This window comes from Platalea leucorodia (assembly GCF_965183815.1).
Source record: "Platalea leucorodia genome assembly, chromosome: 3".
NCBI classification, from domain to species: Eukaryota; Metazoa; Chordata; class Aves; order Pelecaniformes; family Threskiornithidae; genus Platalea; species Platalea leucorodia.
The window spans coordinates 36,716,509-36,788,597 of NC_138825.1; the positions used below are offsets into that span (position 1 = coordinate 36,716,509).

A 72,089-nucleotide genomic window follows, 5' to 3' on the forward strand; every position below is an offset into this window, starting at 1 on the left:
TTTAGTTGCGTAGTACTTAAACAAATCCAAGCAACTGAAAATAGTGCTTCAGTTCTTTGCAAGAAATCAGTTTGGATTGACCTGTTTAAGAAGAGGAGGATGGTTTTCGGCAGAAATCCAAGGTGTGGAATGGAAGCAGTTTGTTTTTCTGTTTTTGGCATTGTCATAGGCATTAAATAGTTAGATACGTAAGAAATCTGTGCTTCCATTTTCTGTAAAAGGTAGAAAGTATTCCTAACAATGAACAATGCTAGCAAGCTTTGCTGGTGAAAAAGACTGTAAAAATACAGAATATGAAATAGATGAAAATCTTTTTAATCTGGGAATTCTGTTATGTTTTACTAATTGACTTTTCTTTTATGTTGTCTTGCTTTAAAGTCAAACTTGCATACACCTTGCAAAATCATTAAGGTTTTATGAATGTTATCTCATTGATTTATAGCCATAGGTGGTTATACTGAAAAAACTGTGAACAGTCCTTATAGTGTAATAAAATGCATCAGGAATTTCTAACCTACACAGTTTTTAAGAAATCATATATAGCTGTGGTGCTTACAGTCCGAACACTTCAGATGTTGGTAGTATTTGAGGAGAAAGTAAAGCTGACTAATAACTGCAAAACTTATTTCACTTTGTAAATGAGAATACATCACAAACAAAATGTGAAAACTTAAATAACATAGCATGAAAATTTTCTCTCTTGTCTGTAGGATGATAGTTATAAGAAGAGATCACCCTAAACTTTTCTTATTTTTAAAAAGTGACTCTTAGAATGGCAATATTCTGATTGTAAAAATTAAGCTACCTTTTTCTTTGCACATACATAGTACAGACTGGAGTAGGATCTTTGTATAAATCACTCTCTTTGTTAATGATCCACCACATTAAAAAAAGAAACTGACGATAGTTGAATGAACTGCTACCTCTGCTATTCTGAAATCACTTGGTTTTAAAATCTTCAAGTTAAACAAATTGGGCTCAGCACCTTTGGAAAAACAGGTCACTGAATGTGTTAAATCAGCTGCTGGAATGAACAGCCAAGGAAGTTCAAAAATGTGGTTTGCAGGAGTGGAAAAAGTGAAGTTTCATAACGACAACCTGTTTTGATCCAAGTTTTTGTCTCTCCTACTCTGTTTCTTTGCACTGAAATCCTCAGAAATTTTGAGATAGGAAAGATAACTGAAGTTGTGCCCAAACTTTTAAAATGCAAGTTAAATTTAAGTTTTTATTTTGAAGATTTTTTCCTTCTGATTGTAAAGAGGGGTCCTTCTTTATGTCATGTTATATTTCACATAGTCTTAATACCACCTTTTTGATACAAGCATGAGGTTTTTTCTGAATTAAAGAGATGATGTGTAGAATAATCCCTCTGTCTTCAAGGGCAGCTGTACCTCATGGAATCTTTCTGTTTTAACTGTAGATCTACTCTGTAGTTCTTTCTCTTAATTTTTAAATAATTATAGCTAGAAATATAAAAATAGTTGCTTTCCAAAAGAAGTGTGCTTGGTTCTCTGTCCCAGAGAAAACAACTTGATATTGGGGGTTGCTTTGTCATGCCTATGGCTGTCCAAAAGTCCTCTCCTGTAATTTGAATCTTGAAAAGCTAATTTTTTTTAGCCAATGCTTTTATTTTTACATGTCTCCTAACAGCTGAAGGAAACCCTAGCAAAGGTTCCACCTAATCATGTTGGAAAACCTTTATTGAAGAAACAACTGGGACCAGCTCACTGGGTAAGTAGTTGCAGGTATTAGAGCCTGTTTCCCTTTTTCAGGTATATAAAGTATTGATCTTGATTCTGTGTGTAATGTTGCAAAATGATTTTTCTCATCTCTTTCTGAAGATGAGAAGAAAATTTCTTGCAGTGTTTTATATATATGTTGGTACAATCAATGTTCAGCATCTGATAAGATCTTAGGCTCGTGAATCTGTATGTCCAGATGCAGGCAAAAGTTTTCCAAAATAAAGGAGATTTACGGTGGTGGTGCTGACCTGCGTGCTTGTGCAGTAGCTTAAGCCTTCCTCTCCTGCCCCTTGGCAGCACTCTCTGTGTGACCTAGCAGTGCTGAGATGGTGTCACATCCCCTCCTGTGGCTTCTTTCCAGCTGACCTGTGGGTCTTCCCATCATTTCCTCCTTTCTTTCTGTGCTGCTGGAGTAGTCTGCTTCCTTCATAGCCTCTTCTCCCAGAAGCAGTGGGTGTGCAGGTGGAAGCTGGGAGAGGCTGTACACCCAGGTGGCAGAGCTGCAATCATCTCCAGCTGAGTTTTGTCACCTGCTGTTGTAGAAGCAGTGTTTCTGGGTTAGATACTGCTGCTGCACCAGCACAAAGCTATGGTTACTGCTGCAAGACTGCCAGTCTCTCTTGTGTCTCTTGCTTAAGGTTGAAGCTCATCTACTCCCAAGAGTCTGCTTCCTTCAATGCTTGCATTGGTGAGGCTGAAAGTGGGCCCTACTGCCCCCTCCAGCCAGACTTCAGCCAATACATAAATCATTTCTTTAATGGTGCAAATCTCAACTGTTGCTCTGACTAGACCACTGTCTGGTACCAGGTGTGTTTCTAGCGATGGCTTTTCCCCGTAGGGCACTTTGTTGTCCTGTCTGTATGCAGATTGTGCTTTAATCAAGATCCTCTTACAGTACTTTACTTAGTTTTAGTCTTCTATCTTTGCTCTATCTTTGTCCTTAAGCTTACTACTTTTTAAGAAGGTAAGGGCACCCTGGTCCCTAGGACTTACGTATGTTCTTGCATCTCCTTCAGCTCGTTGCATGTATTATTTTCTCACTTTTGCTTCTCTGTCCTGATGAGAAATGCCTCAGCAGTGTGTGCAATTTTTACGTCCCTTGTGAAAAACAGACAGCTGTGCTGTTAGAAATCGTAGAAGGCTGAATGTGAGGATAACAGAGCCTTCAAAGCCTTCAGGAAGATAGTGCCAGCAAGCATAGCTTGCTGTGGGCCCATTTGACAAGGTAGATAATTGTGGGCTTAAGCCCTGCTTAGTATCTCTGTGTCTCTTATTCTCTTCCGTCCACATAGTTTATTATCTTAAGTAGAAACGTTTTACCTATAATCTATAGGTTATGTTTGCAAATTTTTGTTTCAGGAAAAAATTGAAGCAATTAATCAAGCCATAGTCAATGAATACGAAGTCCGAAGAAAACTGTTAGTCAAACGTTTGGATGTTACTGTGCAGTCCTTTGGCTGGTCAGATAGAGCTAAGGTACAAACAACTTGCTGTGAAGTCCTGGTTGATGGTAATGCTTTATAATAAGTATCTCTGGAAAACTGCTTCATTGTTTCATCCCTCATGAGTAAGAAATAACCACAGGAGTTGTCTGGTTTGAGTTTCTGAAGAAGTTTATGACATTGTAAGATGACTAAAAATTTTTTACTTACAAGTGATTTGTTGGATTTTAAAATAGTATGTAAAATGAGAAGATAGACCATGTGTAACTATACACGAAAGCCAAAACATGCGGTTAAGTAGACCACTAGAAAAAAGTAGTAAGAGGAGATTACTGATCCAACCATTTGCGTTCAGAGTGCCATAATGTGAATCATTAAGTGCTGTGTCTGTGTGATGGTAGAAAAGCATCTTCCTGTTGACCATCCCTTAACTTACTTTGTGCTGTCCACAGTGATCAGATTTCCTTAACTCAAAGTGTGTCTGCAAGCACAACTCCACAGATGCACATGAGAAAAGCTGCTAAGGCACTACTTGTTCTTACCTCATAGACAGGGTAATATTTTATGTGCTTCTTTTGTCTTTGAACCGTGAAAGTGGCTGTGACATGACGTCTGTTCTCTCTGAGTATGTGATAACATATTCTGCTTTTAAAAATAATTACATGGCTTCCCTATTTCCTATATTTCATAGTGAAAAAGGAATGATGAGATTTAAAAAGTAGTACATATCACTTATTTTCTAGGACTAAACCAGATCTGCTAACATGCTGTTAATTACGCTGCTGGCAGTGTTTGAGACTGAGTTATTAGTGATAAACTGTGACACATGAATCATCAAGTGTTTTTTCTTGATAAATGGTATATTAAAAAGCAGCTGTATTTTAATAATAAACTGTGACCTCTCGCCTTTTCTGTTTCAACACCTGAGCAGGACTTCTACTGGTGTCCTATCTCTTAAACCTTATATTTTTCAGGTTTTTTAGTAGGTGATTGAAGAACTGATTGTTTGAATATTTTAATAGTGAATGAAAATGGGCAAAAGCATGGATTAGGTTAAAAACCAGGGACTTCTAATTGTGTTATAGCTTTGGCATCCAAATCCATGTTTGTTTGTTTTTTCTAGGAGAATTCTCAGATGTTTTTGAACTTGACTAGCTACGTGAAATCCTTTCACAAAAAACATAAGTTGTCTATATGCATTTATATCTATTGAAATGCAAATCTAAATTTTTTAGGACTATAACAATACGAAATTGGAGAACGTGGCTATAGTATGCCAGACATGCAACACGGTTTGTTTGAACAGTAACTTTTAGCAGTGCTTTAATACATGATGGTAATTTTTTTTTTATTTTAAAATTTGAGAAGTATCAGAATGCAGCAGCATAATGAAATAGTTACTTCTGCAGATAGTAGAAAACACAGTAAAAACTTCATAGTCTATTATTAGGGGTTTTTAAGTTCAAAAATTCCAAGGTTCACCTAAAAGAATAATATCATAGCACCAAAATAGTGTGCTCAGAGCTCAGTCAAACTTGCCAGGGAAAAACATACTACTGCTCTGGTGAATACTGTTGCTTCTCCTGTCTTTAGCCAGTGTCAGGTAAATGGCATGCATGTTTTCCTTCATTTTGAATAAACTCTGTTCAACTTGTAATATAAAAGTAGAAGCTTTTGGTTCTAAAAACTTACCACTGAGTGACTTGGAAATACATACTCTCAATTCTTCCCAGTTCCAGTTTTCTGCCTTTAGATGGAAAATAGGATTTTAGGATTTTAAAATTTGCTCCTAAGTTCTTGCCCTGTCAAGAGATTTGTTGGAAAACCTGGTTTGCCTGTCCCCACTGCTGTCATCTGGAGTCCAGACAAAAAGCAGCCCTTCTGTCTGTGTGCAGATTGCAATCTGGTTTATCCTAACTGCATCACACATTATACTCTGTTGATAACTGAAGATAGACGTAACTCATGTACTAACTCATGGCTGGTAGCACAGACTTCTGTTGTGTCTGTCAGTTGGAAAACTACTGTCATGCTTTTGAGGCGTTCAAAAAAGCCAGTACGGTTAATGCCAAAAGGCAGTAGAGGAAGAGAGATTGCATACAAGGCAAAGTTGACCTGTAGGATCTCAGTTCTAGCTTGGGCACTACCTATGTTAGACAAAGGACTGAATGAGAACAAGCACTTGAGAGCTTAGTTCTGCCAGTACCTCTTGATGGCTTGCCTTTGTTGAAGAAGCTGACTGGAATGAAGAGTGTGAAAGAGTTAACACAGCCTTTTTCTGCTGATACAGTGTTGGTCAGGATGCAGGCACAGAAGGAGGTCTGGAGGCTGGACACAGACGTGTTTCACTTTCAGTATCTTTTAGGCATTAGCAGTAATTCTTGTAACTATATGACACACTTCTGTGTTTGCCTGGAAGTAATACAGTCTGCATGTATATATTGTTCATCTTAAAATTGTCAGAAGATCGGTGTCTCGTCAGTTCAGTCAGAATAGTGTTTCCTATATTACTTAATAAATTAATTTGACAAATGCTAGCTTTGTTGCAGTGATTCTTAGTTACAAAGTAGTTCTCGCTGTTTTTATATTGATTTTTGTTCTATTTGCAGTAGTGTCTTGTTCTTCAGTGTTGATTTGATTCTTTTGGTGAGGTGTCCCATTGCTTTCCTATTACTTTAGCTGACTGTGTTTTGTTTTTCTTCTCTCCAACAGAGTCAAACAGAAAAACTGGCTAAAGTCTACCAGCCAAAACGTGCCCTCTTATCTACTAAGTGCACTATTTCCGTTGCAAATCTTTTGGCAGCTCGGCAGGATCTGTCAAAGATTATGAGAACAAGCAGTGGGTCCATCCGAGAGAAGACTGCATGTGCCATTAATAAGGTACCTTTAGTGACAAATGGCTTGCTCTGTTATGAATATTTAAGTAATTTGAATGTAGTAATAAATCCTACTTTTTTTTAGGATTGTAAGTGGAATTTGGAAATAAAGGATAAGAAACTTGATGTTTATGTACCCCAGATTGTGCATCAGTGCATTATGGGAACTACAGTTTCACCTGTTTAGATTCAGAGTGCCCCTTCTCAGGGGCAGTAAAAAATTGCTGAAATAACTTTGATTATTTTCAGTGGGAGTAGGCCTGCTCTGTCTTATCAGAATTACTGATGTCATTACAGTGCTGCTACCTAATTCTGTCACCGTGTCTAAAATAATACCTACAAAGTACCCGTGTTTCTGGTCTATGTAAGTAGAATGTATTAATATCACAAAGCAAGGATCTCACGGGTTAGATTATAGTCAAGTGTGCAGTTTTAGCAATGACGTAGTAGGAATACGATTTAGACTAAGAAATTTCCCTTGTTTCAAAAATTATTATTTTACAGGAATAATAGGCTCACAAAAGTACATGTGCTGAACTTGAAGCTCAGTAGCTATGTACAGCAGTGTACTTGGTACTTTAAAATTTGTGAGTGTACATACATGCTTTTCTCCATTTTGGGTACCAATTGTATTTCAGGTAATATTTTAATTCATTTAGGATGGAATGGTGGTGTGGTGATTTGACCACATCCCCCTCCACCCCAAATAATTTTTACACCTTTTTAGTGTAGTTGGAGTGTGGAATGTAAAGTAAGTTAAGTGGGAAGACAGATGGGACTGTCATGAGACTGTATGTATGTTTTACTAGAAATGCAATACTGCCCTGCTGCTGATCCATATCCTGTTAGCTTATCTCCATTATCAATATTAAATGTTTTCCAAGACATAACATAAAGTAACCCGCTTCTATTCAAGTTTTTTTGTTATATCACTTTAAAACTTGAAGCAATGCAAGTGTCCTGTCCCGTTTTAAGTCTTGCTAAATTCTTAATGTCACAGCATCCTTGGGCAGCTAAAGACCTTCTGGAGTCTTGCTCGACTCCGTTTAGTACTGTCTCGTACCTGTTTGTTGGTGTGTAAGTTTGTCTGTGTGTGTCCTTACTGAAAAATAAAAATCTTTGCACTTGGTTTACCAAAGATACCATCTTAGCGAATGGCTTCTACAGCAATTCAGAGTAGTATTTAGCAGAGAGACTGTGTTGCACTGTACTTGTGGTTGTTTGAGATTAGCAGTCTGCACTAGTAAACAGTTTAGTGAAAGACTGTATTGATGCTGCCTCTACTGGTGTGCCTGCTGTTCGAACGAAAAATCCAGGTCTCCAGACATGCCTTGTTAGCAGTGCTCTGAGTACTAGATAATCCCTGTTTAATTTTTATTAATTGGAGATAAAGGTCTGCACATTCAAACATACAGAAGTTTGCCTTGATGAAATCCTCTAGATGTAAGAACCATTGAGCGGCTGCTGTTTGTGGTGTGTATCGGTAAGTGTGACTCTTCTGTGAGGTGTTACAACTCCTATGGCCGTTCTCCCTTTCCCTTTGCAGGTGCTAATGGGCAGAGTGCCTGACAGAGGAGGAAGGCCCAATGAAATTGAACCGCCACCTCCTGAGATGCCACCATGGCAGAAAAGACCAGAGGCTGGTCCGCAGCAAGGTGGTGGCAGAGGAGGAAGAGGTGGCTATGAGTCCTCATATGGAGGGCGAGGAGGTTATGACCATGGGGGTCACGACCGAGGAGGAAGAGGAGGCTATGACTCATCATACGGAGGGCGAGGAGGTCATGAGCAAGGAAGCCATGATCGAGGGGGACGAGGAGGACGTGGTGGTTATGATCATGGCGGCAGAGGAGGCGGAAGAGGAAACAAGCTTCAAGGAGGTTGGACAGATGGTGGAGGTGGTGGCGGCTACCAGGATGGCAGCTACAGGGAGAGCAACTACAGAGATGCAGGTTTTCAAACGGGTGGCTACCACGGTGGTGGTGGTGGTGGCGGTGGCTACCAAGGAGGAGGCTATGGGGGCTACCAGTCATCTTCATATTCAGGAAGTGGCTACCAAGGGGGTGGTGGTGGTGGCTACCAGCAGGAAAACAGATATCAAGATGGTGGGCCCCACAGTGACCGAGGGGGTGGGCGTGGAGGAGGGAGGGGTGGCCGTGGCGGTCGGGGTGGCCGCGGAGGCCAAGGAGGAGGCTGGGGGGGCAGAGGTGGACAGAACTTTAATCAAGGGGGGCAGTTTGAGCAGCACTTCCAGCATGGAGGTTATCAGTATAATCAATCTGGCTTTGGACAAGGAAGACACTTCACGAGCTGAGGCTGCTAAAAACTTTTGCTTCAGCAGAGCTCACATAATAGAAAACTGGTTTCAGAGGCCTGGTTTAATCGCTGCTTGAATTAGTACAGGTTTGTACGTGGCAGGTAGAATCTCTTTGGGTGGGATGTTTTGCATTGAGCAAAGTACAACTTCCTGTAGACCTCTCCTCCCCCCTGCCCCTCAACCTGTCTGAATTAAATGCATCATCGCTACCCACTGCACCCTAAACATCGACTAATAGCCATGCTTTTTAGATGTTGGACTGGTTCCCTCTGCTCAAAACACTTTTGTTCTGAAACTACCTGCTGTGTTTGCTTTCTGCTTTGATTTAGAGAAATGTCAAGACCCGTCTGGTCAAATTTGTCTACTATAATACACAATAGAACTTCTGCATTTTTCCCCCTAATCATTGTTCAATTACACGTTCTAAAATCAGTTCTGAGTATTGCTTTTTGGCTTGCTGACCTCTTGTTTTAGTCATGAAGGTGTTACACACACATGCGTGCGCGCACAGTGAACTCCCTCTGACAAACAGGTTTGTTGTCTATTATATGAGCTCTACTGTGGATGCCATGTTCGGTAGCCTTATCCCCTGCTAAACAAAGTTTTCCCACCTGCTCAACTCTGAAGACTGACCGCCGCCAAAATCTGCAAAGATCATTTAAAACTAAGCTAAATTGTGAACCAATAGTGTGTGTAGGCCTGTAGTTAGGTGTAGCAATTCAAACTGACCTGCATCCATCCAAAACAAGTTGCTCCTCCTCCAAACGTAATTTTTACTTGAAATCAGCTAGAAGAAATGACAAACTGAAATTTATTTTATTTGCAAGTTAATACCACTGGCTCAGCAAATCTAGGGCAATTTGTTTTGGGGGTTGTCTTTTTAAAGAAATGCACTACGGCCTGGGAAGATTAGTTCCTGCCTGGAGGAAGCCCTTTTATTATTGCTGCAGAAAACAAAGCCTGGCTGAGTTTGATGTTCTAATGTTTGGTTTTTTCCTTTACTGAAAGCCACATAATGCTTCTTGCTGGGTTTTTTGTGTACATAAACATTGTCAAGCTGTGAAAGAAAATGGCTGAAGGTGTGCTGTTGTATAAAAGGTGAGCAATAAAAGTATCTGTATGTTCCCTTTGCTTTAGTTTCTTTTCTTTCTTGGTAGTAAAAAGCAGTTGCTACAGTAGCTGGGAATTCGTGGGGTTTTCTGTCTGCTTCATCTATGTTTTCATTTTAATCTATTTAATTTCATCTTCATTTACATTTTAATCTATTTTAGATGTTCTAGTTGTCCCAGCTGTACTGTGCATTCTGCCCCCTGAGAAGCTGTCAGAAGCAGATAGGAGGAACTGATCTTCAATTGCCCCGAGCTTTGTTCTGTTCCTCCCTCTGAACTGGTGTAGCAGCATGCAGTGCTCTCTCTTGGCGGAGTTATTCTTAAGCTGTGTGAGCACCCCTCTCCCAGGTTATGCTCCTGCATGCCATGTGAACATGGTATGCTGCTTCTGGGAATGCTCCTGATGCTCTCTAGCCTTGTGGAAAATGTAGGTTCCTGCTACTGTGCTCGGATCGGTGTAGCACAGGCTACACTGATGGCGGTTTCTAGCTACCTGAAGTGCCCTTGGGGCTGAATCCAGGTTGATGCAAGCGGGAGGAGTTCCTCGGATTACAGAAATAACACGAGCATTTTGGAGAATCTGTATAACGCTGGTGTTGGATAAACATTGTTCAGAACTGATTTCACGGTATTTCATTCCATGATCAACCTAAAAATCTCCTGTTTAGTTTATTGCGGCCACTAGGTGCTGCTAGCGATTCACAGGTTGGAAGCGAAGGTCTCTGTGAAAGGCACTTGGGAATCTGACTTAATCTCTTCTGTATTTTTTTAATGTTTCAAAAAAATTTAGCGAGTCTGATAAGGAAAAAGTATTCCATATTGAATCCAGGTGTTTGAGGGTCGCCGATATAGATCTATCTCCCCATAATACAGTTCAAATTATGATAATCTAAAAATGAATGTTGCTGCTTCACAAAAGTATTGATGGTTTCTTACAGCGCGATGCTCCAGAGAAGATCTCCCTTGTGGGAGAGTAATACCTTGTTGTGAGCATTAGCTGGTGACTAGCTGCACTCATGCAAAAATAATTAGTGGTCTTTTTAAGAATTAAGATTCCTACAACTGGGTCAGTCCTGAACTGGTAAAGGTAGAGAGACTGACAGAGTTAAAGAGCTTTTTGCTGGGAATGTAATATCTTCATGTTGACAGCTTCTGCTTTTCTTCACGCCGCTCCTCACTGTAAAGAGGCTGGTGTTTTTTGTCGGTGCATTCAAGTGCTGCAAACTCGTTCCTAGCAAGAGGGAACCCAGGAGGGTCTTCAGAGAGCCTCTGGCTGAGTTGCATCAGCACCTTCAGAGACTTCTTTCTGTGCTGGAGCTTCCACTTTCTCTGCAAGGCTATGACTGTTGCTGCAGTGGATACTCTCACTTTTGCACACTGTGCTATGGTGAAATGATGCTGGGGTGGGGTAGGAGCACAGAGCTTCCTTTTTCCCCTTATTCCAGCTACCTTTTTCTCCTCAAAATATGTTGCTTCTCCTCTTCCCTCTTCCAGGGCTTAGGGTAAGCTGAGTCCCACTTTTATTGCTGTTTGAGGGGGAAAGTTTAAAAAAAATTCAGAAGGTGGCAAAACAGGAGGCTTTACTCTTCCAACAGGAAAGAAAACACTTTGCTTCTGCCAGCTGTTGTTTTTCCTTACTCTATTGTTTCCTCCTAGTGTGCTGTGACTTCTTTGTTCTCCAGAGAAAACAAGCTTTGTATATGTGGAGAGAGCAGCTTTGATTAATGAAAGCAAACAGCCACTGCTTTGTTATTGTCTGTATGATGCTCAGATATTTACTGTTTTCCAAACATGATTCCCACCGCACTGGAAGGAATGTCTTAACTGGAAGCTGGGAGAGGAGAGATGGGTTGTGGATATTATTAGGCTTGTGGTGGATTGGATATACATGCTCGATTTCATTGTGCATCATGATCGAAAGCAGAACTCCAGCAGATCAAGAAGGCAATTAAGTAAGCAAGCATTTATACCGGGGAACAAAGTGTTCTTCCTTTTAACTACAGTTGTTCTTGCCACTCTTATTCCACAAGCTTTATGCATCTTCTGTTTTTCCATCTGCCTTTCTTCTCTAGCAACTTTTGTTTCCTAAAGGCTTCACTTGCATTGCCCTTCCGTTCCATCTATTAGGCTCACCGTCTCTCAAATGTTGTCATTGTGCAGTAAAATAACTATGGGGAGCGGGACACACACTTGCTTCCCACATCGGGCACATTAGTACGTGACTTAGAATACCATGATCTGTATGCACTGTGGTCATGGCTGGGTTTTCCTTGGAGGTCTAAGGGATGGATAAAACTTTATTCTTTACTGTGTGCAAAACAGTAACGCAACAAGGCAACGGGCATCAAGCTGAGCTTTCGCCACGTAGCGCTCGCCACAGGAAGCCTTGTTGCTTGTAGCTGTTCCCTGAGTAGCTGATCATCTTTAGGATTGGTGCTGGCTGGTAATCCCTGACTCGCTTGATGAGATTCCTCTACTTCTCTAGTCAAACCCTGAAGTGTGCAGGTTCATGGTGATGGCCCCCAGAGGGGCTTCTCTAGCTACTGGTTAGACTTCTGGGTTAGCCACAGCGTGTGGGTAACCTGCTTTAACGTGGTGGGAGCTTTGACTATGCGTCTCCGTTAAACTGCTATTTGCATCTGAATTAATGAAAGCGGCAAGTGCCTCAACCAATATCTGGCCTAATTAGAAACTAGACACTTACCATCAAGTACCTAAGATAGAACTGGGAAGAAGGGAAGCAAGATTCATGTCAGTAGATGCTTATGAGAAGTGGCCAGAGCTTGAGAAGTCCTGTGGCATGAGTATTCCCCGTACGGGTTATGCACCTGGGAAATTAAAATTAAACTGTGGGAAGAGTTGAGTGGGGAGTAAGAGGATTCTCACTAAGGTCTGATGACTCTTGTGGGTGTCCAAAAGGCTCATGTGGGTTAGAGTACTAGAAGTTAATTCAGCTCCCTGTTTGGTTAATGAAGGCCAGCACACAAAAGCCCTCAACTGTCTGCTCATTGCACGTGATTTATTCATAGCTCTGCCATATTTAGGACTGCAGTAGAGTCTCAGTGTTGCTGCTAAAGACTGTCAGGCTTGTGATTCTGCTTCCTCTCTGAACTTCTGATTTTCCTTGGATGACAGGGATGCTACAGAATTATGTATGCATTTTTAAGGTGTTAAGCATGATTTAGGAGTCCCAAACAAGCTGGCTCATGCTAAACTGCAAGCTTGCTTTATCAGCCTCCTAGCATACCCTTAGGTTAGAATCATACCAGTGTTGTGATCGGAGAGCAGTACACTGAGGTGGATGTGAACTTCTGTTTCCCCTGTGTAGCCTCTCAAAATACTCATGTGCTTGTTTGTTTCAGGTTACGCCTTTTCAAAGGGACACAAACTGAAAAAGCAAGTGCTATTACCAGCTGTAAACATTGCCTTCTCCCCTCTTTGGCCAAAAATAAGTCGCACCTCTAACGGCTTAACAAACAAGGGTAGAAGGGAAAAAATATTTTTCTCTTGTGTTTACTTTGTGCTTTTTACAGCTCTGAGTGCTGTCAGTGTCATTGTTTCCCCTTTATTGTCCAGTAATTTCCCCTCTTGTCCACGTGGGTCTTTCCCACAACAGAGGAGAGAAAAACAAGTACAAAAACTAGGAAAACACTATTGTAAAACCAAAGAAAGAGGGAGTCTGCCTGTGCTGTGGGCAGGTGGAAGGTCATAACTCGTTTTCACACATGAAGCAGAGATGAAGGTGATAAGGACCCTTTAAACTTTCCGGCATTGGCTTAACTCATGGAAAAAGCAGACTTTTTGGCTAAATTTCATACTGCCCCGACAGTAGCCTTTTGCTGATGGCTTTTCTGTCTCCTAGGACTGGACTGTCAGCAGCTGTAAACAGTAAACTTCAGAGTTCAGCACACAGATTTTCCAATGAGTTTAGCCTGTTGGCTGCAGTGCTTATTTTGAAAATCCAGTTCAGATCAGTGCTGATAACTCAAAAACTTGTTCCAAAGTTACATCTATTTCTCCAGTGTCCCTGGGTGGGCCAACTCTGTTGTCAAGACTCTCTTGAGAAGTACTTGGAGCTATTTTTTGTGCTGTACAGAGGCCCATCAGTTAGCAGGCTGATGCTGAATGAAGCAAATCTTGGTTAGATTTTTTTGGCTACGATGATCATGAAACAACAAGCCCTTGTTTCTCCTGTCTCTTGTGTCTCCACGAAATCTGCATTCAGATCTCCTTTTTTTTTTCCTTCCTTCCTTCCTTCCCACTCTGCTCGGTCTCCACTGGGATCCCCTTCCATTCTTGGTGTCACGTAGAGAGGGAGACCTCTTTTAGCATGCTTCTTCCCACGCTTGCTCCCTGTCTGTCTTTGTTCTCAGTTGTTGGTTGTTCCCCGCCCTGTGTCCAGGATCCTTCACATGCAGCTATTTCCCATACAGATGCCTAAAGCTTCTGGAACTAGTGTCCCAGCCTGCAAGGACCCTCCTGTGGCTGCTCGGGCTGTCTCAGCCAAGGGCTGCCAGGCTCCCCAGCAGGGAGACCTTGGGGGCTCTGTTAGGGCATGCTTTCACTTTGGCTTCCACAGAGGAGTCCCTGAGCAACCGTCCGCAGAGGTGACAGCGGCCAGTCCACTCCGTTTTGGAAAATGTAAAATTTTAGGCAGCAGCTGCCACTAAACTTGCTCTGCAGCTCAGCTTTTTATCTTCTTCTGTATTGAAAGGAAAAAGGCTCACCCTTCCCAGCTGGGGAAAATCTGTGCTTCAGACTAGCTCTGGTCAGCAAATATGTCACTGTCCCCTGTCCCCCCTCACCTCCCTTCCCTCAGACTTCACCTGCCTGAGGAAGGCTCCTCTGAGAAGGTAGCTTGTGTTTAGGAAAATGTTTCTTTGTAGAGCTGGGATTATTCTTTTAAAGCCCAAAAGCTGGGTAAGACTGAGGGGGCAGAGGAGGGCAAGACTGTGAGAAAATCTAGAGCAGAGGATTGACTTGCAGTACAAACCTGGTTTTGCATTTCACTCTGAAGGATTCAGATGTCCCCTTGACTCTTTGCATAGCACTCAGGGCTACTACATAAAGTTGACAGCAAGGCTGAAGCTCCTTTATTTGCAGCATGAGGCTTTGCGCACGTTTTGCACAAGCACAGAAAGTCCTAGTGCGTTTAGTTTGAACAGGGTCTATGCAAGCACTTGCATTTTTCACCTACTCTTGTTGCTTGTATTCTTTGGCATTTGCAGCTCAGGCTGTAAATAAGGTTTGGCATAATCTTCTTTCTTTCCACTGTGTGGTGGTAGTGGTGGTTTTTTTTGGGGGGGTGGTGTGGGATTGGTGTTTTGTTTGTTTGTTTTAAAAACACCTCCCTTTTCCACCCAGTTTCTTAAAAGATCCTGAGAACTGAGACAGGGAAGAATGGATGTGGTAGAAGTATCCAGCATAATCTGGGATTGTATCTCACTTTAGCTACTTAATTAATCCAGTGCTCTTGTCATTATGATGCTTTCTCCTGGGCGCTCTCCTGGAATTGCCCTCCTTCTAGCAGGCAGGATTTCACCAAGATCAGCAGAGGCACATAGCTCGGCCAGGAACTGTGATGGCTGGTATGTTTTGCATTTTGTTAAGTCAGGGGTGGCGAACAAGAAATTCTTTGCTGCTTTGCCCAGATTGGGGAACTAAAATTGTCTTGCCCATGTTCAGAAAAAGATGTCAACTTGAAGTAAGGAGAGAAAAAGATTTTTTAATTTCATGTATTCAGGCCTCCTCCAAAGTAAAGAGCTCATCTTATACCAACTTCTTAAAATGGCTGTTCATGCCCTGTCAGCTCTCCCCACTCAGGTGCTTGCTGTGGAACAAGATCATCAGTGTTCTTTTGCAAATAGCCTGTTAATGCCTTTTTTTTTTAATTATTACATTGTCTACAATGAGTCTATTCCTTTTTGGGGGGTGGGAGGGTGAAAAAAGGTTGTATTTATACCCAGTGTCTTTTTCTCAAGTTTTCCAATGGCTGTGAATGCTTACTGCCAGCAACACACTCTCAATGTTCCCCTTCTTGAAATGCCTAAAGCAGAGGGAGCAGGTGCTTGAAATTTTCACCTAGCCTGAGTCCTTCTCCTTGGACACTGCAGTATTTTGCTTAGAAGGATCAGCTGTGTGAGCCTGCAGTCTACGCTTGATCTGCAACTGCTGCTGAGGTAAGCACCTAACTGACCAAAGCTACCAGGCTTGCTAGAGATGCATTGATGAAATCTCTACAGTGGGTTGAAACTTAAGCTGTCTGTCTGCTAGTAGAATGGTCCCCCAGAAAGTGGGAGCTGCTTCTGTAGAACACGTCACTTTTCTTGCTTAAATGTGAGTGTGTGCCTTGATGACAGCATACATGGAAAAAACGTGTCCTTGAAAAGGCCTTCCTCTGAAGAACGTAGAGCACCTACCCTTTTAAATAGTTGAGGCAAGAAACTTGTAAGAATATTGGGGAGTAGGTAAGTGAGAAGATAAGATTATGTATGAGAAACATTCTCATCCAGCAATGAAATGAAGACGGGCATGGTTTGTGGGCCTGAGAGAAACAGGAAAGCAGGTACCTTTCAGAGCAAGAGTTACAACTATGACTTTTGAAAGTCTGCAAGAAATAGGCTGAGGTCTACAGATTAAATGCTGTTTAAAACTCTTACGTGATGTTAAGAATGAAGTTGCACATTAACATTTCATTTACAAAGCGTTAAAAGGCTTATCTCAACGGATCCATCAACAGCCTGGATCATAACCAAATTTCTCTATTCAAATTCTCTACCACATCATTTTCATTGTGTGCAAGCCGTGCACTGTAACGGTAGCTGTGCGGTCAGCCTGCTGTGACCTGTCACCTGACCCACCACAGGAAATAAAGACCATATTTTTGCTAATGCCTGTTCTTTGCCCACAGCAGTAAGAGTGAAGGATGCTTCTGGCCCTCATCCTAGCTTGGAAATCAGTGCTCCCTGCAGTGCTTATTTCTCCGAGTTTAAAACAGTAAGAGCATGTTATCTTTTTTTCTCTCCCCAGATTTACTGTCATTACTAGTTGTGTTGGAAAACAAAGGAAATCTGCAGGATTCAAGATGCAAACTCAGTGGGCATCTTGTAGTCGCAGTGCAGATTACAATTAAATTACCACAGAGGAGTGCAGCTGTCAGTTTTGGTTAGGGAGGTCTATGAAAGTACTCTCTGGTCTTGAGGGCTTGTAACTTGGTGAAGGGTGCAATAACCTGAATTTTGTAGGAAATATTATAATTGGGTTGCTTTAATTCAGAGCGTGTGCTCCCCATACACACCTGTTTTTGTGGAGAGATGGGCTAAGAAGAATACATATATGCCAACTTGGAACGCACGTTTCAGGTTTGAGCTTTGTGCTGTTTTGCTTTTCTCTCTTTTTTGCGGATGAGGGCTGTGCTCCTCAAGTAACTTAATGCTTCTGAGAAATGCCACTTCAGCCCTGCTTCTCAGGCCATTACAGATTCAGGTGCTATATCCTACATTAGCAAACTGCTAATCTGGAGTTTGCTTTTCAGTACATTTGGTCTTAACATGTGCAAGCTGCTAACCAGAGGAAAGCATATCACATACGCATACATACACACACATTTAAAACTAAGGTGTTTATTACATGCTAATTTTACCATAATCAGCGCTGGCAGAGAGGCCCCCTCTCCATTGCAGTGTAACCGGACACATGCATAGTGTCTTGGAATTCCTTCAGTTTCAGCCACGTGCTGCCTACTTGAAGCATCCCCAGTCTGGGAACTGGTATCACTGTGCTGAATACCAATACGCTCACTGTAGCAATGTAAACACGGCCAAAATTCAAAACCCCAGGTGTGCAAAGAATTTCAGCATAGAGGACTTTGTGAAAGGTTTTTGTTTGAGATTTAATCAACATGCACACCTACTTATTTCCTTAAAAGATCATTATGAGCTCTGGAAAAGGAGTGTTATCGAACAAACTTAGATGCTTGGCTTCTGTCCTCACCATTGTTGTTGCTGGCAGACAAACTGAAATGATGCAGTATATTTAAAGGAGGCCAAATATATCCTCACTGGCATGTAGAGGAAGTTTCCACAAAAGTCATACAAGAGAAAACACTGAGCGCAGAGATCTGTTCTGCTGTGTCCGTGCGATGTTCATCCAAATGGCTTACTCGTGAGAAAATAAATAGTGCTTTATATAACACCTTTCAGCTAAGAAAACAGGTTGAATTTAAAAGTATGAGGTACAGGAAAACTTCTCATGACCGAATGTGCTCTGTGACAGTCCATCAATGCTTGCTGTATTACAGTTGCTGTCTTCATTTTTTTCTGTGCTTCAGGGTGAGCAATCAGCTATCCTGTAACCAAAAGAAAATAGGTACTTACATGCTAGCAAAGATGGTCAACAAAAGCATGAGGCTTTGGAAGTATAAATTTTATGGGTGACTGCAACATGGAGCCCTGAACTGTGCATTGCAAGGGTACAGCAGCACAGAATTTGGTCAGATATCCACCAGGCTATTTTAATGATTTTCAAAAAGAAAAGGGCCCAACTCCTAAAAGCACATACTGACACCAGGAGTCAAACCTCCAGTTACAGCGTTACAGTAAATGCACACTGCAGTGTAGAAAATGGGTATCTATGGATAATTCGGCATTCTTCTGAAAGTAACTCTTGTGCAAGAAGCAATGGCAAATTTGAATTAAAAAGCATCCTGAAATTCATAAAATAACCTTATGAGACCTCAGACTCTAGCAGATTTTAAACTGTCTTGACTGCTTCTGCAACTCACCTCAGATTCTTGTCTTTCTGGGAGGGTTTCTATTCCGTTGTGATCCTGTATGTGCTGTGGGGCCTCAGCTTCTAGCTCTATATCAGCCTGCACATTGGGCTTTTCGTTCTCCCATTTTGCAAAGCCTTTATTCTTCCCCGCTTTGCCATGGAACTTGGACTTCATTTTGGGGAAAGTATGGGAACCCGAATCATTCCAGCCTGGCTCATGCCACAGTGGTTCTGTCTGTGTTGCTTGGCTGGTGGTTGCCCTCTGCAGCCGCACCGAAATTTTCCGCGAAGAGCCAGTGACGAGGGTGATGGCTCTGCCATCAAGGTCCTGGTGTTCCGCAGCAACACTGGGAAATTCAAATATTTCATCTTGGACTGAAACAGAAGGTGGAATAGTTTATTTTAAGTATTCTACTTCAAGATCTTTACAAAAAGATAGATAACTTAAGCCCTGGAGCGGGGGGGGGGGGGGGGGGGGGGGGAGGTAACCCCCTATATGAAGCAGTGGTATAATTAGAAATATCCATATCATAGAATCATGGAATGCTTTGGGATGGAAGGGACCTTTAAAGGTTACCTAGTCCATCCCCCCTGCAATTGGCAGGGACATCTACAACTAGATCAGGTTGCTCAGAACCCCATCCAGCCTGTTCTTGAGTCTTTCCAAGGATGGGGCATCTACCACCTCTCTGGGCAACCTGTTCCAGTGTTTCACTGCCCTCATTGTAAAAAATTTCTTCCTTATATCCAGTCTGAATCTATCCTCTTTCAGTTTAAAACCATTCCCCCTTGTCCTATCGCAACACCCATATGCTGCTTGGAAACTGGCCTTGTGTACGTACATTTCCTTCTCCCTCCATCTGCATGCTCAGGGGATAAGGCAGAGTGAGAATTGTGCCCTATGTCTCCCTGCTCCTAAGTCGCTTATAAGTACAATTTCCCTATTTATAATTTTATTTCTTTTCAGCTAGGATAGGGGTGTCAGTATGGAGGATAGGGAGCCTCAGGCAGGAGACTAAGGCCATCACTGCAGAAAGGGATGTTGTAATCCGAGCACTGAACACGAGTCATGGTGCAGTGGAAAGTACATGTGCTGCTCTGTGCATTGATACAAAGGAAAATTAAAAATGGCAGCAAGGACACTGGCCATTACAGAGGATTCCAGAAATGGTTTAAAATAGGAACAAAAGTGCTCTCACCTGGAGGCAGAGATGGACTGCTAGGCAGAGAGCCATGGTTGCTGCCTACTGAGGTTCCTCTGGAAAATTTCCTGCATGCGAGCACAAGCAGGTCCCTGCATTGCTTATGACAGTTGGCACCGCAATCTGTAAAGAAAGGAATTGTCAAGTCACCAAATGGAAAGTCACAATTATCTGGTAATCCCTCAGGGCTATCAGCAGACAGATACCAGGAGGGACTTTGAAGTAACAAATACTCTTGACAGAAGGTGCGAAGGGAGTTACAGAAATGGATCGTTTGGTGTGAAGAGCATTACAAAAAATGGATCATTTCCATGGCAGCCATTAATTGAAATCTGGCAGCAGAAGGGAAGAGGGGGATGATATTTTCATGAGAAATGAGTTAAAAGGAAGAGACCTGGAATTATTGGTATAATCCTGTGTATGCCATGCATAAAGCCTCTGCTTCACTGCATGAGTCTCCAAAAAAAGTTTGTTTTTTTTTTTTTCATTTGACCTAGCAGTGCCCATTATAGTAAACACACTTGGTCAGAAGACATCGCAGTGTCCATACTCTGAGCCTCTGGAAGGACAGCTGGAGGTCAATGTAGACCACTGTAGGTTAAAACTCACCTAATTAGCTCAGCAAGCAGCATCAGCATAGAGTAAGCTCTATGGATGTGTATCATCTGCCTGGATGAAACTGGCTGAGTGCCTGCACACCTAGCCTCTGCCGGGCTTTGCATCACTGCAGATACACTCATCACTAGGTACATTTATCTGAAGTGTGGCTGCAGTACAGATCTTATCTGCAAGAAAGGGCCAAAGGGTGGAAGATGTGTGCCCCAAACACAGGGTCTCTCTACTCTGTGTCCCTTGCCCTTGTTTGAAATTTCCATCTATCATCTCCCTTGTTTCTCTGTTGCTGCTCCATGACCTAACATTTTATTCTACGTGAGCCATTACCAAAGTGTTGTGTTTATAACTCTTGGCTAAAAGAACCATTCTGCTCAGGGCAGCATCTCTGAGAGGTGAGAGTTCTGGTTTCTCCCATCACCTTGTTCATATGACTAATACAGAAGTACCTGCCCAGCTGTGGTTTTGTCTGCCCTAAAGGTAATACCCCCGCCCCCTCCCAATACAATAAAGGTCTCTCTTGGCAGTGAAGAACCTCTTTCATCACTTGTAGACCACACAGTCTAGCTTTATCTCATTACCCACCGTGCTGGGGTAAGCAGCAGAGCTGAACAGGTAACTCCCTCCCCCTGCTAGCACAGTGTCAGAGGTTCAAAACAGAAGATGACAGCTCTGTGCTCAAAGGCAGAAATCATCCATAATGGGTGCAGCACTCTAGTGATGCTGGCATACGGAGCAGCTCGTAGCTGCTGCAACAAAGGGCAGGCACTAATTACACTTGTTGACCACTTTAAGATCTGAGCGAGCAGCTCTGCTCTCTTACTCTCATGCTCCATTGCCTATAATTTTGACTCTACAGAACCACTTTTGCTCTCTCTCCGCTGGGCCACTGTTAAAAGCAATGATGATGCAGGACGGAGCTCAGCTTTCAGATCTCAAGTTGAGTTTACAGGGCTGCTGTGACAAAACCCTGTCTTCCTTCCCTCATCCTACCAGCAGAAGTATAGACCCCAACTAGCCCTTTCATAGCTGCTCAGATGACAGTAATCAGGAATAGCTGAATTATATACACTGGTTTAGACATGCACATTTTCCCCACCCCTCTCTGAGGAAGAGATGTTCATGAGCGGAGAGGGAGGCAGGAATATAGTGTATCCTAAAAAACAATCCTGCCAATTCTTCACCCTTCTCCTGGAAGCCAGTGTAAGACTAAGGGAAAAGAGTGTATATAAATACAACTATGAAGCTCCAGCATGAATATTCCCCTGTGAATAATTGAGATGCAACTACAACTGTGAAAATCAACAGCACCCTTCAGCCAGAGCTGGGCTGCTTGAGAAATAAATAAGTCCAGGACTTTAAAGCCAATGAGGACCACTACAATGTCATTCTTGGTCTGACCTGCTCAATATGGTGCAAGTACTGCATAAAAAATTAAACATTTTATGAAAGCAGCAGAGAGGGCTGTAAAAGCTCTAGGTTTGGTGGGTTTTTTGTGTGTTTTTTTTTGGTTTTTTTTTTTTTTTTAAGTTCAATGTCTGCAGAAGATCTTGCAATGAGATCTGCTGGGCGGTCTAGGAATTAAGTATTTCTCTATTTCTAGCTCAGCCACTATTGCATTGCAAGACCAGTTAGGCTTCACTACAGGCATGCGGATGTACATGACAGACAGCATTGCCAGCAGGCCTTTTCCTGACCCCAAGTCTCAGCAGATATATTTCAGGATGTCTTGGTGTTAAGATGAGGACACTTGGTTTTCTAAGATGCAAGGTCTTTGCTGGTAGAAAGTGACACCTCGTGGAGTCAGTGGCTGCTTTGGACCTTTAGCTCACAGAACCTGTGTGTTCATACCGGGTGCTATGTCCCCTAATGCCCTGAGACTTCATAACGTACCAGCAGTCCCTCTTCACGGACAGTACCAAGTGTATAAGCAAAATTTGGATGAATAGATGTCATTCTAGTAAAAAATGCAGTTGACCCACTTGTGCTAAAACCCACCATCTATAGCTGGAAAAATCCATGCAATATTTATTTACCTTTGCATTTGTAGCCTTGTTTGATTATACCCCAGAGCTGCAAAGAAAGACAAAAGAACGTCAAGGAATCCGAAAAGAAAGCTGGAAGGAAAACAAGGTCACAATGAGGAAGTACCAATGGCTACAAAAGCACAAACAGGATATCACTGCTCTTAACACCCTTCCTGTTAGGCAGACCTCCCCCTCTAATTGTGATAAGACTTGTGTGGCTTCCCCTTTGTTTTTACTACTTACAGTGGGACTACTAGAGAAAGAGAGACACAGATGAGATTTGCTTCCAGGAACAGGTGAAAAATTGCTATTATATCAAGCTTACTGAAACCAGCAGAGCACGTTCTGCTTTTAGGCTCACTTAACGTTATCAGCGAGGGAATTTCCAGTGTACATCCATTCTCCAGATACATGAATGACCCATGCCATTCAAACACAGCAGAAGAAAACACCACTGGGGATACAAATTAGGTTCTTGGTTCCCATACTGGGCCCCAGCAGACCCAGCCATAGCAATCAGATTTGCTTGCCTTTTTCCATTTAAAAAAAAAAAAAGGTTGAAGACTGAAACAGGCAGAAAAGCCACTGAATTCCATCTTTGCCTCCTCCCAGAAACTGTCCTTGTTGATGTACATTACATAACAACCAAATGCTAAACTTCCAGGAGGCAGTGTGTGCAGTCCCACTTTTGGGAACCTTTCACTGCAACATGAGCAGGATTGCTTAGAAGTAGGAAAATTCCCTAGCAAATCATTATCTATACACTCAGAAGTGCTGTATCTACAGCCATCCCATTTTAAAAACAAGCATTTTCACTCTGAGAGGCAGATAGAGGAAGGGGCAGTTTTTCTAGCCCTAGCATTAAAGGAAAAAGATTGGGGACTGAAGTGTTTATTTACCCTGACCTCATTCAAAACATTACCGGGGAGGGTGAGCACATCCAGCCAGTCAAAACTGCACGTGGCTTCTCACCATAAGAACCCATGCAGAGTATGCAGGGGGTGAATACAGTCATTAAAGAAATGTTCAAAAGGAAGGGCCAGAGAACATTCAGAATACAAAGGAAAGAGTAAAATAAACAGAACAGGAAGATTCTGGGGGGAAAAAAATCCATACACTGCAAAAAAGAATTTGCAAGGAAAAATGGGGGCTTGGAAAAGCAAAACAGATTAGACAGGGTGGAAGAAAGGTGAATGAAAGAACAGAAGTGGCAACAGTGGAAGAAGGGTCCATAGAAAGCCTGCTGCTTGCTCTTTTCCTGCTAATGCCTGTGGTCAGGCAGCGACAGTGGAGCCCTCCCATCCCTCTTGGAAGAGCAGCAGCAGGGTTGTCACTGCTCAGCTTTACATGACTTTTTTTCCCAGGTCTCTTTGCCAGGACCACCATAAGAGACATGGATTATAGCTTCTTTCATTTAAGCTCTCATCTGTTCCCACTGAAGAGCTTTCTCCTCACCTTCTTAGCTCTGTACCTTCCTCCTACTCAAATTTGGTGCCACTGTCATGATTACACACAGCAGCAAAGCTTAGCTGAAGTGCCATGTCATGAATTCTGACCTAAAATGCTTTGAATCTGTCTGACACAGCTTTGCTGCAAAGCTGGCTTGAGCCAGCTCCAAGGTAAGAGGATCTGTGCAAATTTGTATTAATTATAAAGCTTGGCAGGATGGCTGGTCACCTACCTTGCCATGTGGTGCAACTCAAGCCGTGGGACGGAACTGCGGCTGGCCATGGGCATATCAATTTTGCGCTGCCTAATGGCATTAGGTTTTAGCTTGACCTTTAAAGTTCATATCATTTTAATAACAGATATTTTATTGGATGCTGCATGGATTGCACTGTCATGTCAATTCATCCTGCTGCACTGTCAGTGCACATTATTTTGACTGTGAATCAGTGCATTAGTTCGAAATTAAGTTCCTGTCCATGGATGAGCAGCACTGAAATGCAGAACAAACACGCAGCAGATTTTGTAGTTGGTTCCTGTCCTATCAGCCCAACTCATCCACAGGACAATGCCAATGACTTCAGTGAGCTGATAGGAAAAATGACCTTATTTCCATTTCCTGTACAACCCCTCACTCATTTGTATTCCTGCACTGGATGTAATCAGGGAGACATGAAAAATCCAACAATGGCCAATTAGCAAATTGATGCTGGAGAAAAATATCTGGTGGAGAGGACATTGCAGGGCAGTCCTTGGGCCTTGCTTTGCTATGGAAGCCTTCCAAACATGAACCGGGCATCACAAATGCAATGACGTCTTCCCGAAGCCACAGGCAGCCTGAAACAATAGGCTCAGGCCAGTGACCGCCCCTGCCCCATCGGTCTTCTGGAGCTGTCAGCTCAAGAGCCCACCAGCATGCTCCTGAATCAGCATTGACCATGTCACCTCCAAGGTTTTTGCAGTTCTAGCGGAAATAGGTGGAATTCCTTCTTCCCCGTGGCCTTGATCAGCGGTTGCGATAGGGACCACGAGCATCTGAATGAGACAGAGGGGCGCACAGACAAGAGCAGGAACACCAGAGCCGGTCTGAGAGGAGGCACATTTTTGCACTTAGCAGTGCTGGTATTGTTACTTTCAGCCATGAAAAAGAATTACTTAGTGGAAAAGTTCACGTAGTATAAGCTGGAGATTTTTCTGCCGATACCAGAGGCAGATCTCCGCTGGAGAGCAGGGACCATGTTCTGAATTTACACCTTGTATGTGGGCCACACATAAGCAGAGGACATGGGCCTCTGCCCTTATTACTTAAGCTGTCTAAATGTGTACATTTGATTTCATCGGGGGGTGTACATTAATGTAACTTTTAAATCATAGGAATTCCTTTTTCTTTACTATACTTGGTTTGAAGTGACAAAGTTGGAGGAGGTTTACAAGCAACACAAATATTTACAAAAACAATTATTTCCCAGCTATGTATAAAGCACTCTAATAAGTGCCACGTGGTAAATTATGGCTGAGAGAAAAAGCGAATTAAAAAAAAAAAAAACAAACCAAAAAACCTCAAATAAATTAAAAAAAAAAATCTTATTGTACAGAACTGCTGGAAGCACTTTTGATTTCTTGACCAAATTAGAAGATCTGTTAATTCAATAGAGCAAGGATTAAGGCTGTTATGGCCATTCAGAGAATTATGAACGTAGCTATGTTGCCATGTGCAATTTCCTGAGAAAGAACGCCTTTTGCTTCATCTACATCCTCTGTTCCAGACACCCATTTTCCCTCGAGCTTGTTTACATGGGAAATCAAGCCAAATTAAAGAACTTAAGATAAACGAAGTAAGGCCATTCATATAGTCTCTAATATCCTTTAGCTAACATAATTTTATTTTTTCCCCTGCAACAGTAATTCTTACAAATGCCAGTATTCCGGAACCACTGAAACAAAACTGGATAGCACAGCTACAACATGAGTAAATGTTTTGTGCTTCTGAATGCGATGAGATATTTGGCCAAGAGACTTTAGCAATGTGTGGAGCCAGTTTCACCCTGTCTATGTTAAAGGGTAAAAAATTGTGTTTAAGACATACTATTATTAAAAACATACTTACAAATCCTGCACAGTGCTCGCAGAAAGTTGGTTTAAGATAGGTCATCTCCTGAAAGTTATGAATAAACCCTGGTCCCATTTTACACTGGAACTGTGATTTAGCTCTCAGAAAGTAAGCCATCATTTCTTCTTTGCTTATAAGACCATCTCTGTTAGGGAAAAAAAAAGTAGAGTAAATATGTCACCGCTCGCGGCACTGAACAATTCAGGGTTTTCTCATTGCAAAAAGCAGGCAGCACACAAAGTACGTTCTTTGAAAGAGCTGCAACTCTCCTGGCAGAAAAAAGCCTTTGTGGTTCTTATCCTTCATTAAGCAGCAAACACTGAAATTATAGCATGGATGTTGGTTTCTCACCTATTCATGGTATCAGAGCACAGACCAGGACATTAAGTGAAGGATCTTGACTTACTGCCTACGCAGACCAAGCAGTTATGCCCCTGGCTGACCACCAGCCTTGACAGCCAAAGAGATTCTGGACAACAAGAATTATCAAGCCCAACTGGCTAGGAAATATATATACCTCCCAGAATATTTGTTACCCTCTCTCTGCTACATACACTCTTTTCCCCTGTTCTGTACACAACTTATTTGTTTCATCAGTCTGCTGCCTGGTCTGGATACAGCATCTCCACTGTAATTTGACAGTACTCTCGGGGTTTTGACTCAGTCCCAGCAGGAATTCTTCATTAAGCTATTATGTAAATGATTTTTAAAGTACTAGGTAAAGCAGGACTCCAACTTGCGTGGGCTTATAGAACCGACTACGGCATAAGAAGTTAAATGAGAACAGAATTCAGCCTTCAGTGATGTTCAGTTCCTTAAGTGAGATGTCAGACACAAGAAGCTCGGGAGACGCTGTTTCTTCAATATCTGGTTTTCATGAGTTTTTAAATTGAGGAAAAGAAAAAAAACCACATAGAAATCTCCAAACTTACTGGTCTTTGTCTAGCACACAGAAAGAGTCCAAAAAGGGGAAGTTGGCAGCTATACTTTCGAAGTCTTCCTGAGAAATATAGCCATCATGGTCATGATCGTAGTTCCTAAAGACAGACTGAAAAAAAAGAAAGAAATTATTGTCCTAATATCTAGCCTATCCTGAATCTATACCAACTCTTCAACCTATAATTACATGTAACTTAATGTTCAACATTACTAATCAGATGCTCTGCTGCCTTGCTTTATTCCTTTTATTCCTACTAGGTACTTCAATATGCATATTTATTGGACTGTAGGGGGAAAAATGGCTAAATTTTAAAGAAAACTCAGTGTTTATCTAGTGATGGTCCTCCACACCTCTTCAGACATAATTATTCTTGCTTTATTTTTCTTTTTTATGGGAAATGTCACTAAAATTCTGTCCCACGTGACATATTCCCTTTCCTTCATTAAGTATGCTTTTTAATCACAAAAAAAGAAATAAAACAAAAACAACCCAACAGAAACTTTCCCATGAGTATTTCAGATGTTTTTGGTTTCACTTCTCTTTTAGTCGGTCACTCCTGCTCTGCCACTGTTTCAATCTGATTTTTTTACCAATACTTTGACATCCAGATCCGGAGCACTTTGTATCTAACAACCATTCCCTCCCATCAATCCCCAGCTCGCCACTGAGTAAAACCAGACATGGGATCAAATTTAAAAGGTCGCATAAAACGGTGGAAGCCCTCCTTAGCTGCTAAGGAATTACTATATTCTGTCTTTCTTACTGATTACAGAGATGTGCAAGGGGCGTTAAAGCTACGTGTGATGCTGATGGGAAAAACACGACTGTCAAAGTTAACATGACTATCTGAAAGACACATATTGAAGCACAAACACTCTCATTAGATTAAGATTTGGTTAACAAAGACAAGAATTTAATATACTGAGACCTCTGAAAGGTGTTTGCATCGTCCTTATTTTAACAAGGACATGATGAAGCCAATTTCTAAGCACCTGTCAAACGACCTGTAACCGATGACTGGCAGCCCTCAAAAATGCATCATCAAGAAGGAACCAATAGGCAAACCCAAGTAGTATTCAACACTTTTAGTAATAAAAACAATGCCTTAAAGCACAACTCAAAGCAGCTAGTAAATGACAAAGATGATTGGCAAAATGAAGACAGCTGTACAGAGTGCTGTGGGCCTCTTGGTAAGCTGTATCCATAACAGCCCCAAACCATGTTTTAATCCTGTCAGACTCAAGATCATATGTCCTGAACCAGGCCAAAATTGTGGAATGGGGGACTGCATCTCCCCCGCCCACAGGAACAAGAACAACCTCTCACCCAGCACATTCTGGAAAGATTAAGGAGTTGCAACAGACTTCCTATTTAAACAAGCTATCAAAGAAAGGTTTGGATGCGGAGTGATTTTTATCAACACATATGGCACTGACAAAAGCAATACAGGAACAGCATGTGCAGTTCTGGCATCCCACATTAAGAGAAAAATGAAAATTTTTTAAAGAAAGAGCATGTACAAAAAGTAAAACACAAGATATATTTGAAGTCTGAGTGAGAGAACTGAAGACTTTGTTTAAGTTATCTTAACAACATAATCCCAATTAATGACCTGCAACATAGATGAGGTCAGAATTTAATAGTTCCTCTCAGACTTAGTTAGTGATTTGTAAAAAGCAGAAGGAAATCTTGCTTCATTATCTACAACACATTCCTGGTTCCTCTGCATGCTGCTCTTACACATCAACACAACAGGGTTCAGTCTCTCCAAAGGAACCTGGTAGTGTTTGGTTTTGTTTGCATTACCTAACACGTCACCTTCCAAACTGAAGCTGAAAGATCCCAGCTATAATTCTTCATGACCTCATGCTCAGATTTTTAAAGCGATACCAAGACAATGCTTTCTTTACCGTGTGTAGTATGCTCCGGACAGTCAAATTACAGCAAGTGGAAAACCAGAAATACGGTTTCCAGAAACATTCTCTGGACCTAGTAATGTGTGAGTCCTTGTTTCTGAGTATTTTTGTTTCCAGCTGTCTGTTACCAGACATAAACTGGGTGAGTAGAGCTGCAGAAACTCAATTTTGACCTCTGACTTTATGTTTGCTAATCAAACCCATTGAACAGCAGCCAGGCTTTGGATGCTCGTGTATCAAGAAACCTGCCTACTAATCCCATCAGCGGTTGCAGGAATAAAATAAATATTTCTGAAAGTATCAGTAAAGGCTCAAATTTGTTATTGGATGTCTGAAATTCATCCCAACCATAACAATCTCTTGAAAAGCTTGAAATTAATTATAATGATGACAATATCAAAGCTATCATTCTCTTTGACCAGTATATTCTTCCAAATACTTACATCCACCAGCTTACGTATGTGCTTGTTAATGACGGTAGGGTCGGGTTTTGGTACCACTCCAGATGCCCACTCCAGTGGCACTACTGGCTTGTTAGGGGTTGTCGGGGAGGTAGGCTGCTGAGAGATGGATCAGAATACAAAGATTTTAAAATCTGAATTATGAAGTTGAATTTCCTGCTAAAAGTAGCTCTATATGTCAGAGCTACAACCACAAACTACTGGAGTCCCTGTGCTATAAAAATCATAGAATCATAGAATGCTTTGGGATGGAAGGGACCTTTAAAGGTCACCTAGTCCAACCCCCCTGCAATTGGCAGGGACATCTACAACTAGATCAGGTTGCTCAGAGCCCCATCCAGCCTGGCCTTGAATGTTTCCAAGGATGGGGCAACTCGTTCCAGTGTTTCACCACCCTCATTGTAAAAAATTTCTTCCTTATATCTAGTCTGAATCTACCCTCTTTTAGTCTAAAACCATTACCCCTTGTCTTATCGCTACTGGCCCTGCTAAAAAGTCTGTCCCCATCTTTCTTATAAGCCCCCTTTAAGTACTGAAAGGCTAAAATGTGCTTAGCAAAACATCAGGCAGGGTTTTAAAGGGTTGCTTGCCTCTGCTAACAGCTTCAGGCGGGCTCTCTGTGGCACCTCGCAGCTACGCCGGCAGCGGCAGTGCCCAGTGAGCTCAGAAGAAAAACCAAGGCAGACTTTCCTCACTGCTGTCTCCGGAGGGTCCAACGGCAACGAGACTTGGAGGAAGGGGGAAGGAAGGAGGGTCTCTGGACACAGCAGGCACCAGAAATAGGCAAGCCCAGAAATCTGCTTTTCTCTGTCCTGGTACAGCCCCGGAGGAACCGGCCGTCATGATACAGCCTGGCCCCAGCACCCTGCTGGAAGGACTGGGCCCAGGAGCCACGCAAGGGACTGCGGTGGCCTGGATAAGTTAATGCTCCTGCTCTGTCTGGCACCACGAAGAGGGCAGGATGCAGAAGTGGGGACAGAATCACACTCAGCCATCTCACTGGTTTCCAGCTAAGATGTGCTATGACGACGTGGCAGGGAAATGGTAATGCTGTAGTGGAACAAGAGTGAAATCTTCCTGGGCAGGGACAGGAGCAAATTTACAGTAGGCCAGGATGCACAGCTTAATTCATCTAGGCAGCCTGAGCAGGAAGGGGCTAACCTTTGACTTGCTCTCCAGATAACACCAGCGAGACTATTTTATTTTGAAAACAGCTTGGTCCTGACAAAACGGTAGCCAGCTCATTTGTTACATACAGACCACGCAACCCAATTCCCTCCAGACCACTACGGTGCTTTGGGAGAAGCTCTGGCACGCAGCTCAGCTTGTTCAAGTAGAAAATATAGGACAAACCTGAACACAGTTTCAGGTAAGGCTTCAAAAACCACCAGGCAGCATGAAAAATGCTGCAAGGCGTACTGGCCTTCCCCTGCATCTGCCACTGGACAGCTGGCAGGCGAAGCAGGGTCAAGCAGAAAAATTTCAGCATGGTTTAGATCGGAAGGGACATGGCCCACAGCCTCAGAAGGTCCCTGTATTAGCTGATGAGCAAGAAATCTGGGTCCTATCTATCTCCCTATGAGCTGGTGTGAGTTGAGAGGGAGATCATTAAGCCATCTAAAAATGTTAGTTTTTCGTGTGTATAACAAAGATATTGTAGACTTTGACATTGAGATGAAAAATGGTCACAAGGTCATACTCTACTATGTTTGGTAGGGAAGAAAAAGAAGGATGTGTTAGTGGGTTGTTTTATTCACTTGGCTTTTCCTTATTCAGCTGTCAGAATGGCTTCTATCAGTTCCTCAGTGGCTCCTGACTCATCATACAAATCCGCACAGGTAAGTTTAAGAAGGAAAAAATCCCTGTATCCACAGAATTCAGTTCCAACAGGAAATACAGAGAACCTGGACATCCAGCTCTATATGCCAAAAGCACTTACAGAATGTTTTAATCCTAAAATTAATGTCACCACACAGTGATGGATCAACATGCTGGCAAGTGTTTTTGCTCTAAAAACATGCAGAAATGCAGCAATCTTGGTAACATGTAACATGCCAGTATTGCGATATTCTTACAGCTATGGTCAGAGAAGACATTTGAAATGTGCCTTCTCTTAAAAAAAATCTTAGACTAAAGGGACTCAAAGCATCAGTATCAAAGTGTCAGAATGGTGCTAGACTACCAAATCCTCACAGAGAGCTTTTAACTCCTGCTGGCCCAAGTGCAAAATGGCAGAAAGAGACTGAATCCACTGGAGCATTCCTCTTTGTTCTGGGCTATTTCATTTGAAGCCTCATTCAATTGTTACATTTTTTGACAAGCTGCAACAAAACTTCATGTTACTGCCCACTAGCCAAAGAGCAATGTCAGTTCCTCCTATTTCACTCATAGACTCATATGAACAACCATGATTTTATTTATGTATTTGAAATGCATGCTATGAGGAAAGGTACTAACCAGTGTCCGGAGGCTACCTAGCTGAACGCTCAGAAACACTGTACCTGGTCATGCTCTCTGTGATTCAGCCTGTATCTCCTGTCTGTTTCACCAGCACAGGGATAACGGCATCGTAGACTAAAAAAGCATTTTCAGATGGATGTAAAAACATCTGCGTATTTTGGCGTTGAAATAAGTTCTACTGAAAAGCAAAAAAATCTATGTAAGTGTGTGTTCAGTGGCATAACTGTACCAGGCAGAGTTGTCTTCTAGCCAACAGCTGTACTAGTAAAAACTCCCAACAAGAAGATAACTAATGCGCAGGGAAAAGCAGGACAGTGTGACAGGGAGATGTTACAGTACAACTGGGGGTCAGTCTTCAGTAATTTTTTAGGCTGCTACACTGACTGAAGAGTCTCCTCCTAGTTTTAGCAGAATGAAAGTCTTGCTCAAGTCCCTGTTGACAGGGGATGCTAATGGATCAGCTCCACTTCTGCCTTGAAAACGACTGCAGCAGCATGAGGCACTTCCTCTGCAGTGCACCTGCGTGGGAGTTGTACCCGTACAACAATAAATCGAGGAACAGTTGGAACGATAGAACTACGCTGTCACGTTGCCTTTGACAAATTTTTCCACATACTAAAGCTGTACAGATTCTTTCCCCTTTAATATAGCTTGTGTGCTTTGGCACTCCATCAAACAGAAGTATGCTTCAAATAGTCCGGCTTCTGTCAATTCAGCTGTAGCTTTTTACCCATCAGGGTGCTGCAACAGCTCAGTGTCACTGGTTATTCATTGATCGTTAGACAGAAGTCTTCCACAATTGCTGGGTACTGCTAAAGTTCACAGCATTGTTTATATTGCTTTCGTCCTTCTTAAAGCTCAGGCTGGAAATCAAAGCAGCAACATGATAATTTTCTTCATTTACAGTAGTGACCCATTAGTCCTTCCACAGCATAGAGCTGTAACAAATCAGCTTTGCTGGCAGTAATGGGAGCACGAGGGAGCCAGAATGACTGCTATAAATGGGAACTGTTGTGGTCAAATCATATCCAACAAGGATTGGAGACTCAGTAATGAAATTCCAGGTGTTCAAACTGAGTTAGTGTTGACGATGGAAATATTCAGTAGCTTTCTTAATATTGCTCATCATCCACCATTGAAAGCACACACACATGTAGTCCTCAATCAGGTCTCCAAGAATGATAAACTATCTTAAAATCCAGAGAAGCCCTATACTTGGAAATTAAGGGTTTCTGCTTCCTTGCTTGCTTTTAACAATACTTCAAAAATGTAAAAAGCACTGCAATGAATCACCTCAGACTACTGGACTCTGCTTTCACACCCTGCTAAGCATTTCCAGCCCCTCTTAGTTTCCCAGACTTGCGAGGGGTCAGCCTGAGAGCATCATGTGCTGGATATGACAGGTAACAAGGATGTTAATGCACTGGTGAAATGCTCAGAGGGAAGAGGAGTTCCCAAACTTTGGCAACAGAAAAGAGAGTAATACTTTAAATGAAATTCCACTATTTATTAGGAGATCTATCTGTATCCTCAGACTTGCAAAGCATAATGAAAAATGCATCAATGCAGGATTATCTTAGGTTGCACATACTAAAAAAAAGTAATATCTATTCTGAGGTGTTTAAACTTTGCTTGAGAACCCAAGATACAGCCAATTCTAAATAAGCAAACAGTTTTTAAAACACTACAGCTAATGCTGTGCCTTACCTAAAACAAACCTTTGGACTCAGTGTTGTTTTATATAACTGCACCAGCATCCAGAAAATGAAGTAATGGTCATGCAATAAATAATTGATGTAAACTTACAAAGGATATCTTCACATAAAGCAGAATTATGTTTTCCAGGACTTGCAGAGGTTTTGTTGAAAAATAATTAATAATGAAATCTGTCACGTTTCACTATTTACTTCTCCCAATATACACTAAAACCTATAAAGAGTGACTGTGTTTACTATACAAGCATACACACTAAAAAGCTTTATGTGAATATGAATAAGGAAACCCATTAACTGTCATTTAAAAATTTAATCAACTGCACGCAGACAAAATAAGCAATATGTCAAAATGCAATAAAAGACGACCTACAGATTTGGAGTTCCTTGGTTCCAGCACCAGCGAGAGCTTGTAGATATCGTCCTCAGTGTGATAGAGGTCCAGGGACAGCTATGTGTAAGAAAGAGGGAAAACCAGTAATATTTATTAGACTGGGTTGGATATGACAGACTTGTAAGCAGAGATATACCTCCCGCTGGGGCTAAACAAAAAGTTTTGCTACTCAGAGCTCAGGACATACATCAAAGCTACGTGCAGCTGCTGGGAAAGCAACTTTTCACAGAGCTGCAGAACCACCTCTAGGAACCACCTTCTTTTAGGCAGAATTTTGTGCAATGAGTAAGACAGGAGTTGTGCCCTTTCCCAAGATAGGTATACATCCCAGAGCAAACACATGGCTTTAGAGATGTCTGGATATTGCATTATTCATTTTGTCTAGCTGTAACACTCCACTGATTTTTGCACTTCTTAATTTGGTTACGGGCATCAGTGAAAGCCTGAGCATCTTGCAGGTTCCTTCACTCAGCCAGCACACTGCTGTCACAGGGGAATGTAAGGACCTGTCCTAAAGATAACATAGATCCAGTTACTGCTGTAACAAATATAATTTGTTTACTTAGTTACTCAGTGACTGTATTCTTAGGTTTCTTGGTGGTATAAAATAAGCAGAACTCTGTTGGAGCACATGATATTATCAGGTCAGGCTGGGAGGGACAGCAGAATTGCTAGTTCAAAAGGCCTTGCCCTGTTTCTACTGAAGAGCACAGTTTTTTCTCAGCAGGCCAGATGAGCAGGGTGTGGATTTGGGAATGGAAATGCATTAGTATTTACTGAGCAAGTCTGTATCTCCCCCTCCCTGAATTATCTGACCTTATCATAAGCAGCAGTTACAACTTCATTAGGCACAATGTGTAAGCACACAGTGGACAAGGTACTGTCTAATACAGAAGTTTCAAATACTAGCAAAAAAACTACAAGCATGATGGCTATGCAGTTATATAAGCTCTCATTTTATATTTTATTTACAGTTTTGCTCTGACAGATGAAGTGTAATAAGAGTTTTCCTAGGACAACCTTCATAGCGGGTGGCAGTTTCCATTCTAATTTGACTTTCATTGCTGTCCTATTTTTCCAGGCAATCTGGGGGGGGGATTGAGGAGGGTGGGGGAGTGAGCAGAAAGGCACGACTTTTTTTTTTTTTTGTAAGTGGAACTTAGTGAACACAAATTAGGGAGGGTGACTTTCAATTTGATTGTTTAGATATTTCTCATTCTCTTCACTAGACTGTACAAACGACTGGGACTTTCCAGGCATTTGCATATAGTCTCAGAACAGGTTAGATAAATAGCTGTTGAGACCTAAAAATAGTGGGGGAAAAATGGTGGCACCAAATAAGTTCTAACGCAGTTAGTATAAATACACTGTAGTCTAGCTGAGAGACAGAGATCCACTTCCAATCCACAGAAAGTGATGAAACATTTACCCACAGGCTTTTATTCACATTGTGAAATAAAAACAATGTGGAAGTACTGCACAGAAGGTAAGGAAATCCCTTAAGCGTCCTTACCAAATATAAGTTTTCTAATGATGAAAATGTCCTTAGAACTATTATTCCTTTCTGGTGCACTGCCAAGCTCGTGCTTAGGTCCTCTTTTACTAATTCTACTTCTTAGCTCCACGTTTTGGATGACAGGGACTGGTAGAGAACTGGGTACAGAGTCAGTGGAGATGGAGCTAGTGGGACCAATAAGGCAGGAAAGGAGGAAGAACCACATGGACTAAGAGCAAGCATGCACTAAGAAGTGAGTCCATCTTTGTGTAACACACTCTGGCTCACCAGCAGCTGAGTCCTGGCACATTCACTTCTCTTGTCCATATAACTCAGACTCATTTACACATGACAAGGGAGGACTTGCACCACTAGAGCTCCCTCTCGGCTTTTGCAGTCTCCTATGCAGGTAACCCTGGCATTTGTCTCACTGCCCTCCATACCAGCAAACCTTTGCCTTATTTGTGGCATGTTAATTTCCATGCAAAACATTGGCTTCTTTCAGCTACTTGTTCAAAGCTAAAATTCTGTGAGCTAGAAGATGATTTTTCACGCTAACAATAAGATGGGCGGTGGGGGGAAGCAGACTTCTAAGTTTTTGTGCAAGAGCGAGACCAGCTTTCCAAAATGCTGATCATTCAGCAGCTACCACTGAAGCCAGAGAGACCTCTTGTTCCCCATTCACCCTTTTGGTCTATACACATAAGAGCATCTGAAAAATGTCCGTAAGACCCTTCACTGGATGGCCTGAAGTTTACTACCAAGCCCTCACCCCAGCTTTTAAGCTAAGCTCTCACTTTGTACCTCTTAACACAGTCTCCCCAAACGTCACCATTTCCAAACCACTTGAAAGGTATCAGCTCCCCCAGAGGGAGGACCTCCACCACCAGGGAGGTGGCTCCACCACTGAGGAAAAGCAAAACCAGGGGAAATTCCCACATGCCCATGAAATACCCATTTTATCTTTTTGTGCAAGTTGTTGGACTAGCAAACCAGCACCCAGTGATTTACTTGTCAAGCAAGCACAGGCCGGGCTGTTAGCACTTGCTAAGTGTGGTGTAAAAGGCAACGCTGCAAGGGATGGAGGCCAGGCAAGAGATTTACACATTGCTTATCAGGACAAAACACCTACTAAAAGCTTGCCTGGATAGAAGCAGCTTAATGGGAAAGCAGCAGAAGTGAACAAATAATAGTTGGGTCAGCTGACTCACGCAAATGAAAAGCACTCTACACATACATATTTACTAGTTTTGAAAGGGAGTTTCTCTAAATAAGTTAAAGATGAGAAAATTTTTTACAGTTTACATTGGAAATAGCAATAAATAGAATAGTTATTTCTTCAGGGTCTGAAAATTGAGGATGCCTTTGGCAGCAAGGGAGGCTAAATCTGCTAAAAGACTATTTGCACATAGCAAGGTCAACTATTTTTAGTCAGCAGTTCTTGTCAGCTTTGGGCTGCAATCCTAGCTTTTCTTCTCCTCTTTCTCTGATCCCAGCCTATAATTCAAAACAAAAACATTGACAGAAACATTTCATCTACTATGCATGTTCATTATTGCTGTTTAAGAGACCACTGTAAAGAAAAAAAAAAGTATTGTATTCATATCTACAGATGAGGACAAAACCTACATACTGGAAGAAAAATGAGAATATTCATATTATGATATGTACCAAAATTCTGGTCCAGGAACTTTTTGTAGAAAATTGTTTTTTTCCTTTCCAGGAGTCACTGTCTTAAATCAAAACTCCCACACTATCAAACTTACTTGACCCACAACTACACTTCCAGTGACTACCATGAAACCAGAATTACCCTGGAAAAGTCTTAGGATACCTACAGCTGTCTATCTAGGATACCCATGGCTGTTGCCATCATTACTAAAAGGTACCACCATGGAATCATGCTAACAAGTAAAAAGCAAGTTAATTTTAACCTGTGATCAGGTCCAGAAACAACATTGCAGCATGCAGCTTCATTTATTTACAATTAGATTGGCTCAACTGCAACCAAAGTCAGCAGAGTTATATTAGGAATGAATATATCAGAGCATCATAAGTGAAAAAGTACCCATCATGTACTCAATTACGTCTCCTGGTAAATGAAATATACTGAATTAAATATTAAAATATAAATAAAATCCCTACCATTTTGCTGAAAACAAACAAAACAAGGAAAATATTTTTTTTAAAAAAGGAAAACCAGATAGGCTACATAAACTCAGGTTGATACAATGATGGATATGAACCTGCAAGGTCTTAGAAAAATCTGAAGATTTCTGCTCCTTTTGGAAAGCAGGCTGTCACCCAAAAGAGAGAACAGCTAATGGAAATGTCAGCAGCAGTTCAGCTTCCATCTCTCACTTCATATTGTCTGATTTCTGCCCTTTTGGACTCAGTTTCTTATTGCCCAGTTCCCTAAAGCCTAAGGTTCCACTTCCCCCTACTCACAGCCAAGCTTGTAAGAAATTGTGAACTTTCAGAAATGACCAGGGAGGGAAAGAATGGCATGAGACAAGAAGACAACTCTTAATCCCTACAAAACCAAAACAAGATAATAAATACCTGCCTTTTTAGTCCAATATTTAAATTAAAGGGGTGTTGTAGTGGGCAACACATGGTTTCTTCTCTTCCCTGTCCCACTAACCAGGATTAGGACTTGTTCCCAGATTGTTCCATACAAGGTGCAACGGGAGAAGGTTTTCCTATTCCCCCAAACTTTCCTGTTGCTCATTACAATGAAGCCACAGGTATATCCACACCAGCTTGGTAGCTCCAAGCTCAGGCTCATATTTGTCAGCCTTCACATTGTAAAGCTCTGTACCTGATCAGTCTCAGCATAAATCCATCACAAACTACAATCTCTACTTACTTTCTAGATATGCATGTTTTTGAGCAGTTTCAAGTAAAGCACGAAAAGAAAAAAATCCAAGGCTCCTGCCCAGTAGCCGTCCAGTTAAGGCATTTACCTAGAATGAGCTAGGTAATGAGAGTCACCTCAAGGCTGTGACCTGACTGAGGAAAAACTGGAATTTGGTTCCCACCTCCCCAGGGAGTGAGGGACAATGCTGAGACATTGCCTGTTCTGGACACAGCTATTCAGAGATAGTCAAATTCTTTCCCTGGCTTTTGATCTATATTTTTTTCTGTCATCTAAAAGAGAAAAAAGAAATTTGGAGAAAAACATGGTCTTGAGAAGTTCATGCTATCCAACAAAATGAACACTGGAAAAATTCTCAGATTTGTCCTATTTACACACAGATCTTGTTTAGTTCTAAGTTTATTTTTAAAAGAATCCTATTGATTTAAGGAGAGCAAAGATATTATCTGTCAGCCCAGATTAGAGATCTGAAAGACAAAGTTAAATAACAAGAACAGAAACAGCATAAAATTATTACATATTAAGAGAGTCCTTTACCTTACATGACATGTTTCAGACTACTCTCAAGTGAGCAGGTGACTTTTATTTGCTTGCAACATCTACTGTTTTATAACAAACAACATGCCTTTTTTTCACAGGTTCTATCTTTAATTCCAAGATACCGGGTTTTGCCCATGACCTGAACAAACTGTCGTGCTGGGTCAAACACTGCTGCAGTTGAGATCAGTGATAAAATGACTACATTTCAATAGAAACAGTATTTGGCCTGATGGTTGAGGCTCCACGCTTCGGTATGTTTTGAAATAAAGTGTAGTATTTTTTACAATGACATTCATTGTCTACGTATCAAAAAGGAGACTGAAAATTAATTCCTTTTAGCATTGTCAGTTGCAGGCATTTTTTTTAAAAAATGTTTTATTCAGTCTTTTTGAAATCTCACTTTCCTTTGGTCTGAAATGGGATGTTCAGATCCTGATCTGTAATTTGCATGTGCAAATTTCAAACCTCCCCAAATGTAGCCACTGCCAAGGGGGAAGGAATAGGGAAAGAGCAGGGGTTGCAGGGGCTGCTTAACACCATTCAAGAGCATTTTTATTTACTGGACAGGAAGACACACAAAGCACACAACGCACAGGGGTGTGAGAAGAGAGTGATGCCCAAGTTGGAATTTCACTTGCATGTCCATGTCAACACGTCACCCAATCTTTGCGCAGGAGACATAAGCCTCAATTCTAAGTAGTCAGAACTTAGTTTTTTCTTCTCCTAATGTGAATACAGCCCTCTTTCTGTCATCCTTAAAATAATTAATTGATAACAATCCTGTTGCTGCTTCCAGCCATCACATACTACAGTAATGAAACTTTCGCTTTATTCACACCTCATGTGAACTTGTTTCTGGTTTGTATGCTCTCCCTTTTCTTTTACAAATCTGGGATAACAATGTGCACTTATCTCTATAGATATGAATATTCCCACTGGCACTCAAAATCCGAATAACAGAAGTGAATTGAAATATGCTCAATACTTACAGTTAGCAGGTTAATTAAATCCATATTAGGCTCTAAATGATGAGAGGCAGTTTGCAGGGAAACCAGTTCACTCAAGGTGATAGAAAGCTGCTGCATTTTCACTATGTTAACTTTGTTCTCATCTATCCAGTCAGGAAAAATGACATGGACAGCAATCAAGTCTTTCAAATGAACACCTAAAATAGGAATTTTGAAGCCATCACAGTCAGCAAAAGCCTTGCGGTAGTTGCAGTAGTTTCCATTGGAAGAGACCAGCTCTGTCATTTCGTTCCAGTCCTACAAATAGCCAGAGAAGCAAGTCTTTGTGAAAGCAGTCATGGCATTTCCTTAATCTGTTTTAAATGAGTACCACTCGTGTCAGGGCGTTGACAGTGTTAATTTCCTCTCTGGCACAGGCAATCAAGCAGAGGATCTTTGTGAACTGATCCTTCTCCACCAAGAGGAATGCAACCAAGGTGCCTCTTAGGATGCCCTGCCATGATCCAAGTACTGTGCTGGTGAGACACCTGCACTGCAGAATCCATCAGACCTCAAAGAGGTGATGTTCTGCTCAATATGTCTGTATTCTGGAGTCCACCATACCTTTGTGACTTCTGAAGAAAGATGAGAATGAGTTTCTTTCAGGCGAGAAATAGAGCTGTGGCTTAGACCTCCCACAACTGCCATCAGTGTGTTAAAGTTCTGGAGGTGAAGGAGCTTCTGCAAGAGAGGTTGATAACACATAATTACAAATCAAGGAAATACATGTGGCAGCTATCCAGCGTCACACATGACAAGCTAAAGGAGACAACCTATCACTGCTAAAGCAGAAATCACTAAACCAGGGGACATAATAGAACAGTTTAGCATTTCTTTTTTTAATTAGCTTAGATCCACAAGAAACACACAATAGTGACAGTTGTCAACTAAAATACAACACAGAAAAATTATTTTATAGTTATGTCTGCTAGTTAAAAAACGCAGACATATCACACCTGAACAAATAACCTGCAGTGATGTTGAACAGGCTGTTCACTGAGGAAACAACACAAAGAGCATCCAGTTCATTTGTTTACTGCAATTTCTATTTATATTATTCCTTATACCAGAAGAAAAAGACTCACATGCAAGACTTACCTGTGCAACATTGATAAACTTTGTGATTACTTCTGCCCTTTGCTGGGGTGTTGGCTTGCTGAGAACCATGAGCTGTACCCATTTGGAGATACCGTTAAATAAAGCAATAGATCTCTCCAAAGTAGGATTGTTCTCCAAGCAGCCATGGATCACATAGCTTTGGTAGTCTGTGAACTAACAGAGGAAAGGCATTTTCAGTAAAATGGTGGACAACTTAGGAACCACATAGAAACTTTGATATTTTTTTCTTTTTAAAGTTCCCCTTGTTTAGAAAGTGACTGAGACTCAGGGTCAGCAGACCCTGCTGCACATTAGTTTTTTAGTTCTTTCTCAAAAGTTTGTTGGTGGTGGTGGTGGTTTTTGGTTGGTTGTTTTTTTTTTTTTTTTTTACTTAAATGTCAACTTAAAACTTTAGTGTTTGTGTGTCAGGTAATACAGGAGCCTGCATGATGAGATGATTACTACTTTCGTGGAATTATCTTTCCCATAATTTACTCAACACTTACAACATTTTATTTTGTATAGTTTTATTTGACATCCTCATGGCATGATACTCTATAGGAATTATCTAGTGCTACAAGCAAGAAGCATATAAATAAGAGCTTCCATCCCTCTCCAATATCCTGACCAACTCCATTGTTGATGTAAAGAGGGAAATCTTGGCCCCACTGAAATCAATAGCAGCCCTGTCACTCTTCACAGGAGCTTGAACTGCATCCCAAGAAGCTAACTATACACTCATTTTCTTCCTCCTATGTCAAAAAAATTCTGTCGCACAAGGAGCTACTTCTGATAAATCTTGCTTCTTTTGATATTATTGTTCAATCCCTATGTGTTTATGGACATGGTTCTACATGGGAGAGCTAGGGCTCTGAAGAATTAGATTTCCCTAAATGTTTGGAAAACTTTTTTCAGTTGTGCCTTAAAGACAGATTTTCAGAAGCTTATAACATAACTTTAGCTTGTGTAGGGAGTTGCTTACAATTCCAGCCAAAATGGGTTTCTTGGTCTTAGCTGATCAAAAATTGCCTGCTAGAAGACTATACAATGGCATAGACTCTTACACAGCAGATGCTCACCTCAGAGCTGTAGATAAATGGTATTTCAGTGTTCAGATACTTTAAAATGTTTTCTGTCATAGTAAACACTGCCCTCCCTTCTCTCCCATATTTTTTTTAGATAGGTAAAACCAATGACAGGATTCAGACTAATCATCTTCTAAAATTACATAGCTTTGAGATAACAAGTAGTACAAGATTAATTAACTCTAATTGGTTGCAGAGAAACATCTGAGATGATAGCAAAATTCAAGCTGAAGAATTAACAGACAAATTAGAAACAACAAGGAAAAAAGAAAATTCATTGCAGGTCTGAGTTTTCTTTCTGGAATTCCCAAAGGAACTAAGTCTAGTTAGAAATCTATGCCTTTTTTCTTGTCCCTCCCTCCTTCTTTGAGGTTAGCATTGCACAGATCACGGTAGGGTGTTTTCCCATGATTTGAAGTCTAGAGTAACAAACCTTTGAATGTTATTAAATGACGTTAAAAGCAATTCTATTTAGACTGGTCTCAGCTCCTCATTGATCTCTTTTTCCTTCCTCTCTTGAAACAAACAAAAAACCTCATATATTTCTCTTAGTTTTGGAGCTTGATTACTTTCATGCTCCTGAACACTTTAAAAGAAGTCTCATTTTTTGCTGAAGAGAACTTGTCATCTTGAGAACTTACTGCTTCCATTTGCCACCAGATACAGTGGCATCATGTGACCTTTCCATATGGATATTTGCCAGCAGAAATCAGCATTTCTTTTGGCATTTGGGTTACTCATTTGTTTTGCTTTAGCTTCTACTTTCAGTTTCATCCATTTTTGCCTCGTGTTCAGGTACAATGCTGTGTGAAAAGAAGCAACCGTGTCTGAATTTTCCTCGGTGCCAATATGGAAGAAGGAGGAAAGAGAAATTGTGTAGTCTCTGTTCTTTGCAGGTTTTCAAGACTCAACTGCCTAAGTCGCTGAGGAACATGATCTATCTCAGAGCTGACCCTGCTTTGGGCAGGGGTTTGGCCTAGAGGCCTCCTGAAATCCCTTCCAACCCGAATTATGTTCTGATCCTAAGCTGGCAAATGAAAGGACAGTTTCTGAAGAAGCGGCTGGGAGTGAACAGAGACTACAGAAGGACTATATATGTTTCAGTCTCTTCAAAAATTATTCATTGCAAAGACTCTGATGTTTCTTGAAAAGTAATTAAATATTTTCCTCAGAGGAAAAAAAAAAAAAACACCTGAAGATTTTGAACAATAATATATGTTTAATCAATTGCTGCAACGCATGGCTGCAGTAGCTTTTAGCAGCAATTTTTGCCCAGATTTTCTTCACAAAATTAACTTCTGTCACTAAAAGCATCAGTCATGAAAAAGAACAAGGAAGTGCTGGTGCAGCCATGGCTATGTACCTCATATGAAGGATTATAAAGATTTACTACACTGAAATGTTGAGGGAAAAAAGTCATAAATGTTAAACCATGTGAACACTCTTTAAGCAGAGGCTCCTAACTGCAACTGACGAAGTTGTAGACTTCTTACAGAAATTCTCCGAAAAGATTTATGTTCCAGAAAAGTGAGATGTTCAGCTAGCTCAATGGGCTCCAGATGGTCAAACAGCAGGCAGGCTTTTCCTTTCTTGGAAACCCTCTTTCTCTGTGTAACTCTTCTCATCCAGTCATAGGAAGGACTGCAACAGAAAAATAGGTATAGTTCTTGATTCTGTTTGGGTATATGTGAGTGTAGCCCACAGTTTGCACATATAATATAAAATTACCAAGAGACAGACCATGAGCTTTCTGATCTGTGACATCTAGCACATAACAAACACTCAGAGTAATACCTGTTCAGGTGCATAACAGAAGACAAGAGTTTCAGAGGCACTACTGCAAATGATAAATAATAGCATTTCTATCAGAACAAAAGGACCGACGTACTCTTCTCTATGATGCAGGAAGCCAAAATTAAAAAACGCTTTGGAAATACAAGAACAGGTCACACCAAATTCTGATACAGAAGACTTGAATAACATCAAGGATTCATTTTTACTCTGTAAGACCACAGGTCCATGAAATAATGGAACAACAGAAACAGCCAGTCAAACAGCTAACAAAACAGTAAGTGGCTGGACAAAAAGGCAAATAATCTGCTTGCAAGCAGTGGAATAATTCCTACCCATATACAGTAAAAGCACTTCAGAGAGGAGAAAGAGGTTGCTAACAATATTTTAAAATTAAGATTTAAGAGGCACTATTCATGTGATTTCACTGGTACTGTTCTTGCAGGAAGTCTTGCAGCCTCCATTGAGATTAGTAGTGCTGTCCTTCCAGGTTACTATGCCATTTTTAAATAAGGAAAAATCAGTAGGTATATGCCATATTTTAAAAGAAAATCTACAATACCAGGTGAGATACAAGAGCCTGTCTGGTGATGTTTAAAAGGTAACTTTTATTTCAGCGTATCAAGGAAATACGAGTGTAATCATTTTGATGCAATAAAACTACAAATGTGAATGCTAAAGATTATAGAGCTAAATCATGGAAAAGAAGTACACAGAAAGCCATTAGAAAAAATTAACAGGTTACTGATGAGAGAACAAAAAAGCTTCCCTGAGAAAATGCAAGATTTACACAACATGCTAGTCACTGCATTGCTTGTCCTTCTCTATGACAAATTATAGGAAAAAAGTAATATTAATCATTTAATTGGCACTAGCTTTGTCAGTAAAATTATTTCTTTCCCATTTATGTTAAAAAACTTACATACAGATAAGAATCTTCTCTTTACTGTGACACCACAACTAGAATTTCAAATTTTTAGTAACTTCAAATTTAGAAGATAATATTATCTTTTTGTAACTGCTTTTTTGCTCTCTCAAGATCAAGATGGCCCTTAATATTTTTATATTTTGCACATAATTAGAATTCTGCTGTTACAGAGACAGAGAGAAAGATGTTGAAGCTCCTAACATCCTTACATGCTGGAGATATCAATGAGATGGATGTGATCTTCATATCCGAGCTGGCTGGCTACTTCTCGAAACTCTTCAGTCAAACGAATCAGCCCAAGATCCAAGTTAAACTCCGCAGGAAATTCCAAAATCCAGTATCTGAAATCCACAGACAGCAGCTCAGAGATGCCCAGGGATTCAGCTGTAACATTCAGTGGCTGCACATACATACTCACATTTTATTCAATAGGACTTATAAATATTTCAGACCCAATGGCTTTTGGGGAGAGAGGGTGGACTACCCCAACTTGCTGCTGTGATTTTCTGTGACACTGAAGTGGCAAAAGCCACTTTATCATATAATTTCCTTTGGTTTACTCACCACAGCACAACACGGCAGCTTTCTATTGAAACGCGAAATTAAAGTGATGCCTCGGGTGACACATAAAAAAGGCACACACATGTGTCCTGACTCATGCTGCCAGAACACCCAAATGACACTTGCACTTATCCTTTGAGTGAGACACTTATCTGCTCAGAAAAGACTTTTCAGTGAAAATGAAAATGCAAATTTGAGTGGCAGTTCTACCACAATAACCATGTAAACGAGATGTCTTCTCTGCTATTTAAGGGGGTATGGAAAAGGTTTTATCAGTCCTGCTTTCAATACCTCCCTCCCTTTCTTCACAGTGATACAACTTAGTCCAGAGGCAGAAAGAAAAAGCACTTGTTTGAAGGAAGCAGGTTATACCATGTTAGCTGAAAAAGTCACGCTTTCCCTTTCACAGAGAGAGGTTCCTACACAGCCTAACACATGAAAGCTTTCCCATAGAAACAAAGTCAGAGACAGTCGGTGCAAGGATCAGAACATACTCAACCTGTGATAGCTTTGGCATCACTAACACATTTCTGTCATCATAAATTACGTAGGGATTGCATGAACTGAAGCCGACAGCCCAAAGACAATCTTCCTCTACCACACTAGATTACATCTTGAAGCAAAAGGTGTCTCTCCTCTGTGAGGCACTGAACTAGTCTCCCTCTAAGAGATGCCACACTCAAACACCAGGTAAATCATAGTGCAAGTTTTCAATCACCTTTTACGTCAATACAGTTAATTGTTTTAAAGGCTGAATGGCTCAACATAAACAATAGTTTTCAAAGCACAGAACTTCACTCTTCACTATGGACTGGAGATCAAGTTAAAAAAAAAAAAAGAAAAAGAAAAGCTTTATATTTCCATGGCTTAGTTTTCATCTTTACGAAAATAAATTACATTGACAGTATTCACAGAATCACAAAAACAAACTGCTAAAGAACCAGAAGCGTGCTTACCTCATGAAATAGCAGATTTTTAATCTGAATTCATTGCAGTTCTCCCCATTGGCATCTCTATACGTAGGCTAGTTAAAGAAAGCTTTGTGTGCCTTCATTGAGTAATGCTGTTTTTATCCAGACAAGACTTTGACACTAGACCAGCTGAACAAAAAACAGTACCAAACTTTTCTTCTAGAAATAACCACAGTAAGCTCTGATATTTCATTCACTTCCACAGCATCTTAGGGGACGCAGACCATTTCCTGGCTGCCACTTTGTTTTTTGCCCTAGCAAAAATGCCTCTATTATACTATCCTGAATATTCTGCTGAATGGTTTCTTGCCAGCTCTGGTTAACCAAATACGATAATACTTCTGATTATTGAAGACTTTAAGAGGTGCAAATGACATGTAGGTTCTTAGCTACCATTGAAAGTTCATACTAGTCCAAGGCCAGCTGGCCATTACACATTTGAAAAGTTATCTTGGCAATATATTTCCACTCATTCAAAGTTAATTCAAGTATGCCTCAGCAAACTTGTACATATGGAAAAAGTCCACAACCAATAGCAGAAAGAAGCTCACAGACTTCCACCTTTTAGGCTGAAAAAATCTCACCCCTAAACCTTGTTTGTCACTAATTAATTGACACATTTTTACATGCAGTCACAGAAGCAGTCTGCTTTTGATGTTGTAATGTCAATTTGCAAGTCTTCCTGAAAGGATATGTGGACAGAAGCTTGCCAGCCAGCTCTGTGGAAGGCAGATACCACCGGTGCATTAAAAGAAAGGTTCTTGGCAAATGGCTGGAGCACCGATTTCCTTTGTCATCTGCAAAAGAGAAACAAGTGGGTTAACCACATTATTCATGAACAGAGAGAAACTTTTATTCTTCAAGTGGAGTCAAAGAGAAAGACGCAAAGGTGGAAATGTTGGGTCATTATAAAATAATCAGTGTAGGTAACAGGCCATAGCTAGAAAATGGGGTATGGACAGCACTATGCTAAATGTCATATAAAGAGACTGCCAGTAATCCAAAGAACAAAACCAAAACTAGTCCACCAAAAGGGCAGGGAGATGATTTACGTACAACCACTTACAATATTTCTTTTATTGCAGCTTTATAGCTTTATGCTAACAATTACATTGTTAAAAAAGAGATCTGCCTCAAGGAATTAAATTTGAAAGCAACACCTCATATCCGTGCCCAGGGTCCCATCTCCAGCTGCTGTACAGATCCTTGCATCTTTGCAACATAGCCACTGAAACTACAGAAAGAGTTATTCCCTAGCATGCCGGCTGACCATCAGTGTTCCTCAACATCTGCAATCTTAGATTATTTTCTGTCTGTCACTCTTTTAAAAGACAGTAGTTGATATGCATATGAAACAGGAACCACACATGGACTACACTTGTCAAGAGAGTGTGTATACAAGGAAGAGAGGCATGATTTCCAACAGACAACAAATATATGGGCTCTTCTACCTCTCATTAGGTATTTAGAACAACAGGTTTGATAGTGGTCTACAAACATGGATATATATGGGGATGCACTACACTCGGTAGCAAGATCTGCCCCTTAATTATTTAATCTCCCTCACCTTTAGATACTTGTTTCTCTCCACAAGGGAAAAAAAAATCAATACCTCATTCCAATCAAAAGCTGTCCTGCATTTCAAGAGAATCTAAATGTAGCTTTGTGAATTAAGGCCCCATTTCAAAGCATTTAAGCCCATCCATGAACTCATCTGACTGTAATGTGACATATGTCATGATTAATGGTGTTATGGATCAAGGTCTATTTCATCACTTCTTTCCCTCATCCTGGTACATCACATTTTAATAAGAGTAAAAAGATTACATGAGCCTTAAGTCATATTCTTGCCAATTATTGCATGATGATTCGGAAAACCTTCAAAAAAAATGACTGGTCAGAAATGCAGCTGTGTAACCACTCAAGACAAAGATCAATGCCAGAAATAACTCCTTGAATAATTCAACTAAATACTTCTGTCGGTGAAGGCCAGCATCTTAAAAACCACTATATCCACCGTTGTGCATTATCTGTATTAAGCAAATTTAATAACAGTATGCATGTGATTAAAATTCTGGCCTGTGTGATTCTGAGCCAAAATGAAACACGGAAAATTTTACAGAACAGAAATGCTGTTTGCCAAGGGAAAGACGGGCTAAATCAGAGAACAGCAGGGGTTATATTATAAGATGAATTTCAAGAACAGCAAAGTAAAATATTGAAAAAGCGTACCAAACATTTCAATACAAGCGTTCAAAAGCTCATCTAATGTTGCAGCCTTCCCAAGTGTGTTTGACCCCATTGTCCTTTAATAGTTATCAAAAAATAAGAGACATTTTCACCAAGCAGAAGGATGCTTCTTCAGCTGCACAGCTTTTTCACTTTATTGTTGGTTGCATTCTTAGATGGACTTCAAGGAAAATCTGAAGAAAGTAAAAGAAATCATTATTAGATGACTACATGGAAGACTTATCAGGATGCAATGTTTACAGTTCAACTCATCTTTTCTATAAACGGTTTTTTCCCCACATGATACAGAGCATGTGAAAGACTGCTGTAAGCTTTCCCTACATTCCAGCTTGTGTTTTTAAGTGTTGTCCAATTGTTTGTCCACTAGCACAAAATAAATCCATAGCAAGGGTCATAAAACAGAAACCAGATGGTAAATGAGGGCATGCATGTACAATGACGCACATTTTGTTCAGGTCCTTTTATTTACACTTGATAAGTCACTTTTTGTTAATAACCCTGCTTTTATGTTTTTAAGCATAACCATTTTTTTTCCTAAGGTTACCGGTTCACAGTAATGCTAATGGTCTTAATTGGCACAGACCACATAAAATGTTTAATGAAGTTCATAGCAAACATTAAACTAGGAGGTGATTTTTCAAAGAACCTTAAGATCAGTCCCTACAGCTTTTTAAAATAAATCTTCCCATGGTAGCTGAAAAGTCACAGAAAGCTGAGCACATACAGACACTTCTAAATTGTACCATACATCTACTATGCATTTAATTATCAAATCGCCATTTCCCTGAGAGATGCACAAAATACTCTGTTACAAGTTTTCAGAAATAATTTTACAGGTTATATTTAAAGAAGAGAAGAGATCAGTATTTTATTGTTTATCTGTGATTAAGTCCCACTATTGCCTGACCATAACAAGTGTTTGAAACGTGACAAACAATAACAAAGTACACCCAGCAACTTTTCTAGACAAAAAGCCAAGAGTAGAGTTAGAACAGTCCTGGAAGTGAAACAATGCAGGAATTTGGGAAATTTCTCCTCAGAAGCTGTTGCACATACCATAACTTTTTAATATTGGTCATGCAGGGCACTGATGAACTATATACCTGCTTTAATTCACCCAAAAATATCAAGTTTTTCAAACCTACCATATCACAGACCTCATATTGCAAATTCAGTCCTGGTAGGAATGGCATCCTTCACCCTTTTTACTAACGCACCCTGACCCCCTCCCAAATGCGACTGTTACAACAAGCACAGAGTGCTCTGCGCTAGATCCCTGTGAGCTTGCAGCCCTGTAGATGTCACCGTGGTCCAGCCACCCAAAGGACACCAGGCAGTGGCAGCTTCGTTGGCCCTGCTGGTGCCACCTCAGCCAGCCAGCTCACAGCCACGGCATGGGCAGGCGTGCTCCTTCCTCAGCAAAAGGCAGGGCAAACATATCCTGACACAATTCCTACTTCCCAGAAAGAGGAGGAAAAGCTGCTCATTTAGGCTAGGTATGCACTACTGAGCTGACCATGCACAGACCAGCTCCCACGTGCCGAGGCCAACTAGCAGAAGTTGGCCCATATCTACGCCAGTGAAGTCTCTCAACCTCCCAAACAGAGTTGGTATGTGAAACCTGCCCATTGCTGGCCTATACTAACTCCCACCTGCACCTCAGATCCACTTAGGAGACCACTAGGAGGGTCAGGGACCCTCTAGCAGCACAGCGTATTGCATCCCCGCACCTGGAAAAGTGTCCCACACTGAATAATTCTCTATAGACCCAGCTTCAGAGTCCTGCAGGGCTCAGGCTGCTCTAAGCATGCAGCAGTGTTTTGCTTGGAAGGCCCTCAAAATGTACCATTCAGCCAAAGATACTATTAGTTTTAAATGGGTGTCTACAGCCAGATTCTTTCTCATCCCATCCAACAAAGGAGTTAGACATGAGACACTTTTCCCTGAAGCTGAGAGAAGGACCCTGCATGAAATAAGCCCAGCTCACCAAGAAGGGAGTTTCTGTAAGTCAGTGCATACACGCAGCCCAGGTCAGCCAACAGGAAACATGAGCAGAGAGGTGCAAGCATTCAGTCCTGCCCCGCCAGTGCCTTCCTCCTAGCCAGAAGAAAGCACTTTCCCCATGGTGGTGCAAAACCCCCTCTTGAAGGAACACACACTTGTTTTTCCAGGAATTGCACAGAGCTCCTATTTGCAATGAATCCGTGGAAAACTACTCCTTTCACACAACACTAAGCAGCCAGAGCACTCACCTAAGAAAAAGGGGAAGGTGGGTACACAGTGGTCCTTAGTCTGATCCCATGCTTGGCATTGTAGCAGAAGGTGTCCTAACGGTTAGCTCTGGGGCTAGGCTGGGCAGCCTCAACCCTTCCTGCTAGAGCTGTGCCATCATGCAAAACCCAAAGTTGTCTGAAGTGGACCAGAGGGAGAATACAGGGAGACACATGGCTCTCTAACCTGCTGGTCAGGCCACACATGAGCCAGGGCTATCCTTGGTTCAGTCTTTCTTCCCAAGACTGTTTATATATTTAAAGTGAAAAAAAGCAAGTAGCGCGTTTGCTTGGTTTACTTGCTTTGAGAGTCAGCCAGCAGCTGAGCAGTGTTTTTCAAGATCACAACTTTGTACTTTGGTACCTAACTTTTGCTAGAATCCCACTTCGGGCATATTTGTCCTTTTTGACCATCCCCGAATACTCCTCTAAGTGCTTAAATTACTTGCTTGATTTTTCACAGAGCCAGCTATCTAGCTCTTCCAACTTCATCTTAGTTTTTTTTTTTCAAGAGAAGAAAAATAAAATAAATTTTACATTGGCTATTTCAAAATATTTTTTAGTCAGCTCTTCAAAAAATAGAATTGAGAAAAGCTATTGCATTTTCTGCCTATCCCTTGAAAATTGCTGAGCGTGAAATGTAGATGGGGAAGAGATTTGATCTGGCTTTTCAATTTTGTTAGTATTACCATCCTCCATAACATACAGCATATGTCTTCTGTTGGCAACATTATAAAGGCAGCCATATAGTAATTAACAAGTAATGCTCTGTGAAAAATTGCAGGATTTTTTTTTTAGTTATATGACAACTACTTAACTACTAGATACCTAGATCCTGATGTTACACTACCATCCCCTAAAACAGCCTATCATCTGACCACTAAAGGGTTTTATTCTCATAATGCTTCTAAAAGAAGAATAAAACATTTCCACTGGAGGAAGAACTGGCTGACTGGGGCTAAGCCACATATCCACAGCTGAGCCAAAACCTGATATCACATCTCTTGACTGCAGACTCCAACAACCACAACCATTACATCATTATTTGCGTGATTAAGCGCTGCTGTTCTACTAGAACAATACGTGTCTTGTCTATATCATGCCACAATGGTATCCAACCACACCACCACCTCTAGAGATGAATGAGTAAAATACAACTATAAATTTAATATACATAAATTAAATAAAATACATTCTGATAGTCAATGGTTCAATGCAAGAGAAGCACAAAAAGAAAAAAGAAAATAAAATCATAGCAGAGCTTTCCTACGTGTGAAGAATTAAAAACTTTTGAAATAAGTGGTTACTATTAAAAAATTGATTGCCAAAGGTGCAGTTGGACTTCCAAATAAAGATAACCTAGAGAATCTCTGCCCCCAGGTGCTTCCCAATGTAACTCTGAAATATCTCATTGCCATCAAGGTGTTTCAGGGAGATTCAGGAAAGCTGGATAAGAAAAACAGAGCTCACTCAATGAGATCACACCATTACTGAATGATTGCATAAAAAATTAATTTTTGCATTGTAATGGAATTATAAATCCTATTGGGTTTACTATGGTTAACAGAGGTTATTAAGGACACAGGAAGCACACAATCCTCCACAGCTACCCATTCTCATTTCTTAATCAGGCCACTTGAAACTACAGACTCCACTGCAAGTCTTGCTGGTCATCCACCACATGTTGGGAAGGGATTTCAGGGTGATTGTCAGGGATGGGTGAAGGCTACGGCAGTAGGAATATGATCAATATAGACCTTAGCACTCCCTCAAAGCCTTCAGCTTTGTCTAAAGGACCTCCTTCATTTAGGTAATAGATACAACCATAATATTCCTATGAACCAAGCCATGGTATCAGGCATGTCATGCTTTATTTAATGAAAAATTACCATTATGGGATGCGCACTTCCTACTTAGGGGGAAAGCAGAAACATCTGCAATGATGTGCCCAGAGGTTAGAAGTTTGTGACAGACTGAATCACAAAACGTAGAGTCCCTTCCAAGTCTTGCCGTCACTCCGACTGCCACATGCACACGGGCAGTTATTTTGAGCAGATGGCTTTCCTTAGCGCTCTTGTGCAGTGTAATTGCATTTTGTGTTCAACATTTTGGAAATCTTAAGATGGCACTATTGTGGACTGTCTTGATAGATGTATTTAAAACAAGTGTGTAGGCTGTGAGCTCTTGAGACAGACGTGGTCAAGTGTAATACATTAGTTTTTAAAAGAAACAGCATACCCTGCCAGCAAACTTGTGGTCTTATGCAAAAGCACCAAGTGGTGTGAACAGAGTGGGCAGCATGCAGTCAAGTTTTAAATGTTGGCTACTGTCATTAGTAAAACCAAAAGACATCACTTTTACTGCTGGAGGCTACTAAGGGGAGGTCCACACCTACAAGTTACAGCAGTTTAACTAATATTAAAACGTCAAGCCAGCACAAATCCCTGTGTGGGCACTTTCACATGGATTTCAAGCAAGTTATATTGGTTACAGGTGCAAGCTAAACCAATAAGTCGGGTTTAAATAGGCTTAAATTTGACATACAGAGTAATATTTATTTAGCTAAATGAAATTTAAACAGCTTTTTAGCCTAGCCAAAGTAAACGTACATGTAGCATTTTCCTCATTAATTAAAAGTGGGCTATTTTCCTTCTACTGAGGGACAATAAATGGAGCCACGTGCAAACAGTGCAACTTTGACACAGAGGCACCTCTATGGGTCTCAGTTTATCCATAAACTTTGCAGAGGCCTGCACACAGGAGACTCATATTTTTTACAAGATTAGGACATTCTTGGGGGTTTAAGTAAGCCAGACCTCCCCTCATCTCCCCCTCCTCCAAGCCTACACAACACACCACTAAATATTTGCATTAAACAGCTTCCACCTGGCTGCTGGAGAAAGAGTGCTAAATGTGAGCAGCTGAACAGGGAAATCGAATCAGTAGCAGTATGCAGAAAAAGAAGCTGAGAAGAAATCGAGAGTCTCATGAGACAATTCAAGGGTAACTTCCCTTGCTACACCTTTTTCCTTTATCCTGTCTTGCTCATGTCCAGGGAAAGCTCTTCAGGACAGAGTTCACTGCTACCCTGTAGATGTAGTGGAGGCTCTTGCAATGAGGCCCTTTTTTGTGATTAGTCTCCACACATATTAGTGTAATTACCATAATAAGAATCCCAGCTGGGACACATAACAGCTGCACCTTTTGCCTACACTGGTGCAATCGAGACATCTGTTTGGGCTCAAGTCAACACAGGTCCTAGGTTGCCTAATGCATGGCTCCTGAAGTTTTTCTCTTCCAAGCAGTTACATATTTCTTGTAGGTGGTCAGTACTGGTTTATTTATTACAGTACACACAAGTCCATCGCTCTCTACAACTACCTAAAGGAGGCTGTAGTGAGTTGGGGGTCGGTCTCTTGTCCCAAGTAACGAGTGATAGGACAAGAGGAAATGGCCTCAAGTTGTGCCAGGGGAGATTTAGATTGGATATTAGGAAATTTGTTTCATGGGGAGAGTGGTTAGGCATTGGAACAGACTGCCCAGGGAAGCGGTACAATTACAGTCCCTGAAAGTACTCAAAAAACGTGTGGATGTGGTGCTTAGGGACATGGTTTAGAGGTGGACCAGGCAGTTAGGTTAACAGGTTGGACTTGACAATCTCAGAGATCCTTTCCAACCTTAACGATTCTATGATTCTATGATTTTTAGAAAACTGTGAGCAAGCGACATACATGGTCAGGTTTCTCCAGCAACTGACATGTGCTGAAGCTGTGCTAGGCAGGGAAGGGCAGTGATGCTGGGCTGTCAGGCAGCCTAATGCCACCGCTTCTGTGCCAGTTCATGACCTCAACCACCACACGCAGCTGGCTTCAGGATAGCACATCTGCCTTACTGATGACGTTTGTCATGTGAAGCGGGGACACAGAACAAGGGAGAGATTGTGGTACTGCTCCATGAATGCAAGATACAAGCCTTGCTGGGAGTAGGGGAGGAATAAAAATGAAATGAGAGTCTTGGGCTCATCCGATGTGACTCACCAGTACTCATTCACCTTTGCTACACACCTTCAGACAGTAGTTACGCAATAAACCACAATAACTGTCTGCACCCTATTACTTCGATTCACTCTTTTTCTGGATCAAAGGGGAACTTCAAAAGACACTAAACAGTGGGACGTCTGTGTCTCAAAAGGGGAGAGGACAGGGGAACGGCTAAGTGCACACTGCTGATGGGTGGCTAAAGCCAAACCTCATATTAACAAGAGACAGTGCAGAGGGGATGTTACTGGCTCCACAGCTCTACAGACTCCATGGGATAAAGTTTCACCTACTCCATTTCATTCGCCTACCCCAAACCAGTGTAATCTCTGTGGTGGGTTGGTTTCAGCTAGCAGTCAAGCACCCAAACAGCCACTCGCTCACTCCCCATCCCACATAAAATAGGAGGAACAGGAGCAAGAGAAGTCATGGGTCAAAATAAAGAAGGGGAAGTCACTCACTAGTTACCATGATGGGCTAAATAGACTCAACTTGGGGAATTTAACTTATTTCATTGCCAATTAATATAAGTATTTAATTACTGATCTGGGTATTGGGAGACAAACACGACAAACATTGAAATACCTTTCCTCCCACTTTCTCAGGCTCTACTTCACTCTAGACACCTCTCCTTCCCCCTTGTTATTGCTGCAGTCCCTTCAGTGAGGCAATGAGCAGTGCAGAAGGTCAGGGTCAGTGCACAGCAGATTCTCTCTGCTGCTCTTTCCTTCTCACTCTTGTCCTATGCTCCAGCATGGGTCCTCTATGGGCCACAGTCCCATCAGAGGTGTACCTGCTCTGGCATGGGCTTATCCATGGGCCACAGTCCCTTCAGGGAAGTACTTGCTCCACCACAGAGCATCTCCTAGTCCTCTGATCTTGTTGTTCCCTCTGTTGTTCCTTCTGTTGTTCCCCCTGCCTCTCTATTCCCTTGTTCTCTCCATGTTCCCTTCCTCTTGGCATTTTCTGCCTTTTCTTAAACATGTTTTCACAGAGGTGCCACCAACTCAGCTGATGGGCTCAGCTGTGGCCTGCAATGGGTCCCTTGCAAAGACAGCTGGAAGCAGCTGTGTCTGGCACAGGGCAGCCCCGGCCTCCTCCCACAGAGGCCATGCCTGCAGCCCCCCTTCTGCCTAAACCTTGACATTTACATCCAATATAGCCTCTAAGGGATGAGCACTTGTCACCTTAGCACAAAAGTATGCAACTTACAAATCGTCAAAATGTTATTTCATTATGCTTAATTTTGAGAGAACAGTCCGCTGGGCTGAACATTTACTTTCAGGTCCTCACAGATCACCCAATTAACATCACAGAAGGACATTATAAATTATTTTGGGGCCTAGACATCTACAGGAACAGAGGTTAAATGAATAGGACTATAGGTAAGAAATCAAGTGAATATACGGAGCTGCTCATATGCACTACCAAACTATTAGTTCAGAGCCACATAATGCCTTGTAGAAGTTCATAAATTAGCATATGAGATACAATACATGCTGACCTAACATAAAAGAGAAGCTTACAGAAATCATGAGGAATGCTAATGGACAGTCACACGACCAAATGCTTTCAGTAATCAGAAAGTCACTTGATTAAGGCTTGAGCTGCTTAGACAGCATTTTGTTTGGCATTCTTATCTGTTTCTGTTAAATATAACCAAGATGATTTCTGAGACAACAGAAAACCCCCCAAGTTTCCTCACTTATAAACCCTCTAAAATAATGGATAACCTGATAACTGGATTTGTAAAAACAACAAAGGTTTCATTCTCAATTGCAATTCTAGCATTTTATGGAACTGGTTATCCACTATACTTCAGCTTTGTCCCATCCACTTCTATATTTGCTTCCTCAATTTACTGTGTTGGCATTTGTTTCTCTAAGTGTAACTCCAGCTAATAACAGCAAAAATCTGAACATACATCCTTGAATTATTCCATGTACTATGATGATGACATCTTACTTCCACTTTCCACGGGTCAAGGTAGTACAATTGCCCAGAACGCATCAGGTTCAGAGGAAGAGTTAAAGGAAGACTTCAGTTCATCTTCAAAAAGAGGAAAACTTTCAGCCACACTTCTCAGTAGATTTGTCACAAAAATTGTTTTGCTATTCCCAGTAAAGCAAAAACAAAATTACAAATATCAGACATTTGATTAATGTTTATGATGCCAGGGGATGCAGGTCTTCTGAGAATCTTTGCCCGTCAGCCATGTACTATGATGATAGTACCAAAGTACAACCCATTGGGAGAGGACAGCAAACAGCAATAAGAATTCACGTACTCTAACTCAATCTTTTATCAGAAACTGAATCAATACACTGCCTGTAAGCCTTCAGTGAAACTCTTGGCAATTACCTTTAGTATTCACAGACTTGCATACAGCTCTTTGCAGTCTTTCATGAATAAATCTGGTTTGTTAACCTAGTCAGATAGGTCAAGTCAGGGGAAAAAAAAACACCTTATCAACATATATTCTTGATTGATTACACTGTCACATGCCTTTAATGAGACAAGAAAAAATATTTTTTTAGTTATTTTAAAACACGTATGGGGAAATAATCAACACTTCAGTTCTGACAGACATGTATATTTATTATTGTATATTGTATGTTATGAAGTATTTTAATATTTTCTATTATTTATTTTATTATATTTTATATTATTATATTTTATATAATATATTGTTATATATAAAGTTTTTATATTATTATATTTTAATATTTTTTATTTTTTACCATTGCTAGCTATATTCTCTTAAAGCCAAGCTAGAAAAATCACATATTGATTTATTAACTAGATTACGAAGAAATCCTCTGCCCTGTTTACCTAGGCCTTCTGATAGGTTCAGCTTGGAGGTTAACATTTTCCACCACAAAGCTTATTTTTTCTCTTTATCTAAGCCAAAATTATTCTATAGTAGTATAGTCCCTGGGTACTGACTTTTTTGAAGCTGTTAAATCTTCCAAGACTTATGACAGTTTTAAGAGTCAACACTACTTTCAGTTTCAATCAATTTTAAGGCAAAGAGTAACCATAAGAGCCTCTAACTTGTATTTAAATTTGGTAAGTTTGGTATCAAAGTTCTTGTCTGATACACCTGTGGCTTCCAAATTGATTTTCCCTTGGAAGAAGCTTTTTCACTCCATATAATTCCATAATTTTCAGTTATTTCCCACTGTAGACTAACTGCTCATGGCACAATACTTTCTAGGCCCATGCTGGCAGACAGCCACATTGCAAACATCTGCACTACACATTATAATGATGCCACAGGAATTACAGACATGAATGGAGCTTCTCAAGCACATCAAGCTCTACAGGCTTGTGCTGGTCACCCAAACAGCAGAGATTATAGCTAAGTGCCCCAGAAAGCAAGATGTTGCAACACATTCTCTCTTCCCTTTTCCCTCTCTGTGGCTACATTGTATCAAGAGAAGGCAAAATGATTATCTGCAGTTGCAGATACCAGTGAAGGGAGACTTCAACACCTCCTACCTGCCTGCTACCATTGCCAGCATCGATGACCATATCTGATTTCTCATTCTTTCTGTTTTCCTGGGTTCCCCTACTTGAAGAACAACTGCAGTTCCTTTACATCTAATAAAAGCAAGGGTATCGCCTTGTGAAGAGAGGAGGTTAAATGTGTGCTTATTTTTTCCTCTTTAGCCCTGTTACCCCATACATTACCTCACATCTCTCCCCATGAATTCACAACCTACACCTATCCTGGTGCGAGGAGTGGCCTCCCCGTGTAGAGAGCAGTTTTGCTGCTGACCTTTCCTCCTGTGACTACAATCAAAACATGGGTCGGCTTCAGAAATATCTTGACCACACATTTACAGCCTGGGAAGTACTTATCAGTGCAGTAAATTGAAGGCAGCAACTGGCAAAACAATAAAGGCAGGAAGAGGCTTCCAGAGACTTAAGTAATGGGAAGCTGGATGTCTGAGATGGAGCAAGACAGAGTTAAAAGGACAGAGGGGCAGGACAGAGCTTTGGCTCCCTTTGCTCATTTGGCTGTTACGGTGCATTTCTAATGGAATCATCCTTTGTCTTCCTTTTGATGAATGTAGAAAATGGTTCACATGTAACTGCTATTTCCTCACAGATGTGCTAATAGGTCCCAGACAAGGAGAGAGGCCGGAGCAGTTGCTAATGGTCAGTAACCCTTCTCACTCCCTGGTGGCACCTTCCCACTCATCTGGGAGAAGTCGCTCTTTAAAGAGAGAATGCAAATTAAAATGGTACGCTAGAAAACACTGACAGACGCACATGCCAGTAGACAGACCTGCTGTGTGATCCTAGGAACTCATGCAAATTGCTGTCTACTGCACACTCTCATGAATCAGGGATGCCTGCCTTGTGCAGTGCTATGGTTTTACATCTGCAGAAGTCACCGGTGACTCACAACTCACAGCAAGCAGGCATGCAAAAAAGCTGGTTGGTAGAGTAAAAACATAGCCTGGAGGTCAGGAGAGATCCAGCATCTTTCTTTGTGAAATTATGTCAACAGATGCTGGATATCAAAATACACAAGCAGTTCCTTACATCTAGTTATTTTCTGTGAGTTTGCCTTGGGAAGATTGGTGAAACAATGGCAGGCCTTGGATTTCTTAATGATGTGGACAGAGTATTTTAAAGACAGGCATACTGTGTTTCTTAAACCAGTTCAGAGGTTTTTAAAATAGTAAGCTTCCAACAGAGAAGAGCAGGGAAGAGATTATTTGCCCTTTCTAGCGTGTCTGACCAGAGTTTGTACTTTTTTTCAGAGGTAACAGAGCAACCGTCAGTCAGCTGACTAAACCTTGTTTCCTTACTAAGCAGTCTACTAAGAAACACACACTGGTTACTACAATCATATGAAGACACACAGCAAACCTCTAAAACTGTTTACGATACAAGAAGTCTACAGAGTACAGGATACAAGAACAGTGTCACCACAGTTGATTCCTATATCCAAGCTTTTGGAACAGAGTGAGTTTTGTTAATAACCACATACCTTCCTAACCATAAGGCAGTTTGCAGCCAACAAGTTAAATGCCTTCTTTAAAAAGAGAGTAATGGCAACACAGAAATTTCTCATCAAAAGACTGGAAACAAACACAAGCGCATCTGATGAAGGTGCTATATATAAAAATATACAGAACAGCCAGACAATTAAAAAAAGGGGAAGGAGCAGTGTAAAAAAAATATCTCTCTCAAAGAAAAAAAGGAAAAGCATCTTACAGCTCCTGCCTTAATAAGTAATCCATTGAACAAGTAACTTTGATCCTTAGTTTGCTAATATTATTTTTGGTAGTTAAATATTTATTGTATGAAAGAATATTTAACATCGGATTGCAGCTACACAAATATCCCACTTCTGCAACCACAGAACAGGACAAAGGGACTTCAGAGAAACAAACCTTACCAAAACCCATTGGTTAAGTTTGCAATGCTCATGTCTTAAGATACAACACTGTAATTCTCTAAACCTCATGTATTTGTAGTGCAACCTGTATTTTCTGCCTAAAAGAGCAAGATCTGTAGAAAATCCCAAAATGCATACTTTGTAGAGATGCTATGCCAACGATTCACCATTATTTGAAAAGCAACAAGCGCCGTTGCTGTAGCTGTATCATCTGAGAATCACATATTCCACCAAGTATCTTTTTGGCTGTGTGGATAAAACCCCTTAATTAGTAGTATAACGCCGCAGTGGCTGGTTCAGTCCATCCCAAATACCTGTTGCCCTCACGAGTAACTTGGAAGACACTTATTCAATTCATCCAAGCCTCTTTGATTTGTATTTATAGAGGAAACTCATAACTATTTCTTCCTTAGCACATAATTATCAAATTTAAGGAGCTTATCAGAATTTCTTGAAGGGGCTGTTTAACTCTAATAATGATTAGAGGGGGAGAGACTCTTTTTAAGGGCAGATAGCAATAGGACAAGGGGGAACGGTTTCAAACTGAAAGAGAGGAAATTCAGATTAGATGTTAGGAAAAAATTCTTTACTCAGAGGGTGGTGATGCACTGGAACAGGTTGCCCAGAGAGGTTGTGGATGCCCCGTCCCTGGCAGTGTTCAAGGCCGGGTTGGACGGGGCCCTGAGAAACCTGGTCTAGTGGGCAGCATCTCTGCCCATGGCAGGGGGGCTGGAGTTAGATGATCTTTAGGGTCCCTTCCAGCCCAAGCCATTCTATGATTCTATGATTAAAAAAAATATATATATATCCTGTGGCTACGTGGTAAAGCTAACAGGAAGTGAAGAAAGTGGTCAAGTAAGGAGAGGAAATTAAAGGGTGGGAGGTGTTAGGAAGATTTTGATTTAGAAGCTGAGATAGAGGCTTAGGGACTTGTTATCCCTCCCCCAGTATTTGGCATTGAAAGACTGACTGCTATTGCAGTCAGGTTTTCAAAACAGCTCACGCCTTTCCAAGCTTATTTACAGGAATGAATTATATTTCTATAAGCACTAGTATACCAGATAACCGTGCCCAAGTCAGAATTTACAACAATTTCTGAATCTATATAGTTAAATCAGTGCAAGAATTCCAAAAGGAGCAGATTTTGAAACAGAGACATGAAGCAAATTGCAAAAGAGCTGTTACTCAAGATATATTAATCTGAAAACCACCTCTCTTATTTTGGTTCTGCAATGTGAGCTGAGAACTAGATCCAAAAAAAGGATTAAGCACCAAAATCCTGGCTCCCTTTTACTTTCAGGACCTGACTCCAGGGGTGTGATCCTCAGCCTGGTCTCTCACTTCTCACCTCCTCACCCCAGAAGTTGACTGCCTAGAGTTTTTAGCCTCTTTCTCCATTTTCAGTATTAAAGTCCCCAAATGCCCAGTGGTGGGCTTCGAGAAGCCTATCAGAGTCAGCAACACCAAGCAGCTCCCTGCTTGGGTCAGTCCTAAATCCTGTTGGGATCTGTACACCAGAAACTCCTCTGCCTTGCCTGTGTTAAGCATCCTCTGGTCACACCTAGCACGTCACTCCCATACTAGATAGGTGCAGCCATGATGCCCAAGCTCTTTATCCAAGACCTCCGAACACTCCTTAAAGCTGTGAGAGATACAGGATCAATTCTTCCCATTAGTGGAAGGATTGTAAATCTCCCACTGTCTTGGCTGAGATTACAGAGTAGATTTACCAGCCGCAGAACATCAATCAAATTCCACGTTAAATGAAATAATGACGTTTCTTTGGGTTGCAGGGAGAAAGCAAGCAAGAGCATGACTGTATAATTTAAGGGGAAGAGCACTCACTCAAGAAGAGGGAAAAAAAAAAGTGAATTCTAGTTCCTGCCCCAATGCCTACTTCAGATAAAAATATACGGACAGTCATTAGGGCAGGGCCTGGAAACCAAGAGTTTTAGGAAGGGTGGCAGCTGTTCCAGGAAGTATGTGTTCATGAATTCGGTAAAGCAGAGCATGAGTAAGCAAGCTAAAGTAGGCAAGACATCTTTGGCAGAGGAGATTATTATTAGTCTTTTAAGGAAGCTATTTCATGAACAGTGTGATAAGGCTGGAATGTCAAGGCTATTCTGATTCGAATGACAAAGATCACTATATATCCAGACAGTAAGTTGACTCAAGCCCTAGTTCAGCAAAGATTTTCTGATGTAATTTGCCCCACTGGTAATCAACTACGTATTTGCATAACCTGGTTTTTTTACTTCCTACTAGCCACACCAGAAATTTCCAAACAAGCTCTGGGTTCAAACACTGGGTCACTGCAAAACAAACAGAACTTTTACCAATGCATGCCATATAAACTGGCACCAAGATTATGGACTGGGTGGACCTAAGTGAATTATGGGTTATGAATGGAAGCCTATCATCTGTAATAATGCTATTTCAGATCAAGGAAATTCAATTTGGTGAGACCAGAGTTTAAGCTGGAGAAATGTTATGTCTTTTTAAAGAATATGAAAAAGACTACAGCATCATGACAAAGAATATGCATGCAGGATGGGCAACAAACAGGAGGAGCTGTGGAAGCCATTGTGCAGCAGGAAAACTATGATATAGTTGCCATCACGGAAACATGGTGGGATGACTCGCACAACTGGAGTGCTGCAGTGGATGGCTATAAACTCTTCAGAAGGGACAGGCAAGGAAGGAGAGGCAGTGGGGTAGCCCTGTATGTTATGGAGTATTTTGATTGTCTAGAGCTTAATGATGGTGACGATAGGGTTGAGTGTTTATGGGTAAGAAACAGGGGGAAGGCCAACAAGGCAGATATCATGGTGGGAGTCTGTTACAGACCACCCAACCATGATGAAGAGGCAGATGAAATATTCTGTAAGCAGCTGGAAGGTCTCATGATTGCTAGCCCTTGTTCTCATGGGGGACTTCAACTTACTTACCAGATGTCTGCTGAAAATACAATACAGCGGGGAGGAAACAGTCTAGGAGGTTCCTGGAGTGTGTGGAAGATAACTGCCTGACACAGTTGGTGAGGGAGCCAACTAGGGAAGGCGCCCCGCTGGACCTGTTGTTTGCGAACAGAGAAGGACTTCTGGGTGATGTGACAGTTGGAGGCCGTCTTGGGCATAGGAATCACAAAATGATAGTGTTTTTGATTTTTGGAGAAGTAAGGAGCGGGGTCAGCAGAACTGCTACCTTGGACTTCCGGAGGGCAGACTTTGGCCTGTTTAGGAGACTGGTTGACAGAGTCCCTTGGGAGGCAGTCCTGAAAGGCAAAGGAGTCCAGGAAGGCTGCACATTCTTCAAGAAGGAAATCTTAAAGGTGCAGGAGCAGGCCATCCCCATGTGCTGAAAGACAAGCTGGCGAGGAAGAAGATCAGCCTGGCTGAACAGAGAATTTTGGCTGGAACTCAGGAAAAAAAGGAGAGTTTATGACCTTTGGAAGAAGGAGCAGGCAACTCAGGAGGACTACAAGGATGTCATGAGGTTATGCAGGGAGAAGATCAGAAGGGCCAAAGTCCAACTAGAACTTAATCTGGCTACTGCCGTAAAGGACAACAAAAAATGTTTCTACAGATACATTAGCAACAAAAGGAGAGCTAAGGAGAATCTCCATCCTTTATTGGATGCAAGGGGAAACATATTGACAAAGGATGACGAAAAGGCTGAAGTACTTAATGCCTTCTTTGCCTCACTCTTTAACAGTCAGACCAGTTCTCAGGGTACCCGGCCCCCTGAGCTGGAAGACAGGAACAGGGAGCAGAATGAAGCCCCTATAATTGAAGGGGAAATGGTTAGCAACCTGCTACACCACGTAGACACACACAAGTCTATGGGGCCGGATGGGATCCACCCGAGAATACTGAGGGAGCTGGCAGAGGTGCTCACCAAGCCACCTTCCATCATCTACCAGCAGACCTGGCTAACCAGGGAGGTCCCAGTTGACTGGAAGTTAGCAAATGTGACGCCCATCTACAAGAAGGACCAGAAGGAGGATGCAGGGAACTGCAGGCCTGTCAGCCTGACCTCAGTGCCAGAGAAGGGTATGGAGCAGATCATCCTGAGTGCCATCATGTGGCATGTACGGGACAACTGGGGGATCAGGCCCAGTCAGCATGGGTTTATGAAAGGCAGGTCCTGCTTGACTAACTTGATCTCCTTCTATGACAAGGTGACCCACTTAGTGGGAAAGGCTGTGGGTGTTGTCTACCTGGACTTTAGTAAAGCCTTTGACACCATTTCCCACAGCATTCTCCTGGAAAAACTGGCTGTTCATGGCTTGGACGGGAGTACTCTTCACTGGGTAGAAAACTGGCAGGATGGCCAAGCCCAAAGAGTGGTAGTGAATGGAGTCAAATCCAGTTGGCGGCCGGTCACAAGTGGTGTTTCCCGGGGCTCAGTGTTGGGGCCAGTTCTGTTTAATATCTTTATCAATGATCTGGATGAGGGGATTGAGTGCACCCTCAGTAAGTTTGCAGATGACACCGAGATGGGCCGGAGTGTTGATCTGCTGGAGGGCAGGAAGGCCCTACAGAGGGCCTGGACAGGCTGGATCGATGGGCCCAGGCCAACTGCATGAGGTTCAACAAGGCTCAGTGCCAGGTCCTGCACCTGGGACACAACAACCCCATGCAACGCCACAGGCTTGGGGAAGAGTGGCTGGAAAGCTGCCTGGCGGAAAAGGACCTGGGGTTGTGGGTCAATAGCTGGCTGAACATGAGCCAGCAGTGTGCCCAGGTGGCCAAGAGGGCCAATGGCATCCTGGCTTGTATTAGGAATAGTGCTGCCAGCAGGACCAGGGAAGTGATCATCTCCCTGTACTTGGCACTGGTGAGGCCGCACCTCTAGGACTGTGTTCAGTTTTGGGCCCCTCACATACAAGGGCCCCTCACCACATTGAGGTGCTGGAGCATGTCCAAAGAAGGGCAACGAAGCTGGTGAAGGGGCTGGAGCACAAGTCTTATGAGGAGCAGCTGAGGAGCAGCTGAGGGAGCTGGGTTGTTTAGCCTGGAGAAGAGGAGGCTGAGGGGAGACCTTATCACTCTCTACAACTGCCTGAAAGGAGGTTGTGGCGAGGCAGGGGGTCGGTCTCTTCTCCCAGATAAGAAGGAACAGGATGAGAGGAAATAGCCTCAAGTTGCACCAGGGTAGGTTTAGATTGGATACTAGGAAAAATTTTGTCACCGAAAGGGTTGTGAAGCATTGGAACAGGCTGCCTGGGGGAGTGGTTGAGTCACCATCCCTGGAGGTATTTAAAAGATGTGTAGATGTGGTACTTAGGGACATGGTTTAGTGGTGGACTTGGCAGTGCTAGGTTAACAGTTGGACTTGATGATCTTAAAGGTCTCTTCCATCCTAAATGATTCTATGATTCTATGATAATAGATGCAACCTTGGGTCATGTGTCAAAGGCAGCCTCAGCAACATGTTTAGCAAGCATGCAAATATACTCAATATATGTCACGTTCAATCTATTTGACCATATCATGTGTGACTTACTTAAATACTAGCCTCTAAGACTGATTTCTACATTGAAAACCATCAACCTGTTTCAGGCATGGGGAGCAAAATATACTTCAAAAGGAATGGAAAATCCTTGTTCATCTCAGAGATCCTGTTCCTGCACACACTGCCTGCACTCCAGACGCTCTCACACAAGCCCACCGCTACTCTGAGTGGAAGATCTCTTTGCATAGTAGGGGTTGAAAAGAGAGGCAGCTTCAACAGTAGTAGAAGGACTTGTATATGGAAATGTATTGATACACATAACACACAGTATCTATATATATTGGCTACTGGTATACTATGCTTGGTATAACATTTGTGGTAGTCCAAAGCAGACACACTGCTGAATCACTAATATTAAATTTGTGATAATTTAAGATGATATGGTTATTTTCTGTTTGCAGGAACTAAATATATAAAGTATCTGAACAAGTATAGCTCAGGTTTCACTAATTTTGCACAGATGATTATGCCTGGCAGGTTCTTGAGATGTTGAAGCCTTCTCCCCTTGCCTGAGAAACTCCAGATCATTAGTAAAGAGAATATGCATAAATCACAGGTGGGAGAGTACAGTATAGAGACAGTCAAACCATTTCACCTATTTGAATGTGGTCAGAGGACACTGCAGCAAGGGGAGCAGTTATTCAGAGAAGTGAGACAGCAGATGGCCACCAAAACAACCAGAGTAATTCTCAGGGGTAATCGTATTTTCTGCTGAGCTGTAAACATCAGTCGTGTGGGTATTTCCACACGCCCACACTTTGACCCTGACCCCACACACACTTAGAGGTAAGCTGAACTTTCTGATGGGACCACTCATGAGTTCAGCTCAGCAAATATCCATGCATTTGCAGGATTAGTCTTTGTATCTGAACTGGACTCACCAAGTCTGTTTTGTTGATATTGCCAGTGCTTGTAACTGAATATTCTTTTACCTTCATTACAAGAGAAAAGTTCTCCCCTGTCCCAAAGCCTCTAATCTGGTGGTCAGGTGGTTTTTAAATACGTTATACCAATAAGCAAACCTATTAATGAAAAAGTACTACTGCACTGCCTGTTCACATCAAATAGAAAAAGGGCAGAGAAAAGCGATGAACAGCAAAAATAGGAAGACCTGAGAATTTGTTTCAGCTTTTTTATTCAAACACTCTGGTATAAGACATTGCCATTCCTGACTTAAAAGAAAGGGCCAATGTGAAAACATGTCTATCAATCAAGTTTAGTGGTGAAAAGTGATTATACCACAAATATGTTAATGGAAAACATTCTGTGCAAGTTGTTTAGAGTACCTATAAAAATGTTCTTTAGCCAGGCCTGGACAGGTTAGGAAAAAAAAGAGAAAACCACACAAGTACCCCTTCAGTATTTTTAAAAGTAGTTTCCTCTCTTTCTTCAGGAACATCCTGGGAGTGGCTCCTGTTTATAATGGCATTTTCAACTAGAGAGAGGGGCTGGCAAAACTGCGGTTACTCTTCAGCTAGATGTTTTGCTATAGAGCAGAAATATGCCCATTCAGAGAACTGTAAGGCTGCCCTGATCACTTCCTCAGAGTAAAGGAAAAGGATTTTACAGGAACCTTACAGGAATCTTACAAGGCTCTCAGTGATACGAGTATGCACCGAGCTCCTGCAGACGGACAGCAATGGTCACACTGTTACCAAATCTCCTCTACTATGTAATAAAAAAAATTCCAGGATGAACAATTTCTGGTAGGTATTGGACTTTCTGGAGATGCGTCAATGGGAAATCCAAGGGCTAAGCACTTCCTCAAACAAAGCATGCTGAAATTTAATTCATGTACTTCGTGCCTATGCAGAACTGCCTTGACTTACATAAACATATGGGGGGGTATATTCAAAAAGCTGAGCACATGTGTTTGTGAGATAGGGATATTATAAAATAATGTAAAAGAGTGGTGATACAGAGGTTGTGCCTCCTGCTCAAGCACAAAATCAGTGTGTGCCCCAATGGTGTCCCATGACTGGTGCTGCAGTAACAGATGGTGCAGTTGGAATTAATTAGAAAACCCATGAAGTGAGGAAAGCCCAAAGACTGCAATACTCTCATTTCTCAAAGTACACTGTATTTAACAGTAAGTATTCCTAGCAAAATAGTTTGGTGACAAGGATTGAAACAACTGCACCCTTGAGAATCTTGTAATGTTGATTTAAGTTTTTTTTATTTTGTGGACAGAGGATTTAAAAGTCTAGTCATGAGTCTTGAATTTCATTCAAAATAAGATACACTAATGACAGCTGGAAGCTGCAAATAAAGCAAGGTTGGTTACCTTAAATTTTGTAGATCCAAATATTGAGTTATTCTCCTTTATTGTAAACGATCTTAATAATCAATAGTACAGAGGCACAGAACTGAGCTCTCCTCACCACGTTTCTTTGAGACAATACAGTGACTGCTGTGACAGAGTGTTTTCAGACAGGTATTACCTGAAGGTGTGCTCAGCAGTGCAGTTATCTAATTTTTACTATGCAATCATCACTAGTTCCCTTTTATACTATCATTAATTCCCAGGGATGCCTGAGAATAAAACCAGTTGCACAAGGCACATATAGCAGGCTCGTAACCCATCTGATATAGAACCATATGGGTTTACATCAGTCTTCTGCAACAACCCTGGCACAGTGGTTGGGCCAGAGATAGGGAAGAAGGTACAGCAGGAGTGGTCTGAGCTCCTCTCTATTTTCTGGTGGATTTGGGGTTTAACTTAGGTTCAAAGCAGGGTCTTTTTCATCTGACCAGGCAGTTTGCTTAGCAGAGAATATTGTTCACAAACATAAAATACAATGTCTGGAAACAAGCACCCCATGGCATAGTCTTACCCAAAATGAAGAATTCCTACAGTTCTGAAGAAAAAGAGAGTTATGCTGGGGTCAGAATAAAAAAGCGAGAGCGGACCACTTATTCTCCCTGCCCCACATGGGATGGAGACCCGGACAGGCCTGAGGGGCCCCATTGCAGCCAAGGTTCCTGGGGGACTAGGGGCTCCTGAACGCAAAGCCAGGCACCGCGGGGCCCCGCAGGCCTGCTGCATTCATGGCGTCGCGTGCCATCTGCGTGGGAGGGCTGCAGTGTAACCGCAGCCTGATAGTACTTGAGCTCTTGGTTCAAAGGCAGTCTACTCTCAGAGACACGAACAGGCAGGAAGCCAGGCAGACTTCTGGTTTTGTGAACAATTGAAACTGATTGACATTTTCCTATAAAATTTCCAGTTAACCGGCAAAGCCATAAACTATGGCTTAAAGAAAAATAAAAGTCTTGAGGGAGAAATAAAGTTTCTCTTTCTATGTGAGAAATCTTTGCATCAGGATTATTCTCCCGATCTTTAAAGTAGGGACTGCATGATTCCCTGAACCTGCCAGCGTTTACCCTTGGTCCCATTCTGAAACTCAGGCTTTTTGACTTGATATACACCATCCTCAACAGGACCCCACTGCTCTCCACCTCTGTCCCTCTCAACCGTCCCCAAAGCACCTGGCATCCCTCAGTCCCAACGCATATCAAGTTCCATCACCCATTCATTTGTTCCCATTCTTCCTAAGTCCTCCTTCAAAAAAACCAGTTAATCTCTACATAAATAATTGATCAAAAATTCCTTTATATATATCCTATACTCCAATTCTTGTGTTTTAAAGCAAAACTTCACACCAGAATAGTAAAAAATTATCAGATAGGGAAATCAATCATTCACGAAGCAAAAACATCAAAAATGCAAGTATCCAGAAATACATGGAATTAAAAACCTGGAGATATTTAGACTTGCTCCCTATTCTTAGGGAGGATTTTTTAAATCTTCATTATCTAATTACTCATTATTATCCAGAATGAATCAATTATAACTTAATCAGTGCATCTTCACTGTTGTCCTGTATTTCTCTGCTTCTACCTTTCTCTTTCCAAAAAATCTCTTCATTCACACCCAAAAAGTAATCAGTGACAAGCAAATTCCTTCAGATCAATCACACTGTTTTGAGGGGGTACCCCCGTTAATTCCTTACACAAGTACTTTTACGCCAAATACTGAAATTGCTCTATACTGAAGTTGCATCATTACCTATTGACTAGCTCTACACAGAAAGGAAAATGCATAAACAGCATTCATCATAAACACCCTCTTCACACCATCATCTGAGTACATAAGCACCATTTTCCATCCCGGGATAGCATAAGGACAAACCACCGTACCTGTCTTGTTCCCGCAAGAGCAAAATGAACACTATTGTTAATCACTGGTCAGAAAAATACAGACAGTCTGAGCATGAATGACTGCTTATCAATGAAGTGACAAAAATATGCCTCACCCTTGCGTGTTTTTACGAAAGGTCTAGGATGAAAGTAGGAAAGCAGTGGCAGTTTAGAAAAAAAAAAAAAAAAACAACCAAAAAAAAACAAACCAGGGAAAATCACTTACTGTATTTGGTTCTGCAGAGGTATTCAACACAAACATCACCCTTCCTTGTCCAGCTGCCAAGTGCTAAAGCATGAAATGAGCAGCTGTTTCCTTCAAGCTGGGGCTGTGTGTCTTAACTAGTCACATGCCCCTCCTGATAAATCTCACTGCCGTGCCAGGAGGTCAGAATCTGAAGATCATTATTCCCCTTATTAGAAAATCCTTTTCATAACAGCAGCCTTTGCTAAAGCATTTGACTGGAACGTGGTGCTATATGTGCTCTATAACTTCTTGGTTTTTTTTTTTAATGACTAACACCAAACAGTAGATAAGCCTTAATCGACAGTAGGGGCAGCACAAATGGAAAGTTAAACACATCCCTGTTGAGCGCTTCAGGTTTGTTTCTGACTTCACAATTTGCTGTGTTTAAATTTAGGAATTTCAGCCATCAGGAACAGGACAATTTAAAACGCTGTGGCGTTCATAGCGTCTTTAAGACCAGGCCACTCCACAGATCATGCAAAATATGTGAACAATCCCACTTTCTGGGGATTAGTTGTACTTAAGGGGCAACATCACTGCCTTTCATGTTTGGATACTAGTGATGAGTGGCTTATCAATACTGGAGATCATTTTAATTTTGGTATCTAGCATTTTTACAGCATGGATTATGGAGTTGCATTGTGCCCCACATTGTCTAGTCAGATTGTGATAGCCCTTTTGAGGTGGGGACTATCAGTCTGAACAGAGAGAGCAAAATAGGAAACAAAAGCATCCTTATCCCCATGTTCCCAGATGTAGGACAAATGAAGGAGAAACACTGAAGTCAAGAAATGAACAGATTCTGACGGAATTTTCCAGGGTGATACATAGCCATACGTTACTGAAATTCAGCTGAGACACTGCACCTAATTCCCTTTAGCTTGGTCACATATTTAAAGATATTTAGGTATTTAAGGACAAAGACATACTGTCAATGGGATTTTGAGGGTGAGATGCAAAACATAATTTTCTGAAATGCTTAATTCCTATCCCACTTATAGGATACACTCTGCTGAAACTCTGGCGGTACTTTAAATTGAAAAGACTGACAGGACACAGGCAATTGCCATACCTCAGTATAGGATGTGGTAATGGTATTTTATTGTTTGGTAAGCAATCCAGGTCTTGCAAGATCACACAGTCTCCCTGGATTATAAAGGGCATTATAGGGCATTTTTCTGAAAAACAACCTGCACTAATAGTTAGTACTGCAACTGAGATTTGAACAAATTCAAGGAATTGCTCAGAGCCAGATAGGTGCCTGTTGTTAAAACTACTGAATTATAATAGCATACCTACCTGGCACATTTGTCAGAAACCAAAGAAAGCATGCAAATCACCGACGATGAGGGCTGCAGCAAAAACAGGGTAACTCGGGTTGCTTCCTTTGCCCTTACCCAGCCCTTCATATTATATAAACGCGCACATGGTTACAAAGCCTCGCAGCCATCCGCACTGCCAGCGCGGCCGGGGGCAGGGAAGAAGCCCTGGTGCTAATTACCCCTGCCTTTGCGGGTCTCTCATTTTCTCGCTGTCGCAGGGAAACCGCTGGGTTTCCTTGGTCAGTTTTCACGGACAAACCCTCCCGCCTCAGGCGGGCTCTCATAACCCAGCCAGGCGCGGGTGCGCCCGCCCTGTCAGAGCACCTCGCCGGCAGCCCGGGAGGTGAAGGTGCCCCGGGTACCCGCGGCCGGAGCCCCAGTGAGGGGCCAGCACCCCGAACCCCCCCCCACCGTTCCCCGGTGACACGGCAGGGCTTGGTGCCTTGTTTGTCCTCGTCTGCCTCTGCGCCCACACCCTGGCAAGGAATGTAAACAACAAATAAGCGAGAAGGAAGCACCAGTTGAAAGTCCCTTCGGTTTATGTCCCGGGAGGCTCGCTCCCGGTTCTCGCCGGGAGGACGCGCCCGGCGCGGCAGCCTCCCTCCCCGCCGGCGCGCGCCCCGCCAGCCGTTAGGACCGTTAGGCCCCTCACCGCGGGCACCGCGACGCCCTGGGCGGCGGCACTTCTAAGAGACTTCGCCCTTTCGGCTAGACATCTCAGAGGGCAGAAGCGCAGCAGGCGCGAAAGGCGACGGACGGGAGCCCCTGGATGTCACCCAGGGCCCGAGTTCCCGGCCGCAGGCCGGGGTTGAGGGGCAGTCGCCGCCGGCCGTGAGCCCGAGAGGCGCTGCGGGGAGGCCCCACAGCAGCCCCCAGCGGCCTGAGCTCCCCGCTGCAGCGGCCTCAGCCCCCTCACCTCGGAGGGGTGCTTGAAACGCTTGAAC

General features: G+C 41.8%; 2 protein-coding genes across 5 annotated transcripts in view; one reads left to right on the top strand and one right to left on the bottom strand.

Annotated features, from left to right (window-relative positions):
• FAM98A (family with sequence similarity 98 member A) overlaps positions 1–10,330 on the top strand; it is an 18,265-nt gene extending 7,935 nt beyond the window's left edge. For 2 of the 3 annotated variants that reach the window (XM_082306678.1, XM_082306679.1), the window contains 4 exons: positions 1,651–1,731; positions 3,102–3,218; positions 5,897–6,064; positions 7,607–9,500. In XM_082306678.1, the coding sequence (XP_082162804.1) occupies positions 1,651–1,731; positions 3,102–3,218; positions 5,897–6,064; positions 7,607–8,371 (1,131 nt within the window). In that variant the 3' untranslated portion in view covers positions 8,372–9,500. Of the gene's footprint in view, positions 1–1,650; positions 1,732–3,101; positions 3,219–5,896; positions 6,065–7,606; positions 9,501–9,645 lie in introns of those variants that run through there. The other variant, XM_082306677.1, reaches the window with a different exon arrangement.
• Positions 10,331–16,931: 6,601 nt separating this feature from the next.
• Positions 16,932–48,279, bottom strand: RASGRP3 (RAS guanyl releasing protein 3). 2 transcript variants are annotated; one of them, XM_082307304.1, is made up of 15 exons: positions 48,122–48,279; positions 46,589–46,686; positions 45,875–45,942; positions 44,567–44,698; positions 43,132–43,279; positions 40,554–40,727; positions 40,020–40,136; positions 39,438–39,713; positions 33,515–33,592; positions 28,952–29,068; positions 26,585–26,700; positions 25,650–25,797; positions 22,106–22,142; positions 19,455–19,580; positions 18,180–18,630 (listed from the first exon to the last, which is right to left on the bottom strand). In XM_082307304.1, exons 1-15 carry the CDS (start codon positions 48,189–48,191, stop codon positions 18,218–18,220), a joined length of 2,118 nt encoding a protein of 705 aa, XP_082163430.1. In that variant the 5' UTR covers positions 48,192–48,279; the 3' UTR covers positions 18,180–18,217. The 2 variants fall into 2 exon arrangements, with proteins under 2 accessions (XP_082163429.1, XP_082163430.1); XM_082307303.1 differs by lacking the exons at positions 46,589–46,686; positions 48,122–48,279 and adding an exon at positions 16,932–17,830 and having other exon boundaries at positions 18,266–18,630; positions 45,875–45,933.
• Positions 48,280–72,089: the final 23,810 nt, after the last annotated feature.

Coding starts and splice junctions, on each gene's coding strand:
- RASGRP3 (XM_082307304.1), bottom strand. CDS start 48,191: ATGGGGTCAAACACACTTGGGAAGGCTGCAACATTAGATGAGCTTTTG. Junction 46,687..48,121: donor CGCTTGTATTGAAATGTTTG/GTACGCTTTTTC, acceptor TCTCTTTTGCAG/ATGACAAAGGAAATCGGTGC. Junction 26,701..28,951: donor ACATACGTAAGCTGGTGGAT/GTAAGTATTTGG, acceptor CTTTTTTTTCAG/TCTGTCTTTAGGAACTACGA.